The sequence below is a fragment of the Ambystoma mexicanum genome, chromosome 9, assembly GCF_040938575.1.
Source record: "Ambystoma mexicanum isolate Mex_15411 chromosome 9, UKY_AmexF1_1, whole genome shotgun sequence".
Classification (NCBI taxonomy): domain Eukaryota; kingdom Metazoa; phylum Chordata; class Amphibia; order Caudata; family Ambystomatidae; genus Ambystoma; species Ambystoma mexicanum.
Window position 1 is genome coordinate 1408411177 of NC_090931.1, and position 72089 is coordinate 1408483265.

Below are 72089 nucleotides of genomic sequence, written 5' to 3' on the forward strand. Positions count from 1 at the left end.
GGTCCACTGTTTCTATTCCCACTGGTATGTGACTACCCACTAGTTTTATAAAAACATTATAATGTCCTTATTCTTTCAACCACATTACACTGTCATACACACTGAATCAAACCTTTCCCACAGCAATACACAAACATACCACTACAACCTTCCCAACCAAACGTAAGAGCCCTTTGCACAATCACACTCCTCTACGTATACCTACCTTTATATACAAACACTCATGCACAGTTCACACAAATACATCACACAACTTCCACACCCACACTTTCCTTTTTCTCCAACAGACACAAGACAATGCCTACCAAAAAGCAACTACATAGAAAACAACGCAGAAATAGAGCAAACATAACTCAAACCATGCAAAATGGCCATCCACCTCTAGCAGACGTTGTACAAAAAGTTCAAAGAAAACAGCTAATACAGTCACTGAGCAAAATAGAACCAGATAGCAGGAAAAAAAGTGTGACTTCTCTTCCAAAATGTAAAATTAAAACTAAATGTATTAAGAATAATGCAACTACCAGTAGTGCTACCACTACATCTACCAACATTAACATAGCCACAAGTAAGCAATCAAAAAAAAAATATTTTACAAAAAATGTTCCACCATAGAATCCTTCACAACCTTATAAAAATAGGAGAAAAATCACGTTCACCACTTCAAACTTACCACAAAAAACTGATACTGGAACCTCTCACAGACAGTGCAATGCTAGAACATTATTTATATAAATTTTCAACAGAATGAAACCACTAACAGAATTCATTACTAAAGTACAAAAAGTACTTTGCCACATATGCAATATCAACATAGATACCTTTGCAAACCTCTGTGCAGGTGAGTGGATTCACACAACCAACACAGAGACATATTTCAATGAAGAGGCATACAAACAAGTGCAAACAAACTCAATTGCCATACATAGCAGGGGCCGAGGGTATGAAAAGGTAGACAATATTATTATGCCAGAAGAAACACTCATTGTAAGAATATCCCCAACAAACTTACAATCAACTCTCCATTCCACCGAACCAATCCGCCGCGTCTACAAATGGCTGTGCACCACAATGTGTAACGTACGAAAACAATCCTTCAAATCTTTGCGGCAGTTCCTCAATCAATATGTAAAAGCCAAAGACAAATTAAACATTTAAATATTACAAACCATGCACTCCTGTCAAGTGCACAAATACACAGGACTGCAAAGACATTCATTAGCCTACATTACATTACCGGGCCTGCTTGCAAAATCACCTTCTACCACATCAAACTGTTAGCAACGCACCATTCTAGTATACAAAATCTCGTTCAGAGACTCTACTATGCAAAAATTCCTGCTTTAGCACTGGAGCATTTAAATCACATGCTCCTACATGGTACAGCAAAACAACTGCTGGAAGAAATAGACCACAACCAGAGACAATATTTCGGAATTGAACAGCCCTTACGAAATCCAGTAACTGTAGAAGAAAGTGGTGACAACCTTGCAGATATTAACCTTCTGTTACACACGTACAAAAAAGAAATAGCGCAGTTCAAAAGCACATCTGATGAAGTACCAAATAAAGTATGTGTCTGTTGTCGCAAAACTTTTTATACAAAGAGCACCAAAACTATAGATAATACATACAAAATAGAAGACAATGACGAATCCCGCCTGCGTCCCTGTACACTTCTCTACACATACAAGTATACTACTTCAACCAGTGGCCAAACTCATGGGTGCATGTGCACCCAAGACTCTAGTAGCGGGCCACAATTACACCAGCATAATATAGCCATGCACCCTAGAATCTGCCCAGTGGTCACAATCCTCGGCGCAGTCCAATAACACATCTGCCAAATACCCTCTCCACTTCTGTACACATACTATTACACTACTTCAACCAGTGGCCATGCAACCAAGAGTCTAGTAGCTAGCCACAATCACAACACCATAATACAGCCTTGCACCCAACAATCTGTACAATGGCCACAACCCACACACATAAGCCAGCTGCCCGAGGCCATGTCCACTTCTGTACATATACTATTACACTACTTCACGCCAGTGTGCAGACTCTTGCATACACTAAAGAGTCCAGCAGCTTGCCACAACCACCACAGCATAATACAGCCTATACAAAAATCCTCATATCATCTACATTCCACTCCCCTCCTGTAATGAAGCCTGCCTGCAGTCACCACATAACCTACTTGCCTCAGGACCATCCTGCGAACTGCCGCGGTGCCCGCGCCACCGCAACCACAACAAAGTCTTCTTCCACCTAAACAAATACATCATATGAACCATCTTGCACTCCTGCACCCTTTCCAACCCCTCTTGCCAACACCAGATTCCAAAAATATGTTTTACATTCCTGTTCATTGCTGCGCTATCCGCAAATATCCACGGATACAACATGACAGGCATTTTGGAAAAATATGATGCACATCACGCTTCCGACCAGCCAATCAGCAATCACGTCGTATGTCTGTGGACATCACACGGCCCTCCGGCCCAACTAGAGTCCTATCTGCAGAGCAAACTGGGAAATGGGTCCGTGGAGCGGAGCCAGATATCACAAATTTGTTGGCACCTTCATTTTGCCTGTCTTAAAATGAACTGCTGGATGGATATTCACAGAATTTACAAATTTGGTGAACATCCGTAAAGCGGTTTCTTGTGTAGGTGTGAGCAAAGTTTTTTTCCATTCAGTCTATGGAAAAAAATGTGTTTGGGCCCCCCCCCCCCTAGAACTTTGCCCACCTTCACGACACCTCACCACACTTACCAGATGCATCCAGAGCGGGCCATATACTTTTTTCGCAAAGTTTGGTGAAAATTTGTCCAGGGGGAGCGAAGTTATCCCCTGTTGTGCAGCCTATAACCACAATGATGACATCACAGATTACATCACTGATGACAACACTAATTACATGCTGTATGAGAACACTGAGGAGAATACAAATCAAATCACTGATGCCATTGCTGGTGATAACACTAATCGCATTGAACATAACTGATTACATCAACAATGGAATTAGACATAACATCATTTATAAGGTAGCTCATGAAAATCGTCATTACCTTAATTACAATTTAGGCCATGGACATAGCCATAACAACGGCTGGGGTCACTTGCCAGTACCAAAGACCATAGCTAGTGGTTGGTTAGTGTTAACAAATACCAATATGCATGGTTAAAAGCCATGCCTAGTAGCCCATCACTGTTTTCAAATATATAGTGGGCAACATTCAAAACTGTAATCAATGGCCATGGCTAAAGGCCATAGCTAGTGCCCATTAATATGTTCGAATATACTGTCCATATAGCTCAGAAATGTGGCCACTGAGTAGTATTGTGTTGAAAACCATGGCTAATGGCAGATTAGTGTATATAATATACAGTGGGCACAGCTGAAGGTCATGGCTAGTGGCTGGTTAGTATTGTATAATACAAAGTGGGCACATCTGAAGGCCATCACTTATTGCATTTTATTATTGGAAAATATCCAGTGGACATGGCCAAAATATGTACAAACCACTGAAGGTCAAAGGCCATGGTTAGTGGCCCATATATATGTTAGAATATATAGTGGGCACAGCCAAAGATAGTGGCCACTGGCCTGCATTGCCCTAATGTCCATGGTTAGTGCCAGACCAGTGCATATAATATACAGTGGACACAGTTAAAAGCTGTACCACTGGTAAAGACTAATTTCTACGGCTGATAGAGTGTCAGGGCCCGATTCTCGTGTAGGTGTTAAGTACCGAAAAGGACGTTAAAAGGCTTAACAACCTTTTCGGTACTTAAGACCTATTCTGAAGGTGGCGCATTCTTCCGAAGTCGGAATGCAACGTTGAAGCTGCTTGCTTTAAATGAAAGTGTTCATATACACCACACGGATGTATATGAACACTTTCCTATACACCACAGTAAGCAGCTTCAACATCCTGCAATGTTGAAGCTGCTCACTTTGGTGTATAGGATCTGCAGCATTTTCGTTAAATAACGATTCCCTCGTTATTTAACGAAAATGCTGCCGAGATTCTGCAATCCGCCTATTTCCATCAGAAACAGACGGATTACAGCGAAAGCACTGTCGTGCTTTGCGATGATGCACAGGCCCACTTCAGAATAGCAGTGGTGCCTGGGTGTCACAAAATGTTGCAGTGAATCATGCTATTTAGCACGTTCACTGCGCCATGATGAGAATCGGGACCTCAGTGTTTTAAAATGTTCAGTGCACATGAGTGAAGGTTGTCAACACTGTCCATAACTGAAGGCCATGACTAGTACCCATTCACGTGTTAAAATATATTTAGACAGGCACACTGAACATGGCTGAAGGTCATGCTTAAGGCCAGTTATTGTTGTAATGTAATTAGTGTTGTCACCAGTGATAGCATCAGTGATGTGATTTGTAATGTCATCAGTGTTTTCATACAACAAGTAATTAGTGATGTCATCAGTGATGTAATATATGATGTCATCATTGTGGTCATAGGCACCGCAACAGTGGGCACAAAGTTAAGGTGGCTTTAGCTGAATATCAAGGGTTTTGTTGCATTACCTTCTTGCCTTAACGTCCCTGCAACTAAAGATTTTTCCTTGAATTTCTAGGGTTCTGTTACAAGGTTTTGCTCACCTTACCTTCCCTGCAACTAAAGTTGAATTTCAAGGGTTTTGTTATTCCATACTCAGAGCTCACAGCTACAGTAAAGATATAACACCACATATAAGTCAAAAAAGACTGCAGCCCAGTATGGGACAGACCATCTTGTCCAATTTCCAATGCGCATCATCAACAATCATTCAAGAAGTGACTTATCATGATTAATGAGCTTTGAGATGGAACATTTAAAGTCCTGCGGCATAGGGCTTTGTTGCAGAATGTGCAAAGTACCTTATCTGCTTCTTTCATGGAACAGTGTTTATTTTTAAAGAAGCGCCAACTCTCAGAAGTGCTATTCATGTGAGTTGCCTTCTTCCTCAGTGACAATGAATTCAGAAACCAAATGATAACATCATCACTGCTGGTACTCTCGTGATCGGACATGTTGGAATGTCCAACCGGGAAGGAATAAGTAAAACAATAAAAATGACAACATGAAAAAGACAGTGGGCCTCATTACGAGCTTGCCGGTCCAGATACAATGGTACCGGTAATCATGCTGGTACCGTTGTATCCGGACCGGCAAACTCCGAGTTGTGCTCACGGGTGCCTTTCATTCCGCCAGGTCTGACCTGGTGGAATGAAAGGCACCTGCGAGCACAGCATGTTGGATGCTCCTGCACCGTTATAAACAGTGCCAGTGCATCCAACATCCCCATTCCCATTGAGCCCATTTGGGCTCAATGGGAATGGGGAAGATTTTTTTCCGGTGCCCAGGAATGGGCAAATACCTTAATGACCCGGTAATTGCCAATGTTTGGGCACCGGAAAAAAATGAATACCGGCGGCAGCCTCGTAATGAGGCCCAATTCCCCAAAACATAAAAAAGGGAATATTAGAAAGAAGGGCTACGTCTTACTGTTTTCTTGTACAATGTTAGGGAATATTAGAAGGGCTACGTCTTACTGTTTTCTTGTACAATGTTAGACATATTCAGATGTCCAAATGGTGATGAAAATATAAAATAATAACAATTACAACTCTAAAAAGATAGTGGGCCTCATTACAAGGTTGCCGGTCCGGTAATAACGATACCGGTGAGGGAATACCGGCATTGTTTAGCGGACCGGTGCATTACGACCCGCGATGCTGGTGCTACCTTGCCGGAATGGGCACAAGCACGCGGCAGCCGTGCCATAACACCGGCTTGCCGTAAGGAAGTGCACATTTATGAGGTTCACAAACATGCACTTACCGGCATCCAGATGCCGTTAACACCGGCATTGCAAGGCAGCTGTTAATAGCAATCTGCTGTGCTCAAACCTGCCACAGGTGCACACAATCAGCACAGGTGGAGGCACTGGAGTCTGGCACAGCACAAAAGAAGCACACACATACACCACACCCCTTCCAAACCCAAAATGCTACCATTAGCAGTTGCAATACTGGGGCTGGAGGACATGCCTGCACTGCTACTACTCCAGCAGGCATTGAACCAGGGAATGCAGCGGAGGCGCAGGAGGAGAAGTAGGGTGAGACAGGGTCAGCACAGACCACCAGGACAGTCAGTTGTACCCCACATGCAGCCACCAATCCCTTGCCTAAGGACCAGTCCATTTGACCTAACCCCTGCACAGATCAACACCGTGTACCGCCTGGATAGGGACACCATATGCACAATAGTGGACCTCATCCATGACGACCTGGTAAGCCACATCAACATCCGGACAGGGATCCCCCCTTGCAGAAGGTAGTGTCTGTGCTGCACTTGCTTGCCACAGGCACCTACCAGCACACAGTGGGGGAACTGCATAGCATCTCACAACCATGTTTCTCCTGTGTGCTCAACCAGGTGCTAGATGCCCTCCTGAAACATGGAAGGGACCACATATATTTACCACGGACTATGGAGGAGGGGAATGCATCCAAAATCGCATTCTTTGCACTGGCAGGGATTCCAAATGTAATTGTTGCCATCGACTGCACGCATGTGGAGCTGGTAGTCCAGCATGGTGAGGAGGTAGTGCACCACAACAGGAAGCTCTACCATTCCCTGAATGTCCAGATGGTGTTCGATGCAAGCCAATTGATTACGCATTGCTGTGCAAGATACCCAGGATCCACACATGATGCCATGGTGCTGCGCAACTCCACGCTTCTCCGCTACATGGCACGATACGCTGCACAATGTACCTGGCTACTAGTTAAGTCCAACAACAGGGCAATGAGGGGTGTTGCCTGGGGAGGACACAAGCATAGACAACCTGTTTGCTGGCTAGGGTATGAGGGGTGTTGCCTGGGGGGGGCACACAAGCATAGGCAACCTGTCTGCTGACTGGGGTATGAGGGGTGTTGTCTGGGGGAACACAAGCATAGGCAACCTGTCTGCTGGCTGGGGTATGAGGGGTGTTGCCTGGGGGGAACACAAGCATAGGCAACCTGTCTGATGGCTGGGGTATGAGGGGTGTTGCCTGGGGGGCGGGAACACAAGCATAGGCAACCTGTCTGCTGGCTGGGGTATGAGGGGTGTTGCCTTGGGGGGGGCACAAACTTTGGCAACCTGTCTGCTGGCTGGGGTATGAGGGGTGTTACCCCAATCACCTCGACAGAATGTTCGACACAGCCAATGGATGCAGATGTGGCATGCCTACACAGCTGTGCGTTAATGTAAGCAACATACACAGCACCCACCCCAGCACATGCACCTTGACCACCATCAGACATGAACCACAGGTATCACGATGCACCACCCTGCAGGCACAATGCCTGAAATACAGGAGCGGAGCAAAGTCCATCACTGGACATGCAGCCATGCCTGGGGCAAATCCAACTGCCTCACATGGACATCTCTGTCACTGCACACACCCCACAGGTACACCGCAGACCAGTAAACCAGCCCAGGCACCTCAAGGGACACTTACAATTGCAATGGTGCAAGCAAGGAAACTAATGTAATCACCGATCAGTCACCAGCACTAACCTATGAGTGACTGGTCCAGGACCCATCCACAGCACCTCTGCTACACCATGCCAGTACACACCCAGCCCGTCACAGAAAGGTTTGCCGTCACTGGTAGACCATACCACCATTGCCATTGGGCTTTGGTCACATGGGAGAAGGCAGTGATGGACAACAACATGGTGACATCAAGTAGTTGGAAACACGATTAGCAAACCACTGTGTATTATGAAGCACATCAGACATATATGTCAAAATGCGCTCCACATGTATAGTACACATTTCAAATGCAACACACCCATTAGATGTCAGCAGATCATGGTCATTTTCAACTCATTTGTGTGAGTGCTGTACATGATGGAAAGGTCCCTAAAACGTGAACGGCACACATACCCCCCAAGCATGGACCATCCCTAAGGAAACCTACCTGGGTCTTATTGTAAGGAAATGTCAAGTGCAGTCATAATGAATCTGTGGCATGTGACCATTAACGTGACCATTAACACTGTACAAGCACACAAGGAATGACAACAATGTTCACAAATACACTTTCCATTGCTCCCGTTCAGGTGATGCCGGGTATCCCCTGAAGCCGTGGCTCCTGACCCCTATCAGGCAACCAGTCAACAGGCACGAAGAGGACTACAACCATGCACATGCACGCACTTGTGTCACGATTGAGCAGACTTTTGGCCTGTTGAAGGCCCTTTTTGACTGCCTCAGCAGATCGGGTGGGGCACTCATATACAGGCCTGAGAAGGTGGGCAGGATAGTGTTGGCATGTGTCATGCTGCACAACATGTGCATCCAGCGCAACGTACCCCTGCCCCCTGACACGGACCAGATCCCACCAGAAGATGAGGAGGATGATGGTGGAGAAGATGCATATCGACCACGGCACAATGTGAATGAAGAACGTGTAGTATGCCAAACCTTGATCGCACATTACTTTTGATGGACTAGGTTACACAAGGCACTTGGAATGGGGGACACTGAGCACTGGACACTGTTAAAAAATAAATTGACAGACACTCAAAAAGCAATGTCCAGTCATGTGTTTTTCTTATGCAAACCAAGTGTATTAAATGTATCATAACCATGTACAGTGAACAGGAGCCAACGTGGACCTCTACCCCTCAATATGCACCAAACAACCCCCCACACCCTCACACACCCATGCCTGCCTCTCCCCAACCCCCACCCCCCATCACCCCTACACACCCAACACCCCACCCCCACCCCTAAAACCCCCAAACACCCACACACCCCACCCCCACCCCCCAAAACCTCCACACACCCATGCCCCAATACCCCCACACATCCACACCCCTGCACTCACTTAAAGTTCAACTCGACCCCCAATGTGTGTCAGGATACTGACGCCTCCTTTTAGGTGGAGGGGGTTATTCGTCTGGCTGACGCAGACTGCGCAGTGACCTGCGCACCCGGCTCGTCTGAGTCGAACTCGCTGGTGTTGAGCTGGTCGATGGGGGGGTTTGGGTCGGCCTCTGCAGCACGATGTTGGGCCATGGTGGCCACCAACTGGGTGACAGCCTGTGTCATTGCTGCCATGCCCTCACGCACGTGCCGGGCCACATGGTAGACAGCACGGCTTATTGTCCTGATGTTCTCTTGCATGGCCAGCCGTGTGGCTTCCCCTTCCACTACCTATTGCTTGACCATATCATGCATGGCCTGCTGGCGCTCCTCCATGCGGATCAACCGGCCCTCCAAGTCCCGAATGGATTGCGCAGCCGGTGGTTGCACGGGAAGTGGTGGTGGGTGCATGGTTATGGGGCTGCGTGGTATTACGGGCATGTCATCCGCAGAGGCGTGTCTACTGGAGCCAGGCTCGGTGAGAACTGTGGGTTGTCCGGCATGGTTGGAGTGTCCGGCATGTCCTCTGGCAAGCTATAGACAGCAGTGTCTTCTTCCTCCACCTCCTCCACCTCCTCTGCGCTATATTGCGCAGATTGCGCTGCCTCTCCAAAGTCACTGGTGGCCGTCGACTGTGGACCCTCCACGTCACTGGCTGCAGGTGATCCCTCCTCTTCCACCTGAGGTGTTTCCTGTGGGGCTGATGTTTTTTTGGTGGGGAGATTGGTGGCAGGTGTGCCTTTTGGCATGGGTGTCTTCATGGCAGCAGTGTGTCCTTGCTGCTGCACCTTCTGGGGTGTTGGTGTTGGCTGCTCGCAAGGTTCTCCAGCCTGTGCGCCCTGGTAGCTGGGGAGCTGGAGCTTGGGAGCAGTGCTCTTCTTATGGCCAGCCCTTGATGTGGAGGGCCTAGAGGCGTTGTCGTGGCCTCGGCTCAGGCATGCAGGAGTCTTTGGTGTTGCAGTGTCGTCCGCCTTGCTGTTTGATCCTGTGCCTTTGGGGGGGGGGGCAGGGCATCAGTCATGGGTCAACGTACATCCTACATCCACTGATTCTACTTCATTTTGAATCCTGTGCATTCTTGTGTACATGTTGGAGGGGCAGCCATGGTGCTTCCAGGAGTTGGGGAGGTTTCAGTGTTTGGGCATCCTTCTGGTGCAGCCATGATGGGCATGGTGTCTGTAGGGTGGCCGACAGGTGTATTGTGGATTGCGTGTTGTGGCCATGCCTCAGGGGCTGTGTGCCATGTGGTGTCTAGATGTGAGCCCAACGTGCTTGCACAATGTGCGTTTTTCCATTGGTGTTTACACTTTGTGCATGGTCATGGTGGGTGTGTCAAGTGTGCAATTGGTAGTGGTGATGTGTGCACCATGCTATGGGATGGCACAATGGTCACGCCTGCATCTGTACGGTGATGTATATGTGTGTGTGTGCAAGCATATGGTGCATGTGTCTGCTATTGGGGACTCATGTAGTTTGTGTCATTGGGGGTTGTTATGTGTTGTCATGGCAGCGATTTGGGGGTTTTGTAGGGGCTGACTTTAGGTTGGTGGTGATGGGCCATGTATTTGCTCTCATCTAATTGCCATTTGGACTCCCCCATTGTACTTGGGGTATTGGGTGTGTGTGGTGATGTTTGTATTACACTAAGGGTCACTCACCATCATCATCCGATGATGGGACCCCCATCTCGGAATGGCCAACACCCTCGATGGCCTCCATGTCTATGACGAGCTGCAGGTTTCCTCCCAACTTGCCAGCCTCCTGTTGCCTGGTCCTTGCTGCGGTTTGCTGAGAGGATGTTGCAGACACGCAGCCACAAATAGTCCCAGTGCTTCCTGCAGTCTTTCACGATGCATGGGGTCATTCCTACTGCAGAGACATTCTGTGCCACCTCCTCCCAGATTTGTTTTTCCGTATTTGTGCCGCACGGCGCAGGGCTGGGCAGAACACAACATCTGCATGTTCGACCAGTATGTCGGCGAGCATGTTGAGTTCGTCATCACTAAAATGAGATTTCCACAGACGCACTGTGCCTTTTCGGGTTGCCTTGGCCATCTCCTTGCTGACACGGTCCACAGTTTGCCAATCTAGGTGCTGTAGGCAGAGGATTGCAATGCATTGTGATTTTAAAGATGGCCACTGGTTCATTTCCCGTTCCGGTAACGGCACTTCCGGTACCGGTATTTACGATACCGGTATCAACGGTACCGTACATTACAGCATCTAGGATGCCGTGCCGTGTCTGCGGCATTGATGATGCTGCTATCGGGGATTGGAGGGCCTTACCGGCATGTCGGTGCAGCCGTTACCGGCATGCTGGAATGCGCGTGCACGCTGACTCGGAATCAACCGTTGATTCTGGAAGCAGTGGTACACAGAAACGGTTGCACCAGTGTAAAGACCGGAGGTGGGTCTGTACTTCCGCTCTCTATATGGTACAGCAGAGACACAGAGACCCCTGCCAATATTCTCTAGTATTGGTAGACGTAGTCGAGCAATCAAGGCCTAGCTTCTCAAGAGGTGATGCGAGCTGGTTCTTAAGTACAGTGTAGTCCCCAAGCACCCACAAAGGAATGTCCACACACTGTATCGATCAAAACACAGTCTTTATATAATTAATATTCGAAGTGGTGTACACTATCACGATAACTCATTTTGTACGCAGATATCAACAAAAGTAAATATATACAATTCTAAAGTGGTACCACTAACATTACTAGACCTCATTAAAGTGCATACGGTCAGAATAACACACAGATCAACATAAAGAGGAAACCAGCAGTAGAGAGAGGCAGGAAAGCAAGATGGTTGAGCAATTGGCAGAATACTGGTAACTACCGTTAAACACATTTGTGTGTGGAGATCCCCCCCCACAGGGGCAACCTGTAGAAGAAAGATATAAGCCCAGTCCATATATTGTTCCCACTAGACTTTCCAATAGTTCTGCAAACCCAAAGTACCTTAGCATTGTAGCGTTCCGCATCAGGGAATCGACAGCTCTTTTTGAGTGTCCTCCCTTTCAGGCAGGAGTCACGGGTTGTCGAACGTCCGACGGAGAACAGGTCCTGCTACAACGGTGAAGTGGCCGAGTCGTTCCTAGCGGTGCTCATTGACGGGGAAGCGTAAACGTCCTGCAAGGAAGAGGCGTGCGGGGCACCTCAGTGTCGATAGTTCTGGACCGCAAAGAGTTGAACAACAGTGGCCCAGCAAGGGCGTTGAGTCGTCGGCGTCTCTGTGGTCTTTGGGTGGCGGGAAACCCACCGGTGGATTCTCCTCGGCGCAGCGACGGTCAGACCTTCTTCAGCAGGATACAGCGGCGACGATGAGGATGAGAGCATCCTTGGATCAATGAAGTTCTTAGGCAACGGGAGCACGGCGGCTCCAGTTGACGACGGCGGTCGGTGACAGTGGTGGACAGCAGTCTGGGCGCTTCTCGTTGGAGTTCTGCAGCAATCCCCGTATCGGGTCGGCAGCCTGTCGAAGGTCTCTCTACCAGGGAGCTTAGGCAAAGATCAGTGGTGCACGATGGTCCCTCGTAGCTCGGGAAGAGGGCACCTTACCAGGTCCTCTCTGGGTCAGTCCTTGAAGGCATAGCAGCTTTCAGATTGTGAAGTAGAGCAACAGCAATTCTTCTCGTCCAGCAGGGCTTAAGGTTAAGCTTCAGTTACTCCAGTTACTCGTCGTAGTGGACTTCAGCTTCCGAACACTATTCCTAGCAGTGAGAGGTCCCCAGATATACTGGTGATCTCCCATTCATTCCTCTGGGTCACACTCAAGCATCCAATCACGACTACTGCATTCATGCAGGCAGGCAGCCAATCAGGCACACAGTGCATTGCATTCAGGCCATTCACTTCTCTCCAGACACTCACAACAAGTTATGTGTTTTGGGACAAGTACCAAGCTATTCAACACTCCATACTGCATTCATACCGGTTTCGGGCAGGGCTGTCTCAACCATTGTGTCAAACACCAGATACTAGACAGCCACAACATAGAATGCGTATTCGTCACACACTCCATTCACCCAGGTCCCACCCACAGGCGTACCCACAACATACGGTCGTTGAGAAGGCTCCAGGCAGTCTGGTCGGCACTTCCCCACACTACCATATACAGAACTTAAACACAACAGCCAGTCAGGGGGAGGGGACAGAGGCAGGCCTTCCCGGGACTTCGGGAAGATCAAGGTAACAGGTGATGGAAGGCAAGAGGCCATGGGGGCCATTTTGTCTCCATAAGGAATCTACCAATTCCAATGACAGGGCCTGTGCATCCCAAAATGGAGGATGCTCAGGGCACCAGTCATTTCAGCACAGAGCTGCCACCAGCCCGTACCCTGCTCTGTGGGCCACACACAGGTGCCCAAAAACATACACTAGGGCACCAGGTTGTACCCCCACCCATAGGTGCCATAAGGGTATCCCATTGGTCTGTTCACCAAAACCAAAAGAGAGAGCTGCACAGCCAGGAGTCCCACATGAACTCCTGCGCAGAAAACACAACAGAACACACGATAATAACAGTAAAGGACAAGGATACGGAGACCCTGTCCCTCCGATGTATTTCCAACGCGGGTGCCCTACACAGACTTCCTTTCAAGCCATCAAAGGCCCTCTGACAGTCCTCTGTCCAATTAACTTTCCTTGGTTGTTTGGGCGAAGTCAGAGCTGTCAGGGGTGCAGCTATGGTTCCATAGTCTGCCATGAAATAGCGATAATACCCAGTGAGGCCCAAAAAGGCTCTCATCTGGGTTTGAGTAATGGGAGTCTCCCAGTCATGTACATCCTGTACTTTACTGGGGAGAGGTTGGATTTGATCCCCTCCAACCTCATAACCAAGATACGTGACTTTTCCCACTATCTGGCACTTGGTGGCCTTGATAGTGAGGTTAGCCCTTTTTAACGCCTGCAACACTTTATCCAGATGCATCAAATGCTCTCCCCAAGTGGACCTGAAGACGGCAATGTCGTCTAGGTAAGCCACACAAAAGGCTTCCAGCCTACTGAGCGAAAGGTTGACTAATCTCTGGAAAGTGGCAGGGGCGTTCTTCAACCCGAAAGGCATGACTCTAAACTGGTACAGTCCCTCTGGTGTTGAGAACGCCATCTTTTCCTTGGCATGGTCCGTCAGAGCTATTTTCCAATAGCCTGAGGTAAGGTCGAAGGTGCTCACAAATTTGGCAGCACCTATCGTGTCCACAAGCTTATCAGCCCGGGGCAATGGGTGCGCGTCAGTTTTGGTGACGGCATTGACTCCTCGGTAGTCCACACAGAACCTCCAATCCTTGGTACCTGCCTGGGAACTTGCCTTTGGGACAAGGACCATGGGACTGGACCAGGGATTGGTTGAGGGTTCAATAACACCAAGATCCAACATCTTGGTGACCTCAGCCTGGATGTGGTTCTTGATGGTATCTGACATTCGGTAGCACCTGCTTTTGACAGGCACACTGTCACCAGTGTCAATCTCGTGCCTACACCACGGTGTAAGGCCTGGTGTCAGTGAAAACAGGGAGGCGTACTGCCGGAGTAAAGCCCAGCAGGCCTTCTGTTGCTCTGCTGTCAGATCGGGAGAGAGATGTACTCCCTCCACGGAGCCATCCTGAGGGTTGCTATGCAGAAAATCAGGAAGGGGCTCACTCTCATCCTCTTCTTGCCCTGAAGCTAGCAAGAGACATGAGACCTCGGCTCGCCTGTGGAAAGGCTTGAGCCTGTTGACATGGAATACCTGAGGGGCGACCTCCGAGGTTCCCATGTCAACCAGATAATTGACCTCGCCCATCTTGGAGATGATCCTGAAGGGTCCAGTCCATTTATTTGCCAAAGTCAGAGATTTGGTAGGCTCCATCACGAGGACCTCCTGTCCCGGAGTCCAATCCACTCGCGATGCTTTAAGGTCATGCCAGTACTTTTTCAATTCCTGGCTGGCCTTAAGATTCACTGTTGCCTGACCGATCATCTGTGTCATCCTCTGTCTGAGACCTAACACAAAGTCCCCCACTTGCTTGGCGGGACCTGGAGGGGTGTCCTCCCAACCTTCTCGGATCAAGGCAAGGGGCCCCCTTCACGGGATGTCCAAAGAGTGAGTCAAAGGGGCTGAAACCAACACCCTCTTGAGGTACCTCTCTGTAGGCAAACAGCAGGCATGGCAGGAGAAGATCCCACTTCTTCCAGAGGGGCTCTTCCAAAGCGCCCAACATGCCCTTGAGAGGTTTGTTAAATCTCTCAACCAAACCATTGGTCTGGGTGGTAAGAGGTGGAGAACTTGCACGTTACTCCGCACTCTTTCCACATGGTTTTCATGTAACTCGACATGAAGTTGGATCCTCTATCGGAGACAACCTCTTTAGGGAATCCAACACGGGTGAAAATGCCCAGGAGAGCCCTGGCAACCACCTTGGCCGTAACCGTCTGAAGCGGTATAGCCTCAGGGTACCTGGTGGCAAGATATACCAAGACCAGGATGAACCGATGTGGGAGGGTCAAGGGGACCGACGATGTTGATGCCCACCCTCTCAAAGGGTGTGCCAACCACTGGCAATGGTTGCAGTGGGGCGATGACTCTGCCTCCAGTCTTGCCAGACAACTGACAAGTGGGGCAGGTCCTACAGTGGGAATCCACTTCTACTCCCATCTGTGGCCAGTAGAAATGGGCAGAGAGCCTCTGCTTAGTCTACTTGGTACCAAGATGACCAGCCAAGGGAACCTCATGCGCCAACTGCAGCAGGAAGGGCCTGTAAACCTGGGGTACCACCAACCTCTTGAGGGCAACAGGTTCAGGCTTAGTGGGCTCACTAATAAGGAGCTCACCCTCCCAATAAATCCAAAATGTCCTAGGCACCTCTCCTTGTGCCTGGGACAGGGCCTGTATCCTCAGACCCTTGAGAGAGTGATACTCTCTCTGTCCCTTACAGAAGTCCGCCCCAGAGGGTCCCCCTTCAGCTAACAAGCATTGAAGGTCGGGATGATCCTACGGGTAAGAGCCTCTCCCACAGGAAAGTCTTCTGGCTCGTCTCCCACAGGAGTTGAGACGGGATTTACCACTGGACCCAGCCCGTCCTGAGCATGGATCCCAATGGGTGCTGTCGGAACAGCGGGAAGAGCAGGGGCTCCCTCCACAGAGGCGGCCTTCTTACTCCTCCGTTTCTTTCATGCCTTGGGTTTCCCCATTAGCAAGGATACCGGGCTCGCAGCCGGACCCTGGGTGACCTGCGATAGGGTGACCACCATAGCAGCCATGGGTAGACCATCCGTGATCATTCCCAACTCGACCAAATCGTTCTAACAAGATGTTTGCAGGCATGTTGTCCTGGACCAGGACCGGAAGCTTTGCTGTCTTGTCTCCAATCGTAATGTTGACTAAGGCTACAGGCGATAATTTGGGAGGCCCACCAGCTAACCTGGTGGTTCTCAGAGGAGCACCTATATTGTCCTCTGGCTTGAGCAGGGTCCTGTCCACCACTGTCATGCTTGCCCCAGTGTCTCTCAAACCAGTAGAAGGCTGGCCATTCAAGAGGACAATTCTCAAAAACCTACGAGTGTGTTGTGGGATAGTCGCCAGTACTTCTGCGTACTGGTCCCAGGCCCCAAGGGACACTAAGGAAATCTCTACAGGAGCACCGAAGGTGATTCCAGTAGAGAAGGGAAGGACAGTGGCCTCCACCTCAGGTACGGAGTAGGGGTAGGTCAGGCTGGCAGCCTGGACTCCAAGTGCCTTACCCTTACACTTGGGGTCACCCCTTCGGTGGCCCAGAGCCCCACAATCCCAACAAGTGCCAGGAGTGTGGGGTACGGTACTGGAGCCACTGGGACCCCGCTTTGGAGCAGGCAAACCACTATTCTTACTCCCACCCACAACAGACTTATCCCCACTAGGTTTTTAGGTCTTCGGAGAGGAAGGTTTTGGTTTACCCGACTGTGACTGCTTTTGGGACTCCTCAGCTTTCTGAGAGGCCCCCTTTTCTTTGTCCTTGTCCTTCCCACTGTAGTTATTAGGGGACACCCGGTGGTAGACCCACTTCTCAGCCAACCTAGCCAGCTTAAAGGGGTCCAAAATGTCCTGGTCAGCAACATACTGACGCAGCTCTGGTGAACAGGCTTCCGAAAAATGCTCAAAAAACAAGACGTGAGACAATTCAATAAAAGTTTTCACTTTGTAACTATCAATCCACCCCATCATGTTCATGTGCGCAGCACTCACCCAGTCAATCCAAGACACATTGTTTCTTAAAATCCCTGAACCGTTTAAGATATTGGGTAGGCGTCTTGCCAAACTTGGCAATTAAAGCAGACTTCATGCACTCATACTGACCCCTTTCTTCCACACTCAGTTTCAGAATACAGTCATATCCAGTTTGAGGCACTCTGCTTAACAAACACTTAGCCCAATCTCTCTTGTCAACATTTTGAATTGCACAAGCCATTTCAAATGCTTCAGAACCCTCTGCATACACAACAACCAAATCTTTCATAAACTTGGTTGCTGGCGACCTGACACTCTCAACTGGTTTCGCTGAAGTCTCCACTCAAGCTTTCTATAACTGGATTTTCTGACATTCAGTGTCCTTGTTCTCAAGTTCAAGGTCCTTATCTTTGAGTTCAAGATCCCTATTCTTGAGCTCCACTTGCTGGGCCAACTCCTCTTTCTTAAGCTCAGCATCTAGTTCCAACTTGTGATATTCAAAGGCCAACTTCATCCTTAATAACTCAAGCTCTAAAGAACTGCTGGGGTTTGGAACAGAGGCAGCAGGAGTGGTGGCATTCCCAGAATCAGATTCGGCAACAACCCCCGGGGTAGTGTCGTCATTGGTTGCATCCCCCACTTCAAGAGTTTCACAATCGATCTGGTAGTCCAGCAGGGCAGCTATCAGCTCAGCCCTAGACTTATCCACAAAGTCTAATTCGCTGGCTTTACAAGCACTCTGGAGAGCCTCTAAGCTCATCCGAGTCAATTTACCATTAGCAATAGATTCCATTGCTTTTAATGCAGTTATCTTGTACACAACTAAACCTCAATTTAACAAAGTGCAGATATCCTTTGTAAGTGGCACAGTTATACACTGAGTCTTAAAACCATAAGCATCCCACCGCTGCCACCAGCTGTAAAGACCGGAGGGTGGGTCTGTACTTCCGCTCTCTATATGGTAGAGGAGAGACACAGAGACCTCTGTCAAGATTCTCTAGTATTGGTAGACGTAGTCGAGCAATCAAGGCCTAGCTTCTCAAGAGGTGATGCAAGCTGGTTCTTAAGTACAGTGCAGTCCCAAAGCACCCACAAAGAAATGTCCACACACTGTATGGATCAAAACACAGTCTTTATATAATTAATATTCGAAGTGGTGTACACTATCACGATAACTCACTTTGTACGCAGAAATCAATAATGGTAAATATATACAATTCTAAAGTGGTACCACTAACGTTATTAGACCTCATTAAAGTGCATACGGTCAGAATGACACACAGATCAAAATAAAGAGGAAACCAGCAGTAGAGAGAGGCAGGAAAGTAAGATGGTTGAGCAATTGGCAGAATACTGGTAACTACTGTTAAACACAGTTCTGTGTGGAGGTCCCCCCACCTGGGCAACCTGTAGAAGAAAGATACAAGCCCAGTCCATATATTGTTCCCACTAGACTTTCCAATAGTTCTGCAACCCCAAAGTACCTTGGCGTTGTAGCGTTCCGCGTCGGGGAATCGACGGCCCTTCTTGAGTGTCCTCCCTTTCAGGCAGGAGTCACGGGTCGTCGAACGTCTGACGGAGAACAGGTCGAGCTACGACAGTGAAGTGGCCGCGTTATTCCAAGCGGTGCTCGTTGACGGGGAAGCGTAAACGTCCTGCAAGGAAGAAGCGTGCGGGTACCTCGATGTCGATAGTTCTGGACCACAAAGAGTCGAACAATGGTAGCCCAACAAGGGCGTCGATTCATCGGCGTCTCTGTGGTCTTTGAGTGGCGGGAAACCCACCGGTGGATCCTCCCCGGCACGTCGACGGTCATGCCTTCTCCAGCAGGATACAGCGGCGACGACGCAGACGAGAGCGCCCTTGGATCAATGAAGTTCTTAGGCAACGGGAGCATGGCGGCTCCAGTCGGTGATGGTGGTTGGCGACAGTGGTGGACAGCAGTCTGGGCGCTTCTCCTTGGAGTTCTGCAGCAATCCCTGTATCGGGTCGGCAGCCTGTCAAAGGTCTGTCTACCAGGGAGCTTAGGCAAAGATCAGCTGTGCACGATGGTCCCTCGTAGCTCGGAAGAGGGCTCCTTACCAGGTCCTCTCTGAGGCAGTCCTTGAAGGCACGGCAGCTTTCAGATTGTGAAGTAGAGCAACAGCAATTCTTCTTGTCCAGCAGGGCTCAAAGTTAAGCTTCAGTTACTCCAGTTACGCGTCGTAGTGGACTTCAGCTTCCGAACACTATTCCTAGCAGTGAGAGGTCCCCAGATATACTGTTGATCTCCCATTCATTCCACTGGGTCACACTCAAGCATCCAATCACGACTACGGGCATTCATGCAGGCAGGCAGCCAATCAGGCACACGGTGCATTCAGGCCATTCACTTCTCTCCAGACAATCACAAGAAGTTATGTGTTTTGGGACAAGTACCGAGCCATTCAACACTCCATACTGCATTCATACCGGTTTCGGGCAGGGCTGTCTCAACCATTGTGTCAAACACCAGATACTAGACAGCCACAACATAGAATGCGTATTCGTCACACACTCATTCACCCAGGTCCCACCCACAGACGTAACCACAACATACGGTCGTTGAGAAGGCTCCAGCCAGTCTGGTCGGCACTTCCCCACACTACCATATACAGAACTTCCACACAACAGCCAGTCAGGGGGAAGGGACAGAGGCAGGGCTTCCCGGGACTTCGGGAAGATCAAGGTAACAGGTGATGGAAGGCAAGAGGCCATGGGGGCCATTTTGTCTCCATCAGTAATCTACCAATTCCAATGACAGGGCCTGGGCATCCCAAAATGGTGGATGCTCAGGGCACCAGTCATTTCAGCATGGAGCTGCCACCAGCCCGTACCCTGCTCTGTGGGTCATACACAGGTGCCCAAAAACATACACTGGGGGCAGAGGGTTGTACCCCTACCCATGGGTGCCATAAGGGTATCCCACGGGTCTGTTCACCAAACCAAAAGAGAGAGAGCTGAACTGCCAGGAGTCCCACATGAACCCCTGTGCAGAAAACACGACAGAACAAACGATAAAAACAGTAAAGGACAAGGATACAGAGGCCCTGTCCCTCCGATGCATTTCCAGCATCACAACCGGCATGCCGGTAATTTCTATTTTTTACCGGCCAACTCGTAATGAGGCCCAATGTCACAAAAAAGGAAGCCTCCTCTTTGAACCTCTCTAGCATTTATAATGACTCTTCAAATAAAGTGCTCCAGTGCTACCAGTGTTTCAAAATTCTGGCTGCTGCTAGCAACACCTTTAATGGGTGGGGTTTGATTATACACAACCACCGCTCACAGTTACAGTAAAGATATAAGACCACATTTAAGCCAAAAAAAAACATCAAATGCTTTATCATAATTGATGTTCCCAAGCTTCAACCCACATCTTTTTTTTTTTCTTTTCTCATTTCATAAATGCTGGTGTGACTACAACCGAATGCATACACTATTAGTACCCATGGATGAAGTGGATGAAAACTTCTGACAGATGCATGGTCTAAAAAAGAAAAGATCTTAGGAAGTGCTCTCACTCATCCAAGTGCTTCTACTGCAGAAAGGAGCACCACATCTGTAAACACTTCATGAAAAGCCTCCTCTCTGAGCCAATGCTGCAAATGTTTGAAAACGGTTAGCTGTTGCTAGCAGCACCTTTAATAGGTGCAAGTTGATTATGCACAACCACAGCTCACAGCTACAGTAAAGATGTAACACCACATATAGGTCAAAAAAGACTGCAGCCCAGTATGGGACAGACTATCTTTTCCGCTTTCCAATACGCATGATCAACAATCATTCAAGAAGACTTGCACCAAATGACGTATCATGATTAATGAGCTTTGAGATGGAACATTTGAAGTCCCGCGGCGTAGAGCTTTGTTGCAGAATGTGCAAAGTACCTCCTCTGCCTCTTTCATGGAACAGTGTTTATTAACTTTAAAGAAGCGCCAGCTCTCAGCAGTACTATTCATGTGAGTTGTCTTCTTCCTCAGTGGCAATGAATTCCGAAACCAAATGATATACATTATCATTGCTGCTACTCTCGTAATCAGACATGTTGAAATGTCCCACTGGGAAGGAAGATGTACACAATAAAAATAACAACCTGAAAAAGACAATGGGCCTCATTACAAGCCATTGTTTGATGACCTGGATCATATGGGTGTCACCTGTACAAACTATGCTGATGACACCCAGATCTGTATCCCTCTGACAGGTGACTATGCCAAGGACTTAGCCCTGATAAACAGAATCTACCTTATCATTCATGCCTGTATGGCCACACATGGTCACTGCCTGAATGATGAGTAAACAGAGCTCCTCCTCCTAGCCACTTCCATGAACATCGCCAAACTGGGTGACCAATACCGTTATTTCAATATTGATAGAAACATCATTAAAGTCACCAGCGAGGTAAAAACATTGGGTTTTTATCTAGACTCCTCACTAACCATGGGCAAACAGGTTAGTGCAGGTTAGCGCAACAGCCTCTGCAACTGCATATACCTGCAACTCATTTGAGCCTGTAAACCTTTCCTTTCCGTTAAAAGCGGCATCACCCTGGCCGAAGCCTTAGTGTTACCCAAAATCGACTATTGCCATGCGCTATTTCTAGGGAGCAACCAACACATCACCAAGAAACTGCAGATCCTGCAGAACAACGCTCTCAGGACAGCCTTGAGCATTCCTCATAGACAACACATCTCCAACATAAGAAGGGATAACAACTGACTCTCCATCAAAGAAAGAATTCAACTAAAAACAGTATCTCTAACCTCTAAACACCTCGATAACTCAGCCCCACAATATCACACTGATAAATTTGCTATGAAACACTATGCCTGACCTACCAGATCTGCCAACTCTGGTTGCCTACAAGTTCCTAGATATAAACTTAAAATGGCAGTTGGTAGTAGCTGTCCCGTCCTGGACGCCCAACTTTGAAACTCTCTCCCCTCCTCTCGCAGAACCAATCAATCCTTCCGTAGCTTCAGAAATAATATAAAGAACTGGCTGATTACCCATGATGCTCCTTATTAGCTTCACCAGCCCTCCCCGTGTACATATGTTTCATAGTCTGCACTGCTTTTATATCCCTGTGTGTTACCATGAAACTATACATGTATATATGATAGATTGTCTGGACTGCCTTTTTGTCATTATGTGTAACTCTGCAACAGCATTTTCTTGCATTGCGCCCAGATACCATTGGGTGAGGTGCAAACTATAAATAAACAAACAAACAAACAAAGAAGTCTGGTGGTAGCCGTGCCGGTGAAACCGGCAGGCTTCCACCGGACTTACAAGATTTTCCAGCGCCTGGCTTGCAGGATTTACCAGGGCATTACAGCTCTGGCGGTCCTGGAAGTCAGGCACCAGAAAAGGTAAATCCCCATTCCCATTTGAGTCCCATAGGACTCATTGGGAATGCGGAGCATGGAAGCACCGGCACTGTGTGCAACAGTGCTGGTGCTTCCATGTAAGTCTGCGAGCGGGTGCCTTCCCGCCCGCCAGGTCAGACCTGGTGGTCGGGACGGCAGCCGCTCCCAGACTCATAGTGTGTCGGTCCGGTAACACTGGTGCCAGTAAATTTACCAGCACTGTTGTTACCGGTCCAGCACACTCGTAATGAGGTCCAATGTGTCTCATTACGAGGTTGCCGGTCCGGATACAACAGTACCAGTAAGCTTGCTGGTACCGTTGTATCCAGACCAGCAAACTCTGAGTTGTGCTCGCGGGTGCCTTTCATTCCTGGGTCTCACTCTAAGTTACCAGGGGAATCCAGACGTGGACCCCTTGCTCATTGTTCTCAGAGAGGCACAGCTCCACCTCACTGATGATGCCCAACAAGGCTGAAACACGTGTATGGGGTTGCTGTTGGTACTCTTGTTCAGAGGAGAATTGCCTAGCATTTCGGTGCTGGACTGCCCCTGTCACAAAAAATGATGCCTCCTCTTTGAACCTCTCTAGCATTTCTAATAAGTCTTCAAATAGAGCGCTCCAGTGCCCAGTGTTTGAAAACACTGGCTGTGGCTAGCAGCACCTTTAATGGGGAGATGTTCATTATGCACAACCACCACTCACAGCTACAGTAAACATATAAGACCACATATAAACCAAAAAACACTGCAGCCCAGTATGGTCCAGACCATCTCAGGCAATTTCCAATACACATAATTGATGTTCCCAAGCTTCATATCCCACGTTCCTTTTTCGTTTTTCAGTTCTAAAATACTGCACGTCTTCAACCGAATAAAAACATTATTAATACCCCAGGATTAAGCGGATAAAGACTTCCGGCAGATACATTGCATAAGAAAGAAAAGATCCTGGGAGGGCCTCTCGCGCACCCAAGTGGTACTGATGAAAATACAGCACATCTGTAGACACTTCATGAAAAGCCTCCTCTCTGAACGTCTCTACTATTTCTAATAACTCTTCAAATAGAGTGATCCAGTGCTGCCAGTGTTTGAAGACCCTGCTTGTTGCTGGCAGCACCTTTAATGGGGGGGAGGTTGATTATGCACAACCACTGCTCACAGCTACAGTAAAGATATAACACCACATATAAGCCAAAAAAGACTGCCCTCCAGTATGGGCCAGACCATCTCGTGCAATTTCCAATACACAGCATCCCTGGGGACTCGCCCCACATGAATTATTATGATTGATGTTCCCCAGCTTTCTGACAAAACATTAGAAGAGCCGCATCTTAGTGTTTTCATGAAAAATGCTACACATGTTCAATGTCCAACTGGTGACGAAAATATAAAATAAGAAAAATGAGAAATCTAAAAAGAAAAAAAAGCCACACAAAATTAAGCCCCCGCTCTAGAATGTCTAATAACTCTTCAAATAGAGTGTGCCAAATGCGGCAAATGTTTGAAAGCTCTAGCTGTTGCTGGCAGCACCATTAATAGGTGTAGGTTGATTTTGCACAACCACAGCTCACAGCGACAGTATAGATATAACACCATATATAAGTCAAAAAAGACTGCAGCCCAGTATGGGAAAGACCATCTTGTCCGATTTCCAATACGCATCATTCAAGAAAACCTGCAAAAAATGACTGATGATTCATGTCTCCAAGCTTTGAGATGGAACATTTGAAGTCCCGCGGCGTAGGGCTTTATTGCAGAATGTGCAAAGTACCTCCTCTGCCTCTTTCATGGAAGAGTGTTTATTAACTTTAAAGGAGCGCCAACTCTCAGCAGTACTATTCATGTGAGTTGCCTTCTTCCTCAGTGGCAATGAATTCCGAAACCAAATGATAACATCATCACTGCTGGTACTCTCGTGATCGGACATGTTGGAATGTCCAACAGGGAAGGAATATGTAAAACAATAAAAAATGACAACATGAAAAAGACAATATTGGGCCTGTAGGGTGTCCTGACCCACGTTTAAGCTACCCTGCTACAACATTTGGTGCTGTGGGCTTAGGAAATTCAAGATGGCGGAAAACCCACATGTGCGCCGAAATCCAGGAAAGCTGCGCAGTTGTGCGCACACCAAAATGGTTACCTAACTTGCCACCCACCAGTGTAAAGAAAGGTCTTTGTTAACAAAATCCACTGTTACTGATGTCAAAAAGTTGCTGAAATCGTGACTCATTGGACCACTGTAAAGATTCAACCCTTTTTGTGGGGTTCCACATAACCATCTTACTGTAAGGAGCCCCATCAAAACAATGTTAAGCAAGGATTTACTACCATGTAAGAACCATTCCTGTTTAGAATGCATTAATCCAAGAAAATCCCAAAAATGGGTGCAGTACCAGTACTCACCACTATCCAAAAGCCGGCGTTTTAAAACCCACTGTGTGTTTTTCTGAAGGCAAGCCAAAATGCCTATTTCAAACCTTGCAACATGTGCAAAATATTAACTGAACACCAGCAGACATTTGGCAGAATGGAGTTTTGTGTGCCTACAAAATCTGGGAAATGAAGAGCCCAAAAACAATGCTTATAACAAAAATGCTATGGAGTCAGCAGCTTAAGCCTAACTGCAACTGGATTTAAAACCACCAAAATCGAAATTGTTTAGATTAAATGAGTGACCTATGTTTGGTGTCACATGCCTTTGTAACTGTTGAAATGTCATAGTTTTGCACTTAGAATCAGCATTCTAGCTGCATGTGTAAAATTACAAGTTATTTTAAAAGCAACAAAAAGTTAGCCGAAGGTCTGGCTTAAGGAACTTGATTTTGCCTAGCAACTAACCCCCATCAGGAGTGAAACTTGAGTCACAACTATGTTCCCAGGCCAATGTTCCTTTTGCTGCCCACACTAAGGATATGCCACCTATCTGATAATTGAATTTCCTGTGCTCTGCCAGAGAGTGAACAAAGCCCTCTCCACTCAGGCAAAGGTTTTTATTACAGACGTCGTAAAAAGTGGCTTCCTCCTGGAGAAGCTGGGAGGGGCACTGCCTGTGAGAAGCAAGCTGGCTTGGCAGAAACTGGAAAGACTGGTTTCTGTACCATGTGACCTGAAAAGACACACCCCTGCAGCAAGGATATGGTTTTATAAAAAGGTGAATAACTCATAGTGCGGACATGTGAAAATTTTATAAATGATACCATAATTCTTGTGATTTTTCTGCCCACAGTTTAAGACGTGGTAGGAACCGGTGGTATGTTCAGGGGGGTTTTAGCGGAAAAGTGGATATTACTATAAAGGGGTGCATGTTAAAAATCTGAAACTTCATCAGTTAATGTCCCTACCCCCTGCACACATGTATGTAAAGTTGGGTCCATGTCAGAAATTGAAAAAGCAGTTAAAAAGTCAATTATGTACACTCTTTGAATGCAAGCTCCGAGAATGAGCAGATTTGGACAGAGACATGGCTAAATTCAGCCACACCATGTATATGTAATTTTAAACAAATGTGTACCTGTGCAAATATGTTTTTAGGTCAGATATAGATTGTGTGTAAAGTTGACAGGGGTGGGTTCTCTGTGTCATAAACAGACCTCATCATGATGACACTTCATTTCATTCCCCCAATCAAGTAAGGAATGAAAATTTGACCAATGACAGGTGAGAGGGGCAAGTCTAGTGATGCAACACACACACCCATTCTCAAGAAACAGATAAAAGCAGAGAGTCAGGACACATAGAGACATTCAATTTCATCTGCCGCTGGAAGCCCTGCCGGAAAAATCCATACTTACCTCCATCAAACTCCAGAAAGCCAAACTAGAGACTTCAATCTATCCAGAGCAGAGACCAGACCAGAGAGAAAGCAGTGCTGTACCCAGAGAGACCCAGACCAGCAGAGAGAGCTGAACCAGATCACTGTGAAGTGCAGAGACCAGACCAGACCAGACCAGAGTCCAGTTTAAAACCCTGACCAGATCCGTGACGGGGCCCATTTAATTCAAAAATCTCTTGTGAGTACTTAGCAAAACTCAGAACACATCTCTTAGTTTAAATTCATATAATTCAATCTATTTAACCTAAGTAGAACTGCCTCCTAGCTGTCACCTGTCATTCTAGCTGCAAAAATTTGTCACTTGTCATTTTGAAAAAGTGTGCGTTTAAAATTTACAAAACCAAAAACGACCTTTACTAAATTGCTCATATCTCCGCAACCGTTTGGGTTAGAGACTTGCAATAACTTTTATTTGGAAGCTGAGATCCCAGGCTTTCCTAGGACCCCAAAACGGTAGAGATAGTCCGTGCGGTTCCTCTGTAATAGCGCTCGGCGCATCCGCGAATTTTGCCGCGATTTGCAATTTCTTCACATGTAAAAAAACTGCTGCTGCCTGATTTCATTTGCCAGAAATTCGTTTCGCCTGCTAATCATTCCTGCATCATTGCTAGTGTGAGCCTGGACTAATATTAACTAGATACCACTCATCCTGAACCTCTAAAAGTGAATTAAAAGCGTTTCCAGCATATTTCTCATCCATTGCTAGCACATATCAAAGCATTTGGGCCTGTGTTTTCAAAACTCTTATCTGTTTTCTGTAGTGTAAGCTTGCTGGATTGAACTGATTACATTGATCGCATTTCTGAGAACTGTGTGCTTTCCTCCCATTTTCTTGCATTGCATAAGGAGGGGGGGAGTGAATAGCCAGGGAAAAGTGATTACATTGTTTGGTTGAAATCATATTGAGTATTTTCTGTACTGCATTCATTGAATATTGCATCCAACTGAGCTTACATAAAGCATCCTCCACCACATTATACTTTTGTTCCTATGTACCAGTGTGCTACCTTATCCAATTCATGTCAACTCATTAGTCATTATAAAGAAGTGTGCTAGTGCCAGACTCTCCGTTGTTAATACTTACCATATCAGATTAAGTGTGATATTCAATTATTAATTTATTATAAAGTGTGATATATATATTTTCATTTATCAAATAAACCTTTTAAACTTGCAAAACAGAACTCCTTCTTGGCTCAGTGGGGTCAGGGGGATTCCAAGAGAGGGGTGTTATACAGGGGTAGTCATCCAGAACGCATGAACTGGACCTAAAGATATATCAATAAGGGCTTTCATTCAGTATTATAGACTAGGCGTTACCTTGGCTGTAGTGCTGAATTGAATCCTCTTACAAAGTGGGGGCTCGAGCCGAGACGTTGGGTTAGATTTACCATTTGTGCAGATTAATACAGCGTGCCAGCTGACCAAATACATACATCCAGTCGGATCACCACGCTGTGTTACGCTGTGAAGCATTCCTCAAAAGGGACACTCCAAGAAAAGTTCTGTTCTGCAAAAATAAATTACTAATTTCTGTAAGTCAGGACAGAGACCAATCTCTAGAATGACGACCTTAGTAGACATGAAAATGGCCAGAGAGCACCTCTTGCATAAGCTATTTGTGAGAGGTGAATGGACCGAACAGGGCCAGGATGTGTGGTTGCAGGCCATCACACAACAGGTCACTGAAACAGGGTCAGATATATATAGAGATCAGGGTCCCTTACATGTGGCCCTGAGTGAACTATATATGGCTCCTAAAGCCAAAGAGGAACACAATAAGATTGCCAGGATAGCAGCATACCTGTACCTATATATGGGAGACATGCAGGATAGATGTGCTGAAACCCAAAATCTGGCAAATAGGCAACAGATGGCGTTAGAGAAGGTCCAATCTGACCTGGTCTCTTCTGAGCAGAGGCTGCAGAGGAGCCAGGAGGCAGAAAATGATAGTAGGCAATATATCATTAAAATAAAAGAGGATATGGGCATCCTACAACAGGAAAAGTCAGAACAGGATACCAGATTTCTGGCCTTGCAGAAGGAACACCAAGAAGGTTTGGACTCCCTACTGCAAAGCCAGAAAAAGTTGGAGCAACAGCTAGACTTCAATAGGGCATGTGCTGAGCAGGTAGTCACCCTGCAAGGCCACCTAGATAGAGTGAAAGAGGAGAGCAATAAACTGATCCTGAAAGACCTGGATACCCAGGCAGAGTTTGATCAGGAGCGCCAGAAAGCTGGTGCCTTCCAAAGGCAAAGGGATGACCTGGCGGCACAAATGCAGGCTCTTAGTCAGGAAAGAGACGCCTTAGGCCAGGAAGTCTGCCATTTAAAAAGGAAAATGGAAGAAAATCACCTGGCCCACCAGGGACTGGGTGACCTCCAAAAAGAAAACCAGAACTTGGTAGAGCACACCAGAAGGGTGGAGGATGCTCTGGCAAGAAAGGAGCAGGCCAATAGGGACACAGCTCAGGAGGTAACCCTCCTGCAGCAAAGACTGGCCCAGTTCTCCAGGACCAACCAGGAAGCACAGAGGGAAAATGAGGCCCTCTGTCAACACAATGATAGGCTCCAACAGCAGGTAGCGATGCAGGAGAAACTGATAGAGTCGAGTAAGGCCTTAACAGAGGAACTGAAAGCACAAATGCAGGCTCTTGCATTGCAACAGGGAGCAGGGGCGGATAGAGATGAGGTCCGCTGGGAAAGAGAGACTCCTGACCATAACCGCAGGAGCCCTAACACCAGGGGCCTTCATCTTTCTCAGTCCCTGGACTCTGCCACCCCCATGTCCCCTGGCGCACATGAGCACAGGGCCACAGGGATGGCAGATTACTATCCAGCCAGAAGCATGGGGCTCATAGGCCAGTACCATCCAGGAATGGAGGGGTGGGCATTCGGGTATGGGCACCCAAGTACAATACAGTTCAGTGGGGAACCCCAGGAGAGTAGGCCCATTAAGGGCATCCTGAAAACCTCTGCCCAGTTAGGTCAGTGGAGGGGGTACCCATCAAATCCTGGCAGCAAGGAGGAATCTGAAGACTCCTCTGAACTGCGCAGGACACAGGAGACCAGGTCCCCACATTCTGCCAGCCATTCCCAGGCTCGCAGAATCTGGAAAAACCTGGAAGAACAGACGGGAACCTCTGGGATCAGTGCCTCTGAGTCCGACGAAGAATGGACAAGGGTTACCCGAACCAAAAAGGCCAATAAGGCAAAAAGAGCCTTGCTTAAGGACCCCTTAAAGCAGATTAAGGCGATCAGGAGCGTCATCACGCCTTACCATAAGAACGCTAAGTATTCTGTTTGGGAGCACTTAGAGTTGTTTGAACAAATGATGGAGACTTTCCATTTGAAGGACGGCCAAAGCTGCATTCAATATGTAAAGTGGACCTTCTCCCCGGAATACTCCAGTTTCTTTGCGGGGCTGGAGGACCAAAATCATTTAAGATGGTCCACCTATAAGGCGGCCATCCTGAAACATTTTTCTGTTCACAGAAATCCTCAAGAGGCTCGCAAGGCAGCCTACAATTTGCAATGTGGGGAGGATCAGGCCCCACAAGAATTTGTGCAGGAGTTAAAGCGGGCTTTTGCACAGACCACAAGAAGGGTGCGCACGGATAGCCGCGAATTTATAAACACGTTTTTCCATGCCTTGCCCAAATATATCATGACCCAGCTCGTGAGGGATTTTCACGAGAAAAGATCTTTAGACTGGGTCATTGAACAGGCTACCCGCATCTATGAGGTGCAGAAGCCCATAGAAAATAAAAGCAATGCCCAGAAAAACCCCAAAGCCAACAGCACCCCTGCTGCTGCCAAGGTGGCAGAGGTAAAGGTCACCCCCGTTTTGGATTTGGAGATGGGGGGGCCTAAAAACCTACCTGCACCTAATAATGCTAGGCCCAGAAGGTCCTCGGGCCAGTCACAGACAGGGAGCCAGGGAGGCAGCCCCACAAATGGGGTCCCTCGCTCTCCTGACTATGTAAGTCCTCGCTACAAAGGTAACAGACCCATCCTGGGTTATGTGTGGACTCCTCCAGCCCAAGGGGGGGGATCCAGCCAAGCACCTAACCCAGGGAACTTCCCTCCAAACTTCCCACAGGAGGGCAGAAATGTACCAAACCCTGGGCAGAACTTTTTCCCCAGATATCCACCCGACTTCCAACCCCAAAATCATCCATCCTTCTTTCCTCAATTCCCTGAGCCCAGACCACTGAATCCGGGAGAGGGGAGGCCAAGGGTGGAGGGGTACCCAAATCTTCCCAACCCGGGGTATTACCAAAGGAGGGATAGCTACCCTTCCCGGGATCAGCCCAGGGGAGAAAACAGGGCCCCGTATCAGCCAGAGCGGGTGTCCCAGTTAGAGCGCCAGGTTCAAAACATGGCGCGGGATATGGGTCATATACTGAGGGCGCAGCAGAACCCTCAGATCAGCATGCCGGCGCAGAACGCACCCAACTCTGGACCTGGTGCTCCAGAACAATGACGGGGGCAGCACCCCGATAACTCACCGGTTCCCAGGGAGGAGGCACAAGGGGAAGGGGGGTGTAAAGCCTTGGAGGAAGCTTCCTTCCTCACTTGTAAACAGCCCCTGGAAACCCAGGAACCGGAAACAAAATCTCTTGCCCCTGAAAGTCTGCCTCCTAAGGAGCAGAGGGGGGGTAGGAGAAACAAAAGACCCAAACAGACTCAGTTTGAGGAGGAGGTACAGATCTTCCAAATTGAGGGAGAGGGATCCTCAGAGGATCCTGGGAAAAGGATCTTCTCCTTCAGAGAGGGGGGAACTCCTCCCAAAGAAAAATGGGTCCCTAGGGATGCAAATCCAGACTGGGGAGATGTGGAGACTGAGCTACCGCCGCCCACCATCTCATCCCAGAACCAACAGCAAGAAAATCCCCTGGTTCAAACCCATCCTGGGGACTGCCTCCAAAAAGGGGGGGGCGGCCCAGAAACGGAGCCAGGGGAACCCACAATGGCTCTGATCTCCAGTTGCAAAATTTTTCTTTCAGATTCCCAAGACTCTCCACAGAATTCTGCCCAAATCCCTTCGCTAGCGATGTCCAAAACCAGAAAGTTAGCCCACCAGTTGTCCAAAAATGTACATTATCTGTGCCCCCTTGAGGAGAAGGAGGGAAGATATTATGCCCCGGTACAAGTACAGGGGCAGGGTACAATCTCAGCGCTGGTGGACACTGGATCTCAAGCTACCCTTCTGTCCAGAAGGGCCTTTGACGAACTGAATGCAGGAAGGGGAGAGAATTACCAAATTCCTCTCACCTCTCTTCCTGGACAACTGCAGAACTTTGACGGGAAGGAAATTCCCGTTGAGGGGACTGCAGACTTGGACATTAAGATCGGGCGACATAAGTTGAAACACCCGGTCATAGTCGTGACCCCAGAGGGCACCCCTTGTTTACTAGGGAATGACCTCCTGAGAAGGTTGTCACCCCTAATAGATTGCGTAAACAAGGTCCTCTGGACCCAGACTAGCCGACCAATAAAATTAAAACAAAGTGTCAACCATGTTAGTTTAAACGGCACATGCCACATGGTTGAACAAAAATCTGACCAAGTAGAATTTCACTTCCAGAACAACCAAGTTCCAGACGTGACAGTAATAGCAGTAGGACAACAGACTGGTGATGGGGGGTCCTCTCTATTTCTGAAAATCAACCTTCCTTCCAGTCTAAAGTGGTATTCCACGCTAGAAGGAAACACTCTGAAATTCTATACTAATCCACAATCAGAAACTCCCACTCCTATAGTCCAGAAAGATGTGAAATCAGCTCAGAGCCTGGCTGATATTCAGCAAATTGGAGAGCAGTTGTTCATTCCTGTTCAGTTAAATGATGGGAAGGACTCTGTTCTCGCTCGAGTGTGTGTGAACAACGGTAAGAGCTTCATCAGCGAAGCCATGTTCCGCCAACTCCCAAAAGATCCAGCCATTCCCACCTTCAAACTGATAGACAAATGGGAAATGGACCTGGAAGCACCCAATTCAAAACATCTCCTGCCAAACAGGTGTATGCTCAAAATCTCCATTGGCAACAAGAGCATAGTCCATAATTGTTGGGTCGTGCGAGACGTCCCTGCCGCCTTTTACTTAGGCAGTGACATTCTCAATCGCTTTGCCATTAGTTTGGACCTAATAAACTTCAAAGCTTGGTCCCGATTAGCGGATAATCCCATGGGCTTTGATGATCCAGAAAAAGCATTTAGGTCAGCTCAATTGCTACCTTATGCAGTTGAAATTCAGGTTAAAGAGGAAGTCACCATCCCAGAAAGGACCCGACAATTCTCCCTGGAAGTGAAAGTTAAAAGGGGACAAGAGTTGAAAAACCCTGATGCTTACATACATCTAAATGCTGCTCTCCAACAGCAAGGGTTGGGGGTAAACCCGACTCCATTAGTCAACATAGAACATGACACCATTCTAATAGAGGTGGATAACAGCGACTTAAAGAGTATTACTCTAGCCGCAGGCACCATTATTGGAATGGCGGTTGATGACCGACATTTCTCCATGGATCTTGTAAATGAACTGTTAGGACCAATCCCCAAGGACTGTGTTGACAGTGACAGTGAGGACAATACAACACCAGACAGGATCTTCACCCGGCATGGGGGGAACTTCCTGGTGTACACTTCCTGCCCCTATGGTAAGGAAGATGTGACTTGTGACTTCAGGAGGGATGAGGTGATTTTCCAGGTCCATGAGGGCTGCCTTTCCCACCTGAAGCCTCCGGTCCAAACCAGCACTCTGACCAGGGACTTCTCCACCCAGCTGGAGGAGGCCGCGGAGATAGCCAAACCAGAAGTCTTTCCAGGCTTCAGGCAGATGGTGGAAGAGAGAGTCAACCTAGCTGATGCCTGTGTGACTCTGGAACAAAAGCAAAAGTTGGAACAAGTTTTCTTGGATTTCCAAGATCTCTTTGCGGTAGACTCATATGACTGTGGTCGCACCGACATCCACACCACAACAATCCCCACGGACCCTGGCATGACTCCAGTGTTTGTGAAGCAATATCGCTTGCCTCTCGCATCAATGGAGTCCCTTACTGAAATAATTAAGAACCTTGAGTCCCGGGGAATAATCCGTCCAGTCCACAGCACCTTCAATAATCCGGTGCTGGGAATATTGAAGCCAAACGGCCAGTGGAGACTCTGCGCCGACCTTAGGGAGCTCAACAAACGGGTCCATACTTCCAGATGGCCTCTGCCCTACATTGACCAAGGGCTGGCCCAGATTCAGGGGTCACAGGTATTCACTGCAATAGACCTGACCAATGGATACTGGACTGTGCCTGTCAGTAGGGAGGACCAATACAAGCTGGCTTTTACCTTTGGGGGCCAGCAGTACACATGGACCCGGACTCCCTTCGGATACCTTAACTCAGGCAATGAATTCAATATTTTCCTACATAAGGCCATGCCCGACCTGGGTACGAGGGGTAACCTGGCTTATGTAGATGATGTCCTCATCAAAAGTTCATCTGTGGAGGAACACATAGCAGAGATCCGTTATGTTCTGACACAGTTGAGGGCCGCCGGAGCGAAACTTTCCTTTCAAAAAGCACAGTGGTGTAGAACCCGTGTTAACTTCTTGGGGCATGAGATTACTCCTCAGGGTCTCTGTCCCCAGGAAAAGAAAGTGGAAGCACTTCAGAAACTGAAAGACCCCACAACTCTGCGGGAACTAAGGAGCCTCCTTGGACTGACTAATTACAGCAGAAAGTTCATTGAGGGCTACGCAGAGATCACCAGACCCCTGATTCATCTCCTGAAGGGGGGGGGTCAAGTGGGAATGGGGTCCAGAACAAGCCGAGGCAGTAAAGCAACTCAAAAGAAGCCTCTCACAAGCGCCTTGCCTAGCTTACCCTGTCAGAAACAAGGAGTTCTTCCTGGAGACGGGGTTCTCTAATACGTGCTTGACGGCAGTATTATATCAAAAGCATGACAAGGTCAATAAAGTAATCTCCTATGCGAGTAAAACTTTATCCTCTGTGGAGGAAAAATTCAACGATTGTGAGAAGGCACTCCTGGCAACGGTGTGGGCATTGAAGAATTACCGCCTGTTTATCCAGGGGGAACACATCATAGTGGAGACTCCACACCAGCCTCTGCAATATCTCCAGAGTGACAGAATCCGGGCCGGAAATGTGAGTAATTCCCGAATTACTTCCTGGATTCTGTCAATGCAAGGCTTTCCTGTGGAGGTCAGATATGGCCAAAACAAGAAGAGTCCCCTCGCGCAAGGTCTGGCTGACTTGCATGATTGTGCCAGAGAAAACTGTCTCGAGGACGAAAGTCTAAAAATAAAGGACAACATGGAGGCATACCTTAATTCCCCCCACAAAGTCTTTGAAGAAGACAAGTGTGAGGGAATGCCCACTGTGTATGTGGATGGATGCTCTTACCATGTTGACAACAACGGGGAGAAAGAACTGGTGGCCGGCGTAGGGAATGCATGGGTGAATGAGTCCCCAGAACCCTCCGCTGGATACAAAATTGGTCCCCGAAGTAGTCAGGTGGCAGAATTGATGGCGGTGCATCAGGCCATCCTCACTGCTGTCCAGCATCAACTCCACGAACTGGTCATAATCACAGATTCGGATTATGTACGGAATGGGTTCGTGGAGCACCTGGTGAATTGGAAAACCAGAGGCATGTTATGTGCTAACAACAAACCCTTGAAACATGGGAAGTTGATCCAAAACATTGATGATCTGGTCACATCGAATGGGATGACCATCTACTGGAAAAAGATCAAGGGTCATTCCAAAGTAGAGGGACCAGACAAAACTGGAAATGACTTAGCTGATCAGCTGGCCAAAACCGGAGCCATCCAAGGGAATCTAATTGAGATTGAGTCCCTTTTGGGGGAAATCCAGGTCACTGCTATCACTAGGTCCCAGACAAATGCTCACAACGACCTCTCAATGGCACAATGGAGTAAGGAGACCCCTGATGCTGATTTGATCACCGCTCAGAAGGGGGATCCAATAATTGGTAAATTTTACCAGCACCTTGAGGACCCTGAGAACTTTCCCCTGACGGATACCGATTACAATGGGAAAGAGGACCTAAGAGTATTGATGAAATGTCCAAAAATGTTCCGGATCCAAGACGGTTTGTTGGTAAGGAAATCCAAAGCTGGCCATGATCAGTGGGTGGTTCCTACCTCATTCCGAAGCCTGATGTTAAGTCACGCCCATGATGCGGCTACCGCCGGTCATAGGGGGTTTCACACAACATTGGAAATCTTAAGAGAGGTCGCATACTGGCCACACATGGGCCAGGACCTCAACCAATACCTGAAGGGTTGTCTTGTGTGTGCACAATTTCAGCCGACATCCCTCACACACCGGGCGCCTTTACAAAAGCGGGGGATGACACTGCCATGGTCAGATTTACAAATCGACTTTGTAGGCCCTGTGATTCGCTCGGCTAGGGGGAATAAGTACATGTTGACCGTGACATGCTTGTTTACCAAGTGGGTGGAATGTCTCCCAGCCCCAAATTGCAAGGCAGAAACTGCAGCTGCCTTGATGATTAACCACATCTTTTCCCGTTTTGGTCTACCTCAAAGGATTGAGTCAGACAGAGGTAGCCACTTCACCAGTGAAGTAATGACAAAGATGTGGGAGATACTGGGGGTCAAGAGAAAGCTGCATATTGCTTATAGACCAGCTTCTTCTGGGGCAGTAGAGAGATATAACCGGACAATTGTGAGCATATTAAAGAAGTTTGTGGCAGATTCTGGGCCAAGTTGGGATATCCGATTACCTCTGGTCCTAATGGCCATCAGATCTACCCCTTCATCTGCAACCAAAATGTCACCATTTGAGTTGATGACTGGGCGCAAGATGGTGCTTCCTCAGCATTTGCTCTATAGGACCCAAGAGCAGACACTGATAAATGCCTCCACTACTCATGAGTATGTAGAGAATTTAAGGAAACACCTCCAACATGCTTTTGCTTATGCTCAGCGGAATCTAGAAAGATCGGCTGATAGCATGAAGACCCATTATGACCTGAAAACTTCCAGGAAGGAATATAAGGTGGGAGACCGGGTCTATCTATACAACTTCCAAAGGAACCAGGCCAAGCAGCGCAAATTTTTGCCTACATGGAAGGGACCCTTTGAGATCGTCGATAAGATCTCCCCTGTGGCCTACAAGATCCGCATCCCCAAAGGCGGTTCGGCAGAGGGGGAAGACAAGTGGGTCCACATAAACCAGTTGAAATGTTGCCATCCCAGGCACACTCTGCAACAACTGGAGGAATCCTCTGGAATCCTAGCGGGTACTGTATCAGACTAATTCAGTTCCAATCATAAAACATACCACATCTAGTCTCTAAAATATTGTGATTTACATGAAACTGTCTCTAGTGATACTGTTTTTTTTTCAAAATAAGAATGTAAGGTTTCGTTATGATGAAACGCATATGCTGCCCCACTATCTCAACAGTGGTGGAAAAACGTCTATGAGTAGATATTGCCGCTTTTGCTTTATCATCCTAGGAGAGATGAAACCATGAAGGATGACCAAGAAGGACGATCCGGAGACCGGGAGCAGAGACGCAACGGGCCCGGGGTACCGCCCAATCTTCCCATCAGGACCGGCGAGGAGAACTGATCGATCTGACCGGATAGAGAGGAAGATGCTGAACTGTGCCATCTACAGAAGAGGAAGAAGATTATGCGGACAGACCGGTGCGTGGGTCAAAACCCTTGGGCACGCGACTCCCCATCGACCCAAACTCAAAGTGCAGTCACGTGGGGGGGCTTGTAGGGTGTCCTGACCCACGTTTAAGCTACCCTGCTACAACATTTGGTGCTGTGGGCTTAGGAAATTCAAGATGGCGGAAAACCCACATGTGCGCCGAAATCCAGGAAAGCTGCGCAGTTGTGCGCACACCAAAATGGTTACCTAACTTGCCACCCACCAGTGTAAAGAAAGGTCTTTGTTAACAAAATCCACTGTTACTGATGTCAAAAAGTTGCTGAAATCGTGACTCATTGGACCACTGTAAAGATTCAACCCTTTTTGTGGGGTTCCACATAACCATCTTACTGTAAGGAGCCCCATCAAAACAATGTTAAGCAAGGATTTACTACCATGTAAGAACCATTCCTGTTTAGAATGCATTAATCCAAGAAAATCCCAAAAATGGGTGCAGTACCAGTACTCACCACTATCCAAAAGCCGGCGTTTTAAAACCCACTGTGTGTTTTTCTGAAGGCAAGCCAAAATGCCTATTTCAAACCTTGCAACATGTGCAAAATATTAACTGAACACCAGCAGACATTTGGCAGAATGGAGTTTTGTGTGCCTACAAAATCTGGGAAATGAAGAGCCCAAAAACAATGCTTATAACAAAAATGCTATGGAGTCAGCAGCTTAAGCCTAACTGCAACTGGATTTAAAACCACCAAAATCGAAATTGTTTAGATTAAATGAGTGACCTATGTTTGGTGTCACATGCCTTTGTAACTGTTGAAATGTCATAGTTTTGCACTTAGAATCAGCATTCTAGCTGCATGTGTAAAATTACAAGTTATTTTAAAAGCAACAAAAAGTTAGCTGAAGGTCTGGCTTAAGGAACTTGATTTTGCCTAGCAACTAACCCCCATCAGGAGTGAAACTTGAGTCACAACTATGTTCCCAGGCCAATGTTCCTTTTGCTGCCCACACTAAGGATATGCCACCTATCTGATAATTGAATTTCCTGTGCTCTGCCAGAGAGTGAACAAAGCCCTCTCCACTCAGGCAAAGGTTTTTATTACAGACGTCGTAAAAAGTGGCTTCCTCCTGGAGAAGCTGGGAGGGGCACTGCCTGTGAGAAGCAAGCTGGCTTGGCAGAAACTGGAAAGACTGGTTTCTGTACCATGTGACCTGAAAAGACACACCCCTGCAGCAAGGATATGGTTTTATAAAAAGGTGAATAACTCATAGTGCGGACATGTGAACATTTTATAAATGATACCATAATTCTTGTGATTTTTCTGCCCACAGTTTAAGACGTGGTAGGAACCGGTGGTATGTTCAGGGGGGTTTTAGCGGAAAAGTGGATATTACTATAAAGGTGTGCATGTTAAAAATCTGAAACTTCATCAGTTAATGTCCCTACCCCCTGCACACATGTATGTAAAGTTGGGTCCATGTCAGAAATTGAAAAAGCAGTTAAAAAGTCAATTATGTACACTCTTTGAATGCAAGCTCCGAGATTGAGCAGATTTGGACAGAGACATGGCTAAATTCAGCCACACCATGTATATGTAATTTTAAACAAATGTGTACCTGTGCAAATATGTTTTTAGGTCAGATATAGATTGTGTGTAAAGTTGACAGGGGTGGGTTCTCTGTGTCATAAACAGACCTCATCATGATGACACTTCATTTCATTCCCCCAATCAAGTAAGGAATGAACATTTGACCAATGACAGTTGAGAGGGGCAAGTCTAGTGATGCAACACACACACCCATTCTCAAGAAACAGATAAAAGCAGAGAGTCAGGAAACATAGAGACATTCAATTTCATCTGCCGCTGGAAGCCCTGCCGGAAAAATCCATACTTACCTCCATCAAACTCCAGAAAGCCAAACTAGAGACTTCAATCTATCCAGAGCAGAGACCAGACCAGAGAGAAAGCAGTGCTGTACCCAGAGAGACCCAGACCAGCAGAGAGAGCTGAACCAGATCACTGTGAAGTGCAGAGACCAGACCAGACCAGACCAGAGTCCAGTTTAAAACCCTGACCAGATCCGTGACGGGGCCCATTTAATTCAAAAATCTCTTGTGAGTACTTAGCAAAACTCAGAACACATCTCTTAGTTTAAATTCATATAATTCAATCTATTTAACCTAAGTAGAACTGCCTCCTAGCTGTCACCTGTCATTCTAGCTGCAAAAATTTGTCACTTGTCATTTTGAAAAAGTGTGCGTTTAAAATTTACAAAACCAAAAACGACCTTTACTAAATTGCTCATATCTCCGCAACCGTTTGGGTTAGAGACTTGCAATAACTTTTATTTGGAAGCTGAGATCCCAGGCTTTCCTAGGACCCCAAAACGGTAGAGATAGTCCGTGCGGTTCCTCTGTAATAGCGCTCGGCGCATCCGCGAATTTTGCCGCGATTTGCAATTTCTTCACATGTAAAAAAACTGCTGCTGCCTGATTTCATTTGCCAGAAATTCGTTTCGCCTGCTAATCATTCCTGCATCATTGCTAGTGTGAGCCTGGACTAATATTAACTAGATACCACTCATCCTGAACCTCTAAAAGTGAATTAAAAGCGTTTCCAGCATATTTCTCATCCATTGCTAGCACATATCAAAGCATTTGGGCCTGTGTTTTCAAAACTCTTATCTGTTTTCTGTAGTGTAAGCTTGCAGGATTGAACTGATTACATTGATCGCATTTCTGAGAACTGTGTGCTTTCCTCCCATTTTCTTGCATTGCATAAGGAGGGGGGGAGTGAATAGCCAGGGAAAAGTGATTACATTGTTTGGTTGAAATCATATTGAGTATTTTCTGTACTGCATTCATTGAATATTGCATCCAACTGAGCTTACATAAAGCATCCTCCACCACATTATACTTTTGTTCCTATGTACCAGTGTGCTACCTTATCCAATTCATGTCAACTCATTAGTCATTATAAAGAAGTGTGCTAGTGCCAGACTCTCCGTTGTTAATACTTACCATATCAGATTAAGTGTGATATTCAATTATTAATTTATTATAAAGTGTGATAAATATATTTTCATTTATCAAATAAACCTTTTAAACTTGCAAAACAGAACTCCTTCTTGGCTCAGTGGGGTCAGGGGGATTCCAAGAGAGGGGTGTTATACAGGGGTAGTCATCCAGAACGCATGAACTGGACCTAAAGATATATCAATAAGGGCTTTCATTCAGTATTATAGACTAGGCGTTACCTTGGCTGTAGTGCTGAATTGAATCCTCTTACAGGCCTCATTATGAGTTTGCCGGTCCGGGAACTACGGTACCAGTAAGCCTGCCGGGACTGTAGTTCCCGGACTGGCAAACTACGAGTTGTGCTCGCGGGTGCATTTCTGCCCGACAGCATGTCGGATGCACAGGCACCGTTATAGACGGTGCCTGTGCATCCGACCTCCCCATTCCCATTCCGCACTATGGGGCCACATGGGAATGCAGAGCATCTTTTTTCCCGCGCCCCCAAATGGGCAATTACCGGGTCCGGAATGCCCCGGTAATTGCCCATTCGTGGCCGTCGGAAAATATTGCAAGTTTGGCGGCAGCCTGCCGGTTTTACCGGCAAGGCTACCGCCAAATTTGTAATGAAGCCCAATGCCTCAAAACATTAAAAAAGGGAATATTAGAAGGGCTACGTCTTACTGTTTTCTTGCACAATGTTAGGGAATATTAGAAGGGCTACGTCTTACTGTTTTCTTGCACAATGTTAGACATATTCAGATGTCCAACTGGTGATGCAAATATTAAATAACAAAAATGACAACTCTAAAAAGAAAATGGGCGGGTCTAGCGGTAAGTATAATATGAGCGTGCAGCAGGCCATTAGGTAATAACCATACTGACATGCTGAAATACTTTGTACGTAACCCACGCGTGTGGTGGAAATTACCCCTTTTTATTAAATTGGTGATGTGTGTCCCACATCACCGGCATCAGGGCATGAATGCACGCAGTATGGCCAGGCCTACGTATCTTGCTTGTTATCTTACCATTGATCCGAACATTTTTCTGGACTGTTTGGGTGGAAGCAGGGAGGGCAATTGTTTGCTAATCTGATTATATTTTTAATCAGCAGAACGTCTCCAAGATGCCCTCCATCTTCCCTCCACTAACACCCTCAGTTCTCCCCCAGCCCGAACCCTTTCTCCTTGCTAGAATGGGACTCCAATTCCTACCAAACTATCGATTTCCATTTTTTTGGGTCAAAGAAGTCTTCCTAAAGGTTTAAAACATGTAATTTTATGACATCCTCAAAATTGACAGACATCTGCGTTTTTGGGCATGGAATCTTATGACTGTCTTCAGACTTGGGCTGGCCTACAGGGGAATAGGCTCATGGCTGAACCAAAAACACAAAATGCTTGTGTGGGCCAGTTTTTTGGGTCAAAGTAGGCCACAACATGGGGCAGTTTGATGAGTTACTTTACTATGCAGCTAATAGTTTTGACCAGTGTTACTGAATACATACTCTTTAAAATGCACAATTTGCATCACATTTTATCATTAAAAAAACTCCACCTTGGGCACTATTCAAACAGTGTCACAAAAGGAATGAATAGCTTTGCAACTGTGGGCTACATTTTCATTGGAGCCCGAGACAATGTTATGGCCCAGTCCGACCCTGACTTCCTCTCATAAAATGCTAACTGTGGCCCTGTTGCTTTGTTGACATTTCTATCGCCGGATGGACACAGGAGCGAGACAATGAACGCTGCCCGCGTGAAATGGTTCGGACTCTTGACCTGCACTCTTAAGGTCGCCACTCTGAGCTACAGGCTGGGCCGCTGACATTTCAGCCCATTTGCTGTAGATTTATCAGTCGGAGTGATGCGTCAGCGCGCAGCATGGCGCGGGTTCAGGGTAGGGGCGATGTCAATGGGGCACCTTGCACTTCTTAAGAAATGGCACGATCTGTCACTAGAACCGTCTGGCACCCGCGGGCGACGCAGTTTACTGTCGGTGGAGCATCTGGCAGAGATTAGGGCAGGAATTCTCACGTTGCGCTGGCACTTCTGGCCCTGCTCCTACCAAGAGAAATCAACTAGAAAGTGATAACAAGTGGATTTTGTCCAGCACTGCCGCCATGATGAGTTCTGCATGGCAGTAATCAAAACTACTGTCATTCAAGCAATGTGACCAAATTATAATCTCTCTTGATTTATCAACTACTCCAACTATTTCTCAAATACTCCAACAGTGTTTTGGAGAGGGATATATATATTTATATATATATATACATATATATATATATATTTTTTTTCTTTACATTGACAGATATATATATGTACCCTTTGCACAGAGATAGACCTATGCGGGGTGCAGACGTCCAGTCCTGTTTTTATACTTTGCATTCTGGTGGTTTGCCTTTGAAAATGCAGGACTACATGTCCCAGAATGCCATCCAAATAAAGGACTGGATGGGAAGCATCTGCCTTACATGGGTCTACATCCCCATTAAGTTTTGGTGTCTTATCGATGGAATTTCCATCCCACCTATATTGTGTGTGCTATATTTGTGAGGCGCTGACCACTCAAGAAGGCTCTCTTCAGCTATTGGATGTGGGTGGAAGAAGCAACAAGCGGACAGGGTAGGATATGGCTATTGATGTGTCAGTCTTTGCTTGAATCTGACTGTGACCTTCCCTTTCACTAGATCTGATGACAACCAGGAAGGTATTAATTCAGGCATAGAAGCATTGTACAGAAGTTGCAGTAGCTGTCCAGGGGGGTCAGCAACCGATGGCTCTCCAGATGTTTTGGACTACGGCTCCCATGATCCCTCACCATTGACTATGCTGGCTTGACCTGATGGAAGTTGTAGTCCAAAACAGCTGGGGGGCGAAATGTTGCAAACTTCAACACCTGCATACGTATTTTGGGTATCCAGTGATTTCAGTGAAAACAATGTCAGAGAAGTATGTTTTAAGAAAACAAAAATAGTAAAAAAAACACTGATTTAAAAACAATACATCTATATGGGGGTGGTGTAAGGGGATAAACGCTGTGGTGAGGGGTTTGTGGTGGGCTTCAACTCATCTGGAAATGGGGGGTTTGGAGGAGCGAGAAAAAAAATGGTTGGTTTATTTTTCTCAGTTTATTGCTTTCATTAAAAATTCCCTCTCTGTAACGTCAGTGCTATTTGAACTCTGAAACATCTAAGCAGGACTGGGTGAAATGCACTAGAGCGAATCACAAATAGGTATCTCGTCACCGCTCCATTGAATGCAGCAGAGCCTCCTGCAGCTTTAATAATTATTGGGGGCAGGACCACATCCACGCTTTGCTTGTTGCACTGTTCATATCTGTGAACTATCCACGTTACGTTTTCGGGTCTTAATGAACTGTTCAGCCTTTATGAGAAGTGATACTTATCATTTGTAGAGAATCGACGCATGGTGTCATCTTCTACATGTGAACAAGTTACTTGCTACAGTTAATACATTTCAAACATGTTAGCTTTTGCGTGGTGCACATGCTATGGGATTTCATGTTCAGAACAGAAGCAGGTGTGAGTTGGGCACGCGCTGTCACTGGTACATTATCTGCGCAGCTAAAAGGCAGAGGCGGATCTAACGGTCGTCAGCCAGACAAATGGGAGCGGGCCCTGCGCTAGGGCCCACCCCTTCCACACAGCACAGGGCCCTTTCTGCTGTGGTGGGCCTGCTTTGCAGTGGTGAGTTCCCTGCTTGCTTTCCCCCTGACTGCTGCCAGAGAGAACACAATGATCGCCATGTGGCTCAGTGTGGATCTTAACACTGTTTGTCAGCCCTGAGGGAACATGGCAGGCTTTTATGTGACAGCTTTCACAGCATAAACAAAGCCAAACAAGGTTGGTGCCGAAAAGACGGGTTTGGTCACTGAAAAAAAAACAAAAAAACAACTCAGTTCTAGTGGCATGTTTTGCATGTTGGTTGTCACAGGATTGGGGCTTTGTTATACATGTCAGCATCTCCTTCAAAATACATGCTGCAATGCAAAGGTTTTTAAATATCACGACAATCCACTTCAGCACGTTGTTCCGTTTTTTTTTTTACTTTTCCTTTATTTAGGAGGTTTACAGAGCAGAGCCCTACCGTAGAAGGCGCCATATGGCCTGATTTACAAAAGCACTTTTCAATGTTAAAATCCCATTGGAAACGTTTTGTAAATCGGACACATAGGCGTGTGGTATGGTTGGGGAGTGTCACAGCATTCTATCATCTTTTGGGAAAAAAATCAAATTAATAAACTAATAGATACAGCATCTGGTCCTGCAGAGATCACACGCAGCTCATCAAACTGTTCTCACAAACATCAATTGTCTTCTTGTTTGTTTTTTAACACCGTCCACATTGATCTGTTTTGCATCTAAAGTGCACGCAGATACAAAATATTGTCAAGTGCTCTGTAATTCCATACTAGTACACCCTTATACAGATCCGAGGTTTTCACTCTCCAACCCGTGCAGCAAAAGCTTAACACTATGCAATTCTGCCATTTTGCAATGCATGGCTGCAGCAACGCCCGCACAAACAGAATGACATCACTTTTCTGCTACAAGGACCCGTATGTTCTCTAGGTTTACAATATTTAGCATTAATAGCAAAGCATGTTGAGGAGGCCCAGCTGTTTCCAGTTAGTCAGACCCCTGGGTAACTGTAATGAAGTCAACTTAATAAAAGATTTCTTTTGTCCCTAAAGTTTACCATTGTGCAGTGTGACCACAATTAACTCCGTCCACCCAAAGCTCCGCCTCCATGACCCGCACACCTAGGGCCCTGTGACAGGTGCTGCCCACTGGGCCCTTTGCCTTAAATCTGCCACTGCTAAAAGGGATGACTGGATGTGCAAATTGCGCATATCCGATTTCATTGAACAATATTCAGCACACACACTTTTCAGTGCAGAGTAATCATTGGTGAAAAATGAATCCATAACATAAAATAGTATGTTTGGAAAGTGGGAAATCTTTTATTAGGGGTGGGTGTGGAGTAGGGTGCAGTGGTGGTTGCGGGGCTGCATGTTGCTACTGCTCTTAATGTAAAACTGGTAACAATTAAAAAATAAAACATTTGGGGATGAAAAAAGGAGGGGTAAAAAACGGCATGTGACCCGTGTGTTAATCTGCTGTTGTACATGGTCACAGACCATTTATTTTTTGTATTTTTTTTTATTTGCTTGATTTAATTGATTTACAATTTTTACAAGGCAACTTCTGATAAAATAGAACAAGTCCTCCTTTGCTTTCTTGAAATCTTAAGATCACAATAGCTTAACAAGGGGTGTATTTTAGTACATTACTCCCTGACTTTCCTTCCTTCCTCCTCATCCGCCAGTATGTTCTTTATACCATAGATTTTATTGTATTGTCCGCCGGTTTTAATGGCTTGTACTTTATTACCATTTTTCTTTTATTTATTGTATTTGTATAGCGCCCAGAACCAGAGGTATCACAGCGTAACAAAGGTGTCGCGACAAAGGTTCCCAAAATGTACAATGCCGCTTCATCACCACCACACGAAGTTCGAGTGAATCCGAGTCACCTCAAAGTAACCAATCTAGCCTGCAAAGCCACTCAACCACGTGCTAATACATTTGTCTTGAAAAGGTCTAACTTAATTTGGAACGGGGTTGAGTAGGTGCCACAATCAATGTCCGTAATCTTCAGCACAGTACAACTCTAGTCCCCGGATTCCCATGTTCCTGCCCTACTGCCTCGGCTGCTCTTGCCATTTTGTTCTCTTGCCATCCCCTGGTGCATATCAGTAAAATTACCTTTTGATTATTTATTTATTCATTTAATTAATTTAATTGTCTTTTTAAAATGACACTATCAAACAAATACCGAAGGATGCTTCTGTGCTTAAAAAATCCATTATGGCGGAAGGGTGTTGATTGTCAAGAGCTGGGGTGGGACATTCTCTGCTGCAACATCAGACCTAACACTTGCGTGATGGAGTGGTGTTCTCCAAACAGCCACTGCAGAGCCTGTTCATCTTTTTCTTTAACTCAAATCATACTTCCTTACCCAAGGCCAACACCTGAGTAACGGAACACACAAGCAAACAGATTCAGTTCAAAGTTTGGCTTTTAAGTGTCAGGAAAGCTGTACTTTTGTGAAGCCGCTGAAAGTAATGTTATGGAGGGAAGAGAGGAGAAAAGGGCTATAGCCAAATACAGTGATTTGGTTATATACAATCCTCAACAACACTCCTGGGCAGCTGATTTGCTAGAAGGACCTGCATGTCACTTCTTGAACGTTATTATGATTGTCATGTGGGTTGGCCTTGGTAGAATGTTTTTGCAAGGAGTGCCAGATGCTCTTAGATATTCTTACGATGTTCTCATTGCGAATGTCATATTCTGTGTAAAGCATGAAATAAAAAAGTGCCACAAAGCAATTTGCTATGCAACCCTATAGGTTTTTTGGTGCAGCGTGGACTTGGACTTTGTGGCACTGGAGCGTTGCTCCTTTAATACAACAGTGACTGGGACTGAAGTAAGAGAGACGTTGTGCTACTTTCTGCAACTTTCTGCAACTTTCTGCTACGTGTCGCAGTTCCAACAATTTATGTTTCTATTTCCACAGGTCCCGCCTCCTTCCCAAGCCAATTGCAGCTCTTCCTATATCTTCCAGTTTGCACGCGCTCTTGCACGTGCACTCGTAGCAAGTACTTGTGATAAGTCCTGCGTGGCCGCTTAGCCATGCGGCCGATGTGATGTGGGGTTGCCTGGTCAAGCGATAAATTGCGCCCGTGTGTGAGAATGAATACTTGTGGCAGACTGTATTCACTGAAATCTGATATGCCAAATGTGGTGGTGGAAGGTAACTTGTTGGACTGGAAGGTGCAGGTGGGTCGCAAATCAATACCTTTAACATTAACGCCTGCACCACCATTTCAAGGTGTAATTGCTACTCCCAACCAATGTTTTATCCACGCCAAAATATGATAACAATATTAGGGATAAACATTGTAGCTTGCACTCCCCGGCTACTGAGCAAAGAGATGACGCATTGCCAGATGGCTTATGTACCCTGGTGATACCGGGGGGTTCCTCAACAGCTATCAGATGATACTATGCTAGCTTCTCCCATTTCCAAACCAGCACGCATGTGGGGTCACCGCCCGTTGAGGTCTCAATCGCTATCTCTATCTGTTTAAAGCGCGGAAAATCCTGACTTCTCGATTTATGCTAGTAAGTGTGAATCCCCTATTTCTATCTATAGTAATGAGCATGGTCATAGAAGTGCCTGTTTAACAGACTCATCGTTTCATGATCAATCAGTTTCTTTTGTCCAGCCCACGCCTCGACGGCCCGCTCCTCGGCCTGTAGAAGAAAGTCTTGATGTGCATACACCAATGATTCAAATGGCACTAGCCGCCATTAACACCATGAGTATTTTCAAATTGTTTGAAACACTCAATGCTAAAGTCTCTAAACAAGCAGCCCAAGTGGACCACATCTCGGCCTGGATATTGAATTTTGAATATTAAATAAACAGGTTTGGTTAAGCCACCCTAATAAAAACACACCGCAAGTTGATAGGTCTCTGGTGGGCAAGGGCCCTAGTCGAAATACAAGTGTGACGACTGACACACATGATGTACCTGTAGCAGCTTTGCCAGTATTTGTTGACATAATTAGACCATTGGTCGACTTAACAGCTGCACTAGTCACGGTTCCGATAAATGCGTGTTGGATAAGTGTGATAGATTCTCTGGTTAATACTGGCGAGGCTGACTCTAGCTCTATGCAATATTTGCTGGCACATCATCCGAGATTCAATGGTCACACCACAAACGGTCTAAAACAAGTATTAAAGAAAAAAAGGGTTGCAAGGTCTAGTAAAAAAAAAAATATATATATGCCTTCGCTAAGACATCCAAAAAACTAGTTAAATTCTTTTTTTAAAACACTGCCCTGCCCAAAACAGCTACAGCTGTCCCCAAAAATCATGATCTAACAGTGGAGCAGTCTATAAATCCAGCTCTTCATTTGGAGACGATTAAAGATGGTGGGGTTGGTCAGTCACTGCTACAGTATGAACCTCTGAACGATTTATTACGCGAGATTAAGCTAGACGCTCAATCTCGTGTAATACCAAAACCAAAGCCTCTTGAGACCCCTGTGAATTCCACAGTAGCTGACGGGGCACCAGCGCAGGGGGAATCGATTTATCCAAGAGCCTCTGCGCTGAGTGAACTGCAGAAAGCTGTGGACTCTTACTTGGCCGAACGGGTGCAGAGCGTGACCGGTGAATCTGGGTCTAGACCAGTAGAGATTCCACATAAAGCTTTACCCTGGACAAGATCTGAAGAGGAACGCTCCAGAATCCCCACTAGTGCAGAAAATGTGTTCCAAGCACAACAGTCCATATGTGCGCAGCGAGAGTGTGCCAACTCAATGTATCCTATTCATGTTCCAGGTAACCAAGGTTTAAATGCAAACCCAATGGGACCGCCACGAGGAGTGTCGCGGCATGCTATATCGCTTCAATCTGATTGCCATTCTTTAATCTTGAAATGCCAAGTGGGCCCCTTTGACACTTACAATTTGAATAGACAAAGTGTATTTAATGTACTTCTGAGCTTGAGGATATTGTGTCCCGTGATATTGCACAGGTGGAATATCTCTCTGACATGATTACTTCAATTGTCAGATTGTGGATCCCCTCTGGCGTGGTCCTAAACACCATATGGAAGGCAAAGATGAAATTGTTTGAAATGGGGTTTCTGATTACTCAGGATCCTGAGCGTCTGGCATTAAGAGCAGAATTTGATAACCCCCGAGCCAATATATACCTAGGTTCTATAGGTTTGCTAATTAAATTGGCACTTGTGTAGCAAAGCTAGCTATTTAAGTTTTGCTGTTCAATGAAATTGCATCTCGCCCTGCATTCCTCTTTTGCCTTCAGGGCTCGTTCCACCCTCTTTTCTCTGTTCCCTGTAAGTTCAAAAGGGATAATGGAGAGAGAGTGCAACAGTAATCATTTCGTCCACTCTTAAGTGCCAAAGGCCTGTGTGGGAGTGCTAGGCAATAATTTCTTTATTTAAAGAATTGCAAACCAGAAGTAATCAGGCTGATACATTTATTAAGCTAACTATATAATTGTTGTTTAAAAGAAAGCCATGCAATTCCATCCCTAAATATGTTAGTTGTTGCATAATACATAAATACTGTACAATACAGCATTACCCCCATGCTTTACAGTAAAGTTTAGTTTAGTGCGTCTAAATGTAATAGTGTCAAGTACATTTCATTTTGTTCAGAAAGATACATCATATTGATGAGTGAAATTATACGTGATCACACAGCCAAATGCTTTTGATGGCAAACCTAATTCTGTGAACTGCTGGTTGCCTCCATATGTACAACTGGTGCTCAGCCCATGAATGGATCCCATACTCCTTGACATTCTATCTCAGTACCCTGTTGCTTTAAACTAACTACCCTGAAAGTATGATGGGTGCCAACTACAATGTTCCTCCTAGTTTGCCACGTTCTCTGCCTGCTACTCCATCCAATCTGCTTAGTCTCTTACTGTCTTTCCTCTTATATAATGAATACACGAAGCTAACTAGATGTTTATGCAAAGTAGTGATCAATACTTCCATCCAGTCTGCACACCTACAGATCTACTGCACTACCATACACTGTAGTTAACCTCCAGAGCTCTCTTTGTGCTATGTGAATGATCGTATTGCATACGTCAAGCCATCTCCATCACTGCCACCCACCTTCTCGGTCATCCGACCCATGAAGCGTGTGTCAATTGAGGCTTTCGCCGCCACCTTCTCACCCCCTCCTTCCCCCTTGGCTGACTATCACCCTGACACAGCCCTCTCCACGCTCCACTCTCATGAGAATCCACCTGAAGCCAAAAGCCAAGTGTAACTCCTGGTATGACTCAGACCTCGTCACCCTAAAACTCAAGTGCAGGGTGGCCGAGAGGAAATGGTGTGCTTCTTGCTCATCCTCTGACCAACTGGCCTGCCGCCTGCTGCAAAGGCAATAACGGCTTTCCGTCCTCACCAGGAATAGAGCTCATATCCAAGCCTGTATCTCTGCAGCATCTAACAACCCGGCTGAACTCTTTAAAATCTGCAAGGAACTGGCAAATCCTGCTGCAGTCTCTACCGCTCCTGTCCCTTCCCAGTCCCTCTGCATGGCACTGGCTTCTAACTTCATTTAAAAAACTCAGGACATCCTGTCCTCACTCTCCTCCTATCGCCTCCCTCCCTCTATTCCGTGCTCTTATTCTGGCCCATCCTTCTCTGCCTTTCCCTTTTTTCTGCAGACGAGGTTTCTAGACAAGTTTGATCTATGAAAGTCTTGTCGAAACAGGTTCACCCCTGTTCCTCCAAGACGATCAAGGACCACATCGACTCCTTGGCTCCTGACCTGGCTGATTTCTGCAATCACTCCTTCGCCACTGGAGTCTTCCCTTCCCCCCGAAGCACTCCCTTGTGCACCCTCTTCTTAAGAAACCCTCTGCCGAACCCTCCTGCCCGGCTAACTATCGCGCAATCTCCATCATTACCTTCCTGGGCAAGCTCCTGGAGAAACTGGCCATCTCCCAGATAAATAATAATAAAATAATAATAATTTGGCATTTATATAGCGCTACGAACCCTCAGGTATCTGAGCGCTGCTTATTATTACCCACGGTGTGTGGTGCTCATTTATGGACCTCGGAAGGATGAAAGGCTGAGTTTGGCCCCGCCGGGATGCCAAAGCGAGCGCTCTACTTGCTGTGCCACTTGACCTTTCTTCACACCAAATCTGTTGGTTGTCTTCATGACCATCAGGCTGGCTTCAGAGCTGCCAGAATAACGGAAACTGCTCTCCTGAACATCTGTGAAGACCTGCTCTCCAACCTTGACCCCAATACCCTGTGCATCCTCATCTTGCTTGATCTCTCTTCTGCCTTTGACACTGTCAACCATGCCATCCTGCTCAACTGTGTCCTTGATAACCTGGGTATCACTGGTCAGGCTCTGGCGTGGCTGACTTCTTTCCTCTCTGACCAACCCTCCCAGGTCCAACTTGGGTCCTTCCTCTCCGATATCTTTTTCTCTACCTGTGGTGTCCCCCAGGGATCTTACCTCTCTCCCTGGCTGTTCAACCGGTACCTGGCACTCCTTGCCCACTGCATCGATGCTCTCTGCCCCAACTTTCAGTGCTATGCGGATGATACCCAGCTCATTTTCAGGCTACCCTCGGCCTCCTCCTCTCCTTCCCTCATCTCTGACTGTCTGTCTGCTATCCAGGAGTGGTGTGCCGCCAATGACCTCTGCCTTAATGCCAGTAAGACTGAGATTCTACTCATCGGCACACCCACTCCCTCCTTCCCTGCAGCTCTCTGGCCGGCCTCTCTTGGTCCTCTTCCTCCTCTTCCTGCTCCCACCTGCAAGGCTAAAAACCTTGGGGACATCTTCGACTCCACACTATCCTTCTCACCTAACATCTCTGACTTCTCTAAGAAGTCACACTACCAGCTGCACCTCCTCAGAGGTATTCTTCCTTTCCTCTCCTTCCCCCGGAAGCTCACTGTCTCCAGAGCTCTGGTTCTCTCTAGTCTGGACTATTGCAACAGCCTCTTTCTAAATCTGACTGCTTCTACTCTCCACCCTCTGCAACTCATCCAGAACAGGACTGCGAGACTTGTCCTTCGCCTCAAGCCCAGGGATCATATCTCTCCAGGACTGAAATCTCTGCACTGGCTCCCAATGGCTGCGAGGATTAAGTTCAAAACCCTCTGCATTGTCCACAAGGCCTTCTGGGGCCTGGGGCCGAAATACCTTCAACTCTCTCTTCCCAAATATCTTCCTGCTCAAGCTCTTCGCTCATCCGCCTCCAACTCCCTCAGGGTCAGTCGCTTTTCTAAGCAACAAGTTGGTGGTAGGTCTCTCTCTTCAGCAGGGGCCCTCCGGAACAGCCTTCAGGCCTCCCTGAAACTTGAGGAGAACCATCTCCGGTTCTGGAAGCACCTCAAAACCTTCCTCTTTGCTTCTGCTTTCTCTCCCTCTCTCCCCTGCTAAATTCCTGGCTGAAACTGCACTGGTTACCTGGTGATCTTGGGCCCAGGCCCTGCCAGTTGCACACCTGCACTGTCTCCCTGGCAACCTGGGGACTGTTTTCTGTCTCCCTACAGTTACCCTACCAGCACTTATGTCTGCACTTACCTTGCACTTGCCACCATCTGCCTGTTTTTATTTATCTTATTTATTCTACTATCCCATGTACTGCACTTCCCCTCTCCCTCCCCCCCGCACTTTTCCCTTTCCCCCTTCCCATGCACTTGCGCGATCAGAATGACACCGGGCCTAGTAAGATCACTGTCTGTCGTCCCTTTTTTTGTTCCCCCTTCCTTGCCTCGTCGCGCCTTGAAACACTTGTGTATAGCCACGTTATAAATGCCATATCATGTCATATCATATCATATCATATTAGCACATGTGGGAGAGAGCTAGTCAAACACATTAATGAGCCTTTTGATCATATATATTTATATTACCACATGCCACAAACCTTTTACATTTTACAGACACACACCCATCGCTAGAAAATTATTTTCACCCACTTGCATATTTGAGTAGATTTTATGAAGGGCGAGTATCATTTGCAGGGAATTTTTGAAATCTTTATTTAACATATACTCTGTTTGCATTAAACGCCACAAATAAAAGTTTCCTGTGCATGGCTGTTCTCTGGATGGCAGCAGTGTGCCATACATGACGTGGGTTTGTGCTGAAATGCACAATTCTACAGAAAGCACATTTAAATGTGCTGTCATCGGTTGCCATGGGTCAAGTGGTCGACTAGGTAAACTACGTTATTCAACCTGCAGATCTAGTAGAATGTTAAAGAATTTACAAGGCCTGACTCATCTCAATGATATCTTACTTCACCGGTACACAAAACTGCTGTTTTGTTGCTCATTTTATGTTGTGGGTACAAATAACAGCTGGTGACATTAAATGTTTCTGTACATCATTGCTAATCAAACGGGTTTGTTTGCTAATCACGAAAATGTAAATCATCAAACTCTGCTAATTAATCTTTGCAAACTAATTTATGCCTTGCTGTGTGATGATGATTAGAATGGTTTTCTATCTTTCTCTGCAATTAGCATTCCACCTACATGCAAGGTGGCTACTAATGTATCTGGTGCTGCCTGTAAACGTGTGATTTGAGCTCTGCTGTCAGAGACATGGATTTGACCTATTTTGTGTTGGATTTATTTGTATAAAGAAGACATCATGTTATGAGTTTTAATGATAGCCCCAGCACACGAAAGGACAGGCCAGGTTAGGCCTCTAATATGAAAGACATGGTTCTGATAGCAAGGCAAACTTGCTGGCTGAGAGACAAGAAGCAGCATTTTTTATTGGAATTACTGCAACTCAAAATGTTGTGCATCATGAGACGCAAAGAGCACACACTGGACCTCCCAGGCGAAACTAAAGCCATGGTCGTTTGATTAAGGCCCACTTTTCAAGTCAGAAACTGACGTTATTTTAAATAAAAATGCCCATTGTGAATGACCAAAATAAACAGCAGACCTTCACTTTCAGTTTACCACCTTAAATAAATAAAGAGTTGCACAGGAAAATGAATACAATACTTGAAAACGTTCTTTTGTTTTCAGATACAACATGTACATTTCATCTGAGCTTGAGGAAAACATGCATTTATTTTGGGTTGCTGGGCAGATCTCCATCCATTGCACATTACCCCCATTGCCAGATCTGATGGCTCTGTTGTCTCTGGAAGCCCATTACTTTGAAGGGCAAATGACCTAGCTGATACGTGTCAGGTATTTATTGCAGACTTAATCAGCAATCCCCCAGACCCCGCATCACGTGGTTTCAGGGAAATGGAAACTAACCAAGCTAATGGGAAATTAAAATAACTACAACGTAATTGGGGAATGTGTATCATGAATTTTGCCATTGAATTGCTGAGAGGAACACATTTCCTTGAATTCTCCATCATCTTAAGGGCAAGAAACACCATTCAGGTGTCATTTAGAAGATATTATTGAGGAGCTTCTGTGGGAGAATCCTAATGAAATTTCAGATCTTAGATCTCTTGTAACAAACTAAAAATATAATGAAGCTGAAACTCAGAGGGATGTTAGCCTAGGGAAGAACATAACAGTATATCAGATGTCGAGATACTGAATGTTATCATATTTTAATACATTGTGAAGTACTTCCATTTGCGCGTTCAACAGTCTGTGAATATGGGAGTCGTGTCATTAAGTCCGCCATGATGAGGGGAACACAAATATATCTGTATTATAATGTTTAGGTATAAATTGCAAACATTTGCTATGTTGTGACTTTTTGAGTGGTAAAGTTGACAGCTAAAATAAATGGTAGAAGGTGTGTACCTCTCCACTTCACCTCAATCATGGAACTCCCTGGGCCTATAGGTAGATAGGGATGGAACCTTAGGAGGAGGAGAGAACTGCAGAGATCTAATGGAAATTTGAGGCTATTAAGTTACCACCTCCTGATATTAATATTTTGTGGGAGGGATTTAGGGTTCAAAAACGGTTGTTCTATACAGAAGGGGAAGCAAAGAAAGAACAGAAAAAGACAAACAAGGAACAACAAGAAAAAGGATAGCTACTAAACATTTTGAAGAAGAACTGCCCTTAATCCACTTGAAGGTGAATCCTGAGACAGATGACTGACCTTCTGGAGGAGGCCCACATTTAGAGGCCTTCAACTATTCATTTGGACAAGGTGAGACAAAGGAGACAAGGAGAACAAGGAAAACATGCCTAAAACCATCTTGGGTGGAGAGGCCTTAATATTGAGAGGCCTTAACCTTTGGGAGAGATAAACTGTGCAAACCAGCAGCTGGCTGGGCCCTGATTCTTAAGGAGACCCGGGATGAAAGCAGGTGACAATATCTGACTGAAGTGTCAAGTCCCAGACACTGTGCTGTGCAAAGCAAAGTCCTGTCTTCCCTGAGCACCCAACAAAAGAGGTCCAATGTAAGTAGCATTGATCCATTTAAAACCAAGTATCTGGGGGATCTACCTGCCTTGCTATCTTCCCTTCATAGTTGTTGCGGGGGCAAATTGTGTAGACCCAGCATATTTGACTGAATATTAATTCAATTAAATCCCAAATAGATTGATGCTTGGAAGAGTTTAAAACATCCACTCTATTTCCTAGTGGGACTTAAGTTATAGTCACATAAAGTAATTGGGTGCCTTCATTTATCCTTTCCACCCCAGATTTCACTAATGAACAGGGGTGTCTCAGCCACAAAACAAAATTCCTAAACGTATACCCTTCCCAAACCTTTCCTTTAAAACAGAAAGTGCTGGTTACAAAGCCAAATTCCCAGCTGTTACCACTTCCCAAAACCCTGCCTGCAAATCAAAGGTGCTTGTGTCACAAAAAAAAACGAAATCCCCAATTTTCACCACTCCTTAAACATTCCACATAAACTTATTGAGGTGCTCTTGGCCCCAAACTAAATTCCTAACTCTCCCTACTCCATGGACATGGCCTTTAAACAGGGGGCTGCTACATATCAATGATGCCTGGGTGTTGTGTTTGCTGTTTGGGCAGAGCAGCACTTTGCAAGGTGAAACTAGTGTGAATTCCATTGAACAATATAAATCTCGCCTGAAAGTGAGCGAGTGACCCTAATAGCACAATGATGTTGCATTGCTTTTGGGGGGAAAAGGAAACCGGGTGCTATTTGCCAGATATATTCTTACAAATTTGTGTTTTCAAAATTGCGAGCATTTTCAAGTGTGCAGAGAAACCCTATGTATCAAGCATTGTACATATAAGGTGTCACTCATTTTAAAATCAACACTGCTTTGTTTTCACTCTAAATTTGATCAAAATTTGATATTTTACCTGTTTATTATGAAAAGGAAAGTTCATTGTGTGTTGCAGCTTTGTTCTGTGCCACAAAGAAGGTAGCGGGTGGAACCATTTAAGTGGCCGGCTGATGCTCAGTGAGTACTTTCACATTGATTTCAACATGTTTTTGTCCTGTTTTAGGTGCCTTTATGGAGGGATTAGAGAGTTTTTACTTTTTGCAATCGTTTTCTGCCTAGCTTGTGGATTTCTATGGGGGTTATTTTATGTTTTTGTTGATTTCCACCCCATTTTCTGAGCTGGTCTCTATCTAGGGTATGCAGCCACTGTGGTGTAGTCCTTTGTTTGTAACAGTCAGGTATCTCTTTGCCTCTGTTTCCTGGCAGCCGTTTCCTCATGCCTTCCTGACTGTAATGCAGAAGCATCTGCCAGGGATCCCACTTGAAAAGTAGTCTAAGGGGCTGGCTGATGATCAGTGAGTAGTTTCACATTGATTTCAATCCATTGTTAGCCTGTTTTAGGTGCCTTTAGGGAGAGATTACAGTGGTTTATTTTTTGCAATCATTTTCTGTGGGGTGTATTATGTGTTTTTGTTGACTCCCACCCTGTTTTCTGAGCTGGTCTGCATCTAGGGAATGCAGTCGCTGTGGTGTAAAACTTTGTTTCCACTTCTTTGTACTCTCCCAACCCTACCCCATGCAATTGGCTGAACCAATCAGGTGTCTCTTTGGTCAGTTTCCTGGCAGCCATTTCCCCATGCCTTCCTGACTGTAATCAAATGCATCTGGCAGAGAGCCCACTTGAAAGGCAATCATAGGGGCTGGCTGTTGCTCACTTTGATTTCAATCCGTTTTTTCGACTGTTGTAGGTGCATTTATTGAGAGATTAGAGTGTTTTTTTGCAATCGTTTTCTGCCTAGCTTGTGGTTTTCTGTGGGGTTTATTTTGTGTTTTTGTTGACTCCCACCGCATTTTCTGAGCTGGTCTTCATCTAGTGTATGAAGCCACTATGGTGCAGTCCTTTGTTTCTTTTTTTTAACTCGCCCCAACCTACCCCTTGCGGAAACAGTCAGGTGTCTCTTTGCCTCTGTTTCCTTGCAGCCATTTCTTCATGCCATCCTGACTGTAATGCAGATGCATCTTGTAGGGAGCCCACTTGTAAAGTAGTTTTAGGGGCTGGCTGATGATCAGTGAGCAGTTTCAAATTGATTACAGTTCATTTTTGGCCTGTTTTAGATGCCTTTAGGGAGAGATTACAGTGGTTTATTTTTTTGCAATCATTTTCTGTGGGGTTTATTTTGTGTTTTTGTTGACTCCAATACCATTTTCTGAGCTGGTCTGCTTCTAGGGAATGCAGTCACTGTGGTGTAGACCTTTGTTTCCGTTTTTTGTACTCTCCCAACCCTATCCCTTGCAACTGGCTGAACCAATCAGGTGTCTCTTTGACTCAATTTCCAGGTAGCCATTTCCCCATGCCTTCCTGACTGCAATGCAAATGCATCCGGCAGAGAACCCACTTGAAAGGCAGTCTTAGGGGATGTCTAATGTTCAGTGAGTAGTTTCACATTGATTTAAATGCATTTTTGCCTGTTTTAGTTATCTTTATGGAGTGATTAGTGTGTTTTTGGTAATCATTTCTGCCTAGCTTGTGGTTTTCTGTGGGGTTTATTTTGTGTTTTTGTTGACTCCTACCTGACTGCATCTGAGCTATGCAGCCACTGAGGTGTTGTCCTTTGTTTGTTTCTGTTTTGTTTACTCTCCGCACCCTACCCCTTGCAATTGGATGAAACAGTCAGGAGTCTCTTTGCCCATTTGATTCTCATTGGTCCATGCCACACCTGTGACTGCAACAGCTGTATTAAAGAGGCCCTTCCAGGGCAGCTCCTGCCTGTGCAGCCCCTTGGGCTAAGGGCTCAAGGCAAAGGGCAGGTCCTGAAGAAGCATCTCCAGGCCGTGTTTGCCCCTGTTAACATGGGAAACCTAGAGCCATCAACTAGCAGCTACTGATAAGGTAAAAATGATGTAAGTAGGCTGTACAGCCATTACTGTACTCTGTTAACTACCCCACTTGTCTCATTACCCAATATTCTACTCCCCAGGCACTCAGCCTAATTGTTGCTTATCAGCCATTGTCAGCATTTACCCCATTTGTATAAGGTAGCCTTCTGATTCTAGCCTCAATGTGTAAGATTACCATACTTTGCATCAAGCCAATTGGGTTAGTCAGCTACAGTTTACATTTTGGGCAGTTATGGATGGGGTAGAATTGTGAATATTATCTTGCGCCACATCTAGACAGAATTGTTCAAGACAGAATTGTAAATATTAGCCTGTCACATCCAGACAAAATTTTGAATATTAGCCTGTATCACATGCAAGCAGAATTGTGAATATTAGCCTGTGTCATATACAGAAAGAATTGTGAATATTAGCTTGTGTCACATATAGACAGAATTGTTTCTATTAGTCTGTGTCACATCTAGACAGAATTATGAATATTAGCCTGTGTCGCATCCAAAAAGAAATGTAAATATTAGCTTGAGTCACATCTAGACAGAACTGTGAAGATTTGCCGATGTCACTTCTAGACAGAATTGTGAATATTAGCTTGCGTCACATTCAGACAGAATTGTGAAGTGTAGCCTTGGGTCACATCTAGACAGAATTGTGAAGATTAGCATGCATCACATCTAGATGGATTTGTGGATATCAGCATGCACCCCATCTAGATAGCGATGCCACCAACCAACCCTACTGATACAAACAAATCTCACCCCTCTGTGTAAACCTCTAAAACTCTGAACTAAACACAACCATACCTCCAAAGCACAACAAACTGCATGCAATTCACTACACCGCAACAACAACACAAACCACGCATAGCCTCGCACAATAGCACATGAAGGCTACCAACCGAAAACCAAACCTAAGCTCAGCGAATGGTAGAAGCCAAACTGAAGCTGCCAACAGCACACCACACCCCTCTTGCTTTTTTCTCCCACTCAGTCCTATTAACTTACCCTATCCTCTTGATTTTAAGATCTGCCAGAGCACCAGGAGACCACTCCGGTGGTGACAGTGCGCAGTATAAATATCCTTTAACATAACATAACATTGATTGAACATATACTTTAAATAAATATATACTATCTCTATATCCAGCCTGGTTCTTGGCTCATTGTTGGCGCAGTGGGAGGGATCTGTGTGACTCTAAATGAGTCATAGATAGTGCCTATCAAATCCAAACAAATACATGATCTACAGTGGGCTCTCTTAATAGGGGGCGGGAAGGAACTCCGTAAGTTGAGCGGGTTCTCCCAACATATCGTTACAATGTTGACCAGCTGGTGGAGAAAAAACATTGAACTGCATGTCAAGTCATTAGGTCAATTTGTCTTTTTAATCTCAGTGAACACTTTTGGTGACTTTTGAACTGCAAGTATATGATCCATTTAAAAACTAATAGAGAAAACAACTCTTGGAAATTAGATAAAATAGAATGAATGGTGCTACAGCAGGCAGGATGTCCCAAAGTCAGGAAAATCGCAGAGAATCCACAGACTCACCCGGATCCACCCAAAACCTGAGCAATCTCCTTTTTCTTGTAACATAACAATCGGGTACGCAGGCCCACAGTGGGAGGTGGTCAGGGATGGTCTGCAGAGAGTGTAACCTGGTTACACAAATGAAGAAAAAGATAAACAACATCAGTATTGTTCCCTCATCCATGATCCAGAACATGACCTGACGCAATAAAACCCCTTAGAGATAAACTATTCCTGCTTACTGTATCACCCAATCTATCTTCAGCTGTGCCCACAGTTTTCTTTGACTACTATTGTTATCCTGAAGTCTCTCAACAGTGATCTTAGGTTTATGTGAAGGAGTCCCTATTGTGATGGGAAGTGTAAGTGGAATGTATTTGCTACTTAGGCTAACCTAACTGTCTAAGAACCCAACACTACAATTTGCCCTTTCCTTGAATTATGCTTAAGTAATTGTAAACAGTGCAATTCGTCAATGGGTGGCTCTCCGCTACCTCATGCTGGAATCTTAAAAAATTAAAGTCATCTTTCTTCCAGCATCCAATGCCATCCTTCCCCTCCCCTCTCCTATCTCCTTCCCACATGACATGACCTTCTTGCTCTGTCAACCAACACTCAAAATCCTGGGTACCTCTTTGTTAGCGACCTGCAACTTCAGCAATTTATGACCGCCACTGCCTATGCTGCTTGTATTAACCGCTGTAATATTCCAAAAATGCATCCTTTTCTCATTAACCACTCTACAAAAACTCTAATCTCCACTCTCATGCTCAGCAACCATGACTCTTACTGAAGCCTACTCCTCGGCCTTCCTATCTACTTCTTCGTCCCTCCAGACAAAAGTCCTCAACTTTGCTACCCGCACTCTATACAGTCTCTAACCAGGTCCCCCCACTTTTACCTGCAAACAACATTCTGGTTGGCTCTTCATGCAAACTGCTCTCTTTTCAAGTCCATTCTCTAAATCTAAAAAGCTATAAATGGTCTTGCTCCTCCGTACCTGTCTGATTGCATCTCAGTGTACTCACCATCTTGTTCCCTCTCATTCTCCTCTGTACTCCACCTCACTGTCTTTTACTCTTGCTGTGCCTCTTCTCTCGTGTGTGCTATTTCTCCCTTATTTCCCCACTCCACTGAAACCCACTGCTCACAACAATCAATCAATGCCAGCCTAACTGTGGATCTCTTCAACTGTGGATCTCTTTTTTTTTTTTTTGCATTTTTAAAGCACTCACACAGCCCTGGGGCATCGAGGCGCTGTTACAGGAAAATGTCTTAGTTGCGTATTTATAACACATTTAAATGCTCAGAAGTTTCTAAGTGCGGACCCCGGGATCGAACCTGTGTTGCTTCGTGTCGTCTTGCTTCCAAGGCGAGCATGTTGCTGCTGAGCTATCCTTAACTTGCTAAAGATGGAGCTCCACCTGCCTTCTCCCCATCCTACCTATGTGACCCCACCAATGACTCCAGCGACGCTTAATAACACAAAGTACTTCTCTTTTGTTTGAAGCACTTTCCCCCTTAGGTTAATGTTACCTTTGTAAGTCACCTGTATTCATAAATGAATATATTCACAGAAAAAACCTTTTAAAAGGACATTATGGTTAAGTTGCACTGATAACAACCCATGAAATTCAGTGAAAGATCTTTGGTAAAGGGATGTTATGGTTACAAGTAAAACCGAAAACCCTCAGAAATGTGCCAGTTATGGTTAGCTGAGCAACCAGAACTCACGCCACCCAGTGCACTGCTCAGACTAACACCCAGAACATCAAAGATGACATCACAAATATCATTGATGATATTTCTGATGACATCACATATCTAGATCACTTGTCTTTGTTCACTGACATATCTAGGCCAGGTGATTTCGTTCACTGACAGTCAGAATATGGAAATTCAAAAGATGCTATGTATCTAGATGTTAACCTTGTTGTACGTTCTTAAAGTACTTTCCTTAGGGTTTGGTCTCAGCTCATGATGCACATACATGGGGTAATAAGCAGGCCTCAAGCACATGAAGATGCACTTTAATGTTATTGACATTTTTTCTAGTGATGTTGTAAGTGACTTCAATCCAGCACTCCAACTAAGTCAATGCCTAGTCTGGGATGCCCAATGGAAGCCCTTATTTATATATTTTACGCCCCTCTCTATGGATTTCCCCGACCTCACAGAGCCAAGAAGTAGGTTTGTTTTGCAAATTAAAAGATTTATTTGAAGAATTAAACAATATATATATATCACACTTTTATGAATAAAATCATATTTGAATAGCACACTTATGAATATGGACGGTAATCAACAATGGGTAATATTACAAAATTGACACTCTGTTTAATCACTTGGGAGTATGAATATGGAAGATACTGTAGCAGAGAATACTTATGTGATTCAAGGAAATGGAATAATTGGAAAAAAATGCAACACAGAAATAGGCTTGATATGATTTCAATCAAAAGATAATAGGGTCACTTTTTCCCCTGTGACTACTCACTCCCCCACTATGCAGTATGAAGAGATGGGAAGGAGGGTACACAGGTTTCAAGAATACAATAAAAAATGCAGTTCAATTCCAGTTCCCCCCCCCCCAGCAAGCTTAGAGAAAACAGGTATGGTTTTAAACAGGCAAAAATACTTTGAATATGATTTCAGTGAAAATATGCTAAATTGATTTTAATTCACTAAAGGATATTCAGGATAAGTGATAGTTAGTTTAGATTGGTTCAGGTCAACACTAGCAATGATTCATGAGTGATTATCAGATTGAAAACGAAATTCAGCAATTGAGAACAAGGAGTAGCTATTTTGACAGAAAATGAACTTGAGCTAAATAGCAATTCGTGGCACTTTTTCCACATGCGTAAATCAAGATTATGGAAAAACTATACATTTCACTTCACTTTTGTGAAGGTAGATTTATAGAAATAAAGTCAACATTTCAGAATGACAGAAGGCGCTTTTACAGATTTGAAATCACAGGATGGACACAAAATTCTAAAGGCAGTTCTGGACAGGTTGAAATGGATGGGATACGATTACTTTAGACTAAGAGATGACTATGCGCAGTTCTAGACTAGATACTCACTTCTAGTTTTGGAATGGAAATGGGCCTCGTCACCGATCTGGTCAGGTTTGGACTTCACTCGCCACCGGACGGTCCCAGGCACTGGTTCTGCTCACAGCTAGGCCTCTGGCCGGGGTCTTACAGGTTCTGGATACAGCACTACTTTCTGGGTCTGGACCTCGGTCCTAGCACAGGGTTCTTGGCTAGAATAGAACAGCTCAGCCCAGCTGTTGAATGTGAGAATCAGGTTGCTAAAGTTCTGAGGCCTGCTGAGAAGGATTCAGCTTGTGAATTAGGCCTTTGCTTCAAAGTTCTGGATTCTGGAGTTAGGCTCTAGAGTTCTGGTCTCTGGATCTATCTGGATCTGGAGTCTGGATATTGTTTGGATCTGGTCCGGCAGAGTTCTTCGCAGGAATCAGTTGAAGTGGAAAAATGAGTGTGTCTCATCTGTCCTGAGCAGTCTCTTTTTATGTGTTTTCAAAGTGGGTGTGGAGGCTGATTCTACATGCCCAACCCCCTAAGGATTTGATAGGTTGGAGGATTCCCTGTGACCTGACTGGAGAAAGGATTAGCGTGTCAGAAAGAGTCAGAGTGATGCTGTGTTTATGGCTTGAGGAAAGAACACTCCCCTTTGCTTTTACTTAGAAAATCAATTTTTCATAACAAACATGTTTCCCAGATACACAAGTTGTTGAGAATACATGTACACCTCACAGATTAATTAAGACCGGTCTCTGTTTAAGTCCCATGTTCCTACGAGCTTGGGTTCAGAAATGACCACTTATTTTTGTTTTTGGTGAATTTGCCAAGATTGATTCCGCACCAAATTTTACGTTTCTAGCATAAACACTGCAGCTACAATATTAATAATTACGGGGTTTGTTCTCAGAATATCACACAGCGTCCAGCTTAGTCTTGAACTGTGAGTGAATTTGTCATTTTAAGAATCTCCAAGTTTGACATTTCTGTCAGCTTGGTAAACTTTGTAAATTGCAATTTTATAAAACATAGATTTGCTCTCAATTGAATTCACATCTCAGTCTGGTCCGCCCCCCGAGAACTTGGCCCTGACTCAGAGGTCACATGGCCTGTTTCCTGCCAGGAGTTGTTGGCCAGTCACACCCAAATCAGCACATTCCATTCAGTCAAGGAATCTATTGTCTCTTTTTCCTGCCAGCAGGGGAAATCTCCTCCTCTCACAACAGTTCCAATTAACATGTCCATGCGATCTCCTGTCCTGTTGGTAGGGAGGCCCCAGGTGTGAAGGGTTCCAAGTGTGGGAAACTTCTTAACTCTGCAACCAATGCCTACAATTTGTCTTTTCTTACAATATAACCCACATTTTTAATACATACATTAAACAATTGCTTCCTTCAAGTCATTTCAGAATATAGTTGTACATTGTCTCTAACCCTTAGGCTTCTGATAGCCAGTATTTCTTTGGCATAGTTTGGGTTCAGTTGTTCAGTTTTTACAAGGAATTGTTTTAAAACGCCGGCTTTCTGGTAGAGGTGAACAACGGTACTACACCCATTTTTGACAGCTGTCTTTACATCAATATCTTTCAAAAAGGGGATTTTACTTGATAGCATATGATTCTTGCTGACATTGTATTGATGTGGATTCTTGCGGTAGAGTCACGTGGAACACCCAACAAGAAGGTTGGATCTTTTTGGTGATTTGTGAGCCATGATTTTAGCACATTTTGACAATCAAGAAAATGAATTCCCAAACAGCTCTGGGTTGCTTTTGGCAATCAGTATTGCTATTTCCAAGTGGTTTCAAGCTACTGTGTGTGTAGCCCAATGGTGGTTTTAGGCAATGACCTCCTGTGCTCACTAATATAGGCAAAAGTGGGTGGCATCCTATTTTTCTGTTTTTTACTGCGCATTTTTGGATGGTTCTGAGCGATCAGCATGCTTTCCAGTGGCCATTCTGATGTTTCCGCTGCCAGCAATGCACAGTACTGTTGCAGGGCTTGGATTAGTGGGTTAAGACATCCCACAATGTTGTTTATTTCTTCCTTGCTTTAGTTTCCCTGTATGTGCCTCTGATGTGTATGCATTGTGGGTCTTCATATGTAGTGTTTGTACTACCACAAGTGTGTAGTAAGTCTTGAATTGTTAGCAATTTATTCATTGTTTAACCTTACGTAAAACTCTGATAAGGTAGCATTCATTATTTTACTAGCCAACATTACCAGATACAACATATTGTAGTTCTGCAGTGCATCTTGCAGCCATTGTCTATGTGTATGTATGATTAGGTTCCTGTATTAACAACAACAGTCAAATATAATGTTTTGTTTAGTAGAGTACATTCTTTAGTACATTAAGTAGTTCATTATAGGTCTCCCGATTACCCCTGACATCATGTTACCAATATTATAAACACAACAACTTGTAGGGACTTTTCATCAAAATGAATTTCATTTGTGATGTCATCAGAATAACATTTGTGATGTCATGTTTGATGTCCTGGGTGTTAGTCTTAGCAGTGCATAGTGGTGGTGCGAGATACGGTTGCTTAGTTTACCATAACTGGCAAATTAATTTCTGGGGGTTTTCAGTTTTAGTTGTAACCATAACGTGCCTTTAACAAAATCATTTCACTGAATTTCATGGGTTTTTATTAGAGCAACCAAACCATTACGTCCCTTTGACAACGTTTTTTTTCTGTGAATTTCACAGGTTTTTACCAGTGCACTCTAAACTTCCTAATATCATACATACCCCCAATATATCAGGATTTTCAGCCTACCTCGAAAGTGTCAAGTAAAAACTGTACAATTCCCACCTTGGAGCAACATTTTTAACATTTCTATTAACTTTCTGTAATATTTTTGCACCGTTTCCTGTTCGTGGACATCTGACATCACCGTGGACTGTTCGGACTGTGTCACGTGACCACACGTGCGTAGTGTGACCAAGTGTTCACGAATGGGTCTGTGCTTCAAGACAAGGGAGGGCACAAGGGAAAAAACAATTACATTCTTACAGGCCATGAACAGTAAGGATGTGAAATTAACTATCATACTCAGCCTGACGACATTTCAGTGCAAGAGCAAAGACATAGATAAGGAAGGGAGCGGGAGAGTGGGAAGGAAATGGAAACAGACAGGTGACTACCATACTAGGCCTGACGACATTTCTGGTAGAGCCGGATAAAAACAAAAGGTGAGGGAGAGGGGTGCAGAAGGGAGGGGAGGAACAAATCATGTGACTATCACACTAGGTCTGAAGACATTTCAGTTAGTGCTGGTAGGGGGAAACAAGTAAGGAGTGGGGGGAAGGAGACAGACGAGGTTGCTATCATACTATGTCCAGGGAAAATTCTGATAGAGTAAGTGCATAGAAGAAACTAAGGGGAGGTGTGGAGGAGATGGGAAAAGGTAGAAAGGGAGAGGAGGAGAGAACAGAGAGTAAGCGTCAAAAAGAGTGGAGAAGCAAGAGGGGAGAAAGAATACAATTGCAGAAGTCAGTAGTAACACATAATGTTGCAATCCCGGATACAAGATGAAGATGGGAACAGCATGATTCAGGACCACCATGAGTACAAGATGCAAAGGAAGTCCAGCATGAGAATTGAAACAAGGGTAATGCACCGTGAATCAATGAAGTCCATAAAAGTCAAATTCAGCATTGGCCACAAGACGGTGATGGTGAAACCAGAATGTATTAGGACAGACTCCTACAGAAGTAGGCTGGAGGAGGCCAGGGGGAGCAGGGTAGAAGCTAAACAGGCAACACCTGTGTGTGAGAAGGGTGGGGGGCCCAAAGAAACATCACAGGGGGGCCAGAGTGGGTGGGGATGGCCTGTGGGGACAGAGGGAGTAAACACATGTCTGTGCATGCTTATCTGCTGTCTGAGCAAGGGTTCAGGCTCTGGGTCCTCGTGGTCCAAACAGGACAAAACAGAAATTGCCCTTTTCTTCGACTGCCCTTCACTTCGGATGCCCGGGCAAGAGACTCTCTTGATCTAAGAGTTAAGAGCAGGAAGGAAGAGGCACGGCTAAGAAGGTGGGTAGTGCTTAGGCCAGGTGACCTAGAGCCACTTTCACCTGCTCCCCATCTGCAAAGAAAAAGAGGCTGGATGGCTCCTTAAGTAGGGAAAAAGAGCGGCAACCAGGAAGGCACCAGGTGGGCGGGCTTGCTAAATGGGGAAAAAGACCAGCAACCTGGAAGGAACCAGGTGGGCAGGGCTTAGGCCAGGTGGCCTAGAGCCACTTGCACCTGCTCCCCGCCCGCAAAGGAAAAGAGGCTGGAGGGCTCCTTAAGTAGGGAAAAAGAGCGGCAACCAGGAAGGCACCAGGTGGACGGGGCTTGCTAAGTGGGGAAAATGAGCGGCAACCTGGAAGGCACAGGTGGGCAGGGATTATGCCAGGTGGCCTAGAGTCACTTGCACCTGCTCCCCATCTGCAAAGGAAAAGAGGCTGCAGGACTCCTTAAGTAAGGAAAAAGAGCGACAACCAGGAAGGCGCCAGGTGGGCAGGGCTTGCTAAGTGGGGAAAAAGAGCTGCAATCCGGAAGGTACCAGGTGGGTGGGGCTTAGACCAGGTGGCCTAGAGCTACTTGCACCTGCTCCCCATCTGCCCCATTCTCTAGGCTCAACCATGACCCACACACACTGCACCTACTCTGCATCCTAGCTCAATGTCCACAATGGCGTAATAATGTCACCAATGGCCAGTGCTCATGGCTTGCAGCCATGGCCATTCTCCAAATCCAGGTGGCATGACCCCAATAAGCCAATCAGAGTACACATTTGCATGTGCCATCTGCCAGATCCACAACCCAGACACCAACTAGTGTTTCCTCTTACATTCTGACACAGATTTCCAAAACCTTCTTTAGGTCCTTGCATAAACTCGTCGCACATATTTGTTGTAATAACTGGCACATTTCTGGGGGTTTTCGGTTACAAAACAGGAGTAGTTCAGCCCACTTCATTACTCACACTCCATACCATAACACTTTAAATGCATGGAATCTAAGATTTTCAGCCAATCCACAGTGCTCAGAATGGACCTCTAGCTAATGGATCCAAGAGGCACCCAAAATCCATACACTCTGCCTCCTCAAACGCATAGCCATAGCCATCTTCAGTGCTCTCACCAACCAAAACTCCTGCTACTCTCTCTTCCTGTACACCACACCCAGGAAACCTGATTGACTGACCTACCGATGTCTGCAGACACCACAACTTTCTGCGGTCTCTGCAGCCTCCTTTCCATGTCAGGCATCCTTAAAAGACTCGGATGGCACGTGCCATCCATGCACTGTCTTGTTACCTACAGACATAACATCAAATCAAAGTGGTGGGGGGAGTTTTAACTCAGTTTCAGTTATTTATTCTTTAGTGTTGGCTCTGAAAATATCATTTGTTTTTTGGGGGGTTTATTAACAAACACTTTTTTTTCCTTTTCTTGCATTTATGTACAGTCTTACTGTACCCTCTACATCGTCCGTTCCAATTTTCTTACAGGAACTGTTTCAATGCATTCTTAACATTGTAAAGAAAAATCGCCTATCCAACATCTTTGAAATGAACTCGATCTTCACGAAAAAGATTCACACATCAGAGCTTATATAGTAATTCTCAAAAAATGACATTCCTGCAGCATATACAAAATCAGATGCAGCTTTATTGACAAGCTGCCGCAATTCTTCCATTTGTAAATTGAAAATGTTTACACATCTCCATGTTTGCCTCTGATTTATTTGAGAAAAAATTATCTTTGCAGCAGGAAACAGTTCAATTAGACTTTAGAAAAAAATCCTTCAAGGCAAATTGCAAATACATTGCAGCTACATACCCCAAACGTTTCCCTCCACAATGTACAGCGATAATGTCTGGACATTTAAAGTGATGTATACTCTGACAGAATGACAGCAAGCTTGCCCAGTTCAACCCGCAAACTACATGCCACAAAACTTCCACTTCATGCAATCCATTACTTCCACATATGCCATGATTTTCAGCATACACCCTGAATGACTGGATCAAATAATCTCCCAAAATCCATACACTCTGCCTCCTCAAAGACATAGCCATCTTCAGTGCTCTTACCTAACAAAACCAACACAACCACCAAACAAAACTCCCAATCTCACCAAACAAAACTCCTGCCACTCTCTCTTTCTGTACACCACACCCAGGGGGTGGGGATGTTTACACTCAATTAGCACAGGGCAGCCCTTTTACCCTGTTTACGTTTATGTTTGTAACACTCCCTCATTGCCAGCTCTCAATCAGTCACAGATCCATCCACCAATCACATCCAAAAATACTACATGTAAGCATGTCATCTCAGTTCAACACTTCAGAAGTACACATGAACTCTGAGAGTACATATTTCCTGTTAATGACTGCCATCTGCAACAAGAATGACTGTACAACTCTCCAATATTTCTAGTTGCAGTTTCAACAACATTTGCATCTAACAAAAAAGTACAGGTATGCTAACATGTTTTTCAGTATTTTCTTCAACTCTTTTACAGATATATGTATATATACATGGTTCCTGCTACTTACCCTGTAATAAGCTTCTCGATAAGCATATTCTCGTTTTTACCACTCTAGCAATTGCCATGCATTTCGCACCTACTCAGATCAAAGAGCAAATACTTACATTGATGTGCATTTAGAAATATTTCTTTTTAGGAGCACTTTCATGAAAGTAAAAAAAATGTATATGTACATTCATAACAGCGCTATGTGTATCTTTTTTTAAAAAACAAAACAAAAGCAGATGCAAGCTTAGTTAGAGTATGCCAACAGGTATATCAGTACTTAAAAAATGCCCTTCATTGCAATACACTTGAAATACGCCATCACAATTCTTATTACTACAAAACTTCTTCTCAAGTCTAATGTAGTTAGTATACGGCAACAGGTAGCTAACTACTTTAAACATTCCCTTAACAACAGCACAATTCAAACAAACTTACTATCACACTTACATTAAACATAATTGTAGTAGGTTTTTTTTAATCCCCTATGAATTTGTTCCCAATGATTATTCAAGTCATAACAGACTAGCACACACAAATGAAGTACCAAACATACTACATAGAATATTAAATATGTTATGCACTCAGACAACCCTACCGAATGTACCGTCAAACTGAAGTGATAGAAGGAAGCTTGCAGACATCACGGGACATAGAAGAACTATAAGGAAAGTCTGACTGAAGTAAAGTGATGCCATAAATAGAAGACTTGATGCCGCACTGAAACAATATACACATACTTAAAGAATGAAATGTGACTGAAGGAACAAAATAAACGAACATGTGGAAACAAGAAATCATGTATACTGAGAAGATTAGTGAGAAGAGATGCAGTAGATGTATATGGCAGAAACGCAAGGTAGATGACAAATACAGAAATTTGCTACAGTATAAAATATAGCACGGGTAAAACAGCCATGATGACACAATGGATGTCGGTTTTGTATAATAGCAAGCTAAAAACCCCAAGGAGAGACATCAAGGCTGTGGAGCTGACAGGCACTGAAATACAAATTTGTGCAAGAACAAAGAATATTTGTTAGGATAAGGAACAAGGATGTCACAGTGAGAAGCACCAGCAGGGTACAAAAAGAGTCAAAGAGGATAAGTTATGTACATAAGACATATTTCTCTTAGATTAAGCAAAGGAGTAACCATCTGCGAGTGCCAAGTATTGGACAATTAAAAATGCAGAAAGCATATGCAAGATGGAGCAAATAAGTCTAGAGAGGCTGAGGCGAGTAATAGCACCAAGTATAATTGAATCAAATAGCACTAAATAGGAGGATAACAAAATAAACATAGTAAGCTAAATAGCTTAGTGAGTGAGTAATAGCACCAAGTATAATTAAATCAAATAGCACTAAATAGGAGGATAAGATGGACACATTATGGTCTCCTCACACGTGGTGCAAGACCAGAAAATAAGGCCTATTCATAAGGCTCCAGTCGAAGATAGCAATGTACCTTCACTCCATTTAAAGTTCAGAAAAAGAGAACAGTCAACAAGGTCAACTACAAAAAAGAGGCCTTGGCTTAGGGCCTAACTGAAGAGAGATGGTGGGCTAATTGGCCAAAAGAGCAGTTGTCGGATGTTGTTCCCCGCACATGGGTTTCGTTTTGCTTACGTGCTGCTAACGAGCCGAATGGCCAAGGTTGGAAGAAGGTGCCAACCAATCAGGATGGCCTATTTGCTGATAGACTATACATTGTTGCAGAAGCCAATCCACTGCTGTTATTGTACTATTATCTGTATTATGCGTAGTTACACAATGTTCCAGGCGTGCCTACTTGATAAGGGGCGGACAAAGATGTTAGTAACACCTAAATAAACTATAGGTATATATGCTCACTTAACCTTTTCCTCCGCCCATTAGGTTTTTACTATTTGCAAATTAGGATGACATCATAGCTGACGTACATTGATGTATAAAGATGTTGTGTAACTGAAATGAGTGTGTGAGCTGGGGTTTGTTATGCTTGCTATATTTCCCTACTTTGTTGAACTGATAATTAAGTAGTACTTGGCCATGTTATTTGAGTCTGTCTGGTTATTTGGGCCTGAAAACAGTTATTGTGGTAATCCCTTCCAGCACTTAATATGCTACAGGTGCTACTGCACAAAGCCATATTCTATATTTCCCAAGTTGAATGAGTTCAATGTGCATTCCAAGATATACACGCGTGTGTGTGTGTGCGTGTTTCTGTCTTATGCAGCTGAATGCAGAGCCGCGATCCTGTATGTGTACAATAAATCAAACAACATATATAGTGCCACTATAAATGCCAAACCAGTGTGTGTCCATTTTAAGGGAAAGAAAACATTCAAGGGCCACTGTAAGAACACTGATCCCTGATGTGTGCATGTGAAGAAGTCAATGGAAGCCAAGAGAAAAACACACCAAAATAGAAGTCAATGGCTAATCTGACTCAGAAGAGATGAGGCTTGTATGCTCCGGCCAGTAAATTCTTTTCCTGAATGTTCCCTTGATCTGCTGGAGTTTCTGGATTTCAAGCCTTCCCTGGAATCCACCTAATGCTGATTGATGAACTTTGAGCAGTGATTTCCTCTAAAGCCTGTACTCCAAGGTGGTTGCCCAGGAAAACTGGCAATGTCATGCCCAACCCTCAGTTAAGTTTCCAGCCTTCTCAGAGAGTCCTATGTCAACTAACACACTGTAGCACAATCATCAGTGCCACTCCCAATCTCCTTGTAGGTGGTGGCCCGTGCCCTGCTGTTGTGCGAGTCTTGCGATGGATGTTGCAGTGTCCCTTTGTCTGTGTCTTTGTGTCCTGGTGTGTGGGTTATCTGTGCTAACATGCTGTGTTTTTGGCAACACGACCAACCGCTATAAATACAGATGATACCTACCCAGGGGCATTGATGGCACCCCAAATAGTCTGGTTATCCTCACCCTTTGTCTGAAAGGTGTATCTAGGGTCATGGATGCTGGGTTCTTACATGCTATGTTATATTATGTTAAGTTCATCTGTACCGCGCACCACTACCACCGAAGGGCCGTCTCCAGGCAT